The following is a 70,265-nucleotide window of genomic DNA, read 5'->3' as shown; positions in this document are numbered from 1 at the left end:
TCTGTCTCTGTCTCTGTCTCTGTCTCTGTCTCTCTCTCTCTCTCTCTCTCTCTCTCTCTCTCTCTCTCTCTCTCTCTCTGTCTCTCTCTCTGTCTCTCTGTCTCTCTCTCTCTCTCTCTCTCTCTCTCTCTCTCTCTCTCTCTCTCTCTCTCTCTCTCTCTCTCTCTCTCTCTCTCTCTCTCTCTCTCTCTCTCTCTCTGTCTCTGTCTCTAGGCATATGAAGATCCACGAGAAGGACCCGACCACCTCCCTGCTCCCGGTCAGCCCCTCCTCCCCCGCCAAGCGTCGCCGCCCCCCCAACAAGAGGAGGCTGGGCCTGGAGGACGAGCTGGGAGAGGAGCCGCCCAGCAAGAAGGTAGGAGACACACACACACACACACACACACACACACACACACACACACACACACACACACACACACACACACACACACACACACCTAGAGATAGTCACATTCTTGCACAGCAGCACTGACACACACTGGCTTGTGGAGGATCCTGGAGGTGAAGGATGCCTAGAACAGTGGTGAGCTACAGGGTCAAACTGTCGTCCTGTGCGTGTGTAGGTGCTGGAGGAGGGCCTTCCTGAGGAGGTGAGCTCCGTGAGAGAAGGAGGAGCAGGAGGAGCAGGAGGAGAAGCAGCAGCAGGAGCAGGTGGAGGAGGAGGTGGAGTAGAGGAGCTCCTTCCCTGTCCAATTTGCTTCAAGACCTGCACCTCCCGCCATGATCTGGATGCCCACATGGACGCACACCCCGACACCGCACTCAGGTACACAAACACGCATGCACACATATACACACACACACACACGTGCACGCACACAGACACACACGCAACGAAGCGGGAAATAGCTGTTCTGGGCCTGCCCGAGGTTGACTGTGTGTGTGTGTGTGTGTGTGTGTGTGTGTGTGTGTGTGTGTGTGTGTGTGTGTGTGTGTGTGTGTGTGTGTGTGTGTGTGTGTGTGTGTGTGTGTGTGTGTGTGTGTGTGTGTGTGTGTTGAAGGGGGGCAGCATTGGAATTAGGGTGGTGTTTGTTGGGAAAAGGGGTAGTTGGGTGGAGTGAACAAGGTGTGGTTAATGAGTTATCAGGGGAGGATGAGTGAGAGAGGGAGGGAGAGGGAGAGAGAGAGAGGACTAGTTGATGATGGGGGATCACAAGGATTCAGTGTGTGCTTGGCTGAGCATCGTCACCATGACGACGAGCTCCCCCCATCCACACACACTTGGTGTCCATGGTGATGCAACTCCTTCAACTTAAAAAACAGATAGACAGACAGACACACAGACAGAGACAGAGACAAACATTCACAGACACATACACACAGACAGAGACACAGAGAGACAGACACACACAGAGACAGACGCACGCATGCACGCTCATGCATTAAACTCAGAACTATTGTGTGTGTGTGTGTGTGTGTGTGTGTGTGTGTGTGTGTGTGTGTGTGTGTGTGTGTGTGTAACCTGTTGCACAGTGACTGGCATAGATATTCATTGATGCATGAATGAAAACAGTAGATGTTGAAAATAAAATAAAAATTAACCTCACTGAGAGCCAGAGAGAAGGTGATCTGGAGGACGGACGTGGTCTGGGCGGGGGTCCCTGTTAATCAGTGTGTGGGCGGGAGAATGCGGGACCAAGTGGAGGTGAACCCCAGGAGTAAATGGTATAGAGATGCTTGGGTCAACGACACACTTCCCTGAGAAGGAAGCTGAGTTGCCATGTCTTATGGGCCCCAGCCGCTGTCAACCCATGTACCACAGCCCAGGTAACTCCCAGCTGGCTGCTGATTGGTTATTCATGTTGATGGATGGATGGAGCGGCAAATGATATAGTGTAGACGGGAAGGGGTTCAGTGGGTCGAGCTATCCGACTGGCCGTCGAATGCCAGACTAACTGGCCCTTAAGAATCCAACACTTAGCAGGCCTAGCACACACACACACACACACACACACACACACACACACACACACACACACACACACACACACACACACACACACACACACACACACACACACACACACACACACACACACACACACACACACACACAGGCTAATTATCTGGCCTTTAGCTAACCTCTTATAGATTAGGCTATGCTTGCAGATTGGTTTGAGAATGGGCGCACACACACACACACACACACACACACACACACACACACACACACACACACACACACACACACACACACACACACACACACACACACACACACACACACACACACACACACACACTCTCTTAGATAATTATCTGGCCCCAAGCCCTCTGTGGGATTAGGCTGCCTTTACAGATTGGTGGGAGAGACACACTGCGCATCCATCCTCGCATCCAGTCATGAGCGACAAGCTCTCCTACTGACAGAGAAGAGAGGGATGGAGGGATGTGAGAGGGATGAGAGAGAGATGGAGGGATGGGAGAGAGATGGAGGGATGAGGAGAGAAGCTGATGAGAGAGAGAGAGAGAGACAGAGAAAGAGAGAGAGAGATTAACTAGTGGCCGGGCTACATATGGTACTGTGTGTGTAAGCTGTGGGTAATCCACTCAGACACCTTGTCAGAGGATTCTTGGGGGGCAGAAGAGGGGAACACACACACACACACACACACACACACACACACACACACACACACACACACACACACACACACACACACACACACACACACACACACACACACACACACACACACACACACACACACACACACAGAGAAGGACACGGACACAGGATGTGTATTGATAAGAGTCTGTGACTGTGGCAGACATTGAGCAGCTGTCTCTCGGCGTGCTGCACGCACACAGGCCAGCACACACAAACTGAACACACACACACACATGATTAACACATGCAAAAACACATACACACACAAACACACACACTCACAAACTTGAGAAACAATGCCATCTAGTGTTCCAGTTAAGTTTATTTATTTATATACATTTTATAATGTGTGTGTATGTATATATATATATATATATATATATATATATATATATATATATATATATATATATATATATTAAACATTTTGAATTATGTTTTTTTTACGTGTATGCATTCTGTAAAAAAAAGATATATCAACTTCTAAATGATGTAAAAAGATAAGGCCTACGACTCCTAAGAAGACCTTACTAGAGGTCACTAACCGCGTGCGGTAGAGCTGACCTCCGTCGTGCACCCCCCTCCAGGTGTGACCTGTGCTGCGTGTCGTTCCGCACACACCGTGGCCTGCTGCGCCACAACGCGGCCGTGCACAAGCTCCTCCCCCAGGACCCGGCCGGCCGGCCCTTCATCCAGAGCAACCCCTCCATCCCCAGCGGCTTCAACGACCTCGCCTTCATCGACTTCTCCTGCAAGAAGTTCACCCACATCGCACAGGTACCCACACCGGCCTGGACAAGACCAGACCGGACTAAACTGGACCCAGACCGCGCCAAACCTGACCCAGACATGGCCAGAACAGACCCGATCAAGACCAGCCAAGACCGGACTACACATAAACTAGACCAGACCAGACAAGTGTAGAGCAGTGTCTACACTTCTGTAGACTGTTTCCAGGGAGGTGCATGTTGAGTGTAGATGACATAAAGGAGGCAAATTGAATTAATTTATTCATTTCATCTCTGTGTTTAATTATTTAAATGACTTTTCATTAGCATTATTTAATTTATATTATTCTTTATTTGCCACTCAATACTCGAGGCCGCAATCGGAAGGAAGGGTTAGATTTAGTCTTCTTTATCAGATTTAGTACCATAGCGCGATGGAAGGGAACCTTTACGAGACGTTTCTCTCTCTCTCCCTCCCCTCCCCTCCCCCACCAGGTGTGGTGCGAGACCAACCTGCGTCGCTGCGTCAGCAAGTTCCACCGCTTCGTGTGCGAGGCGTGCGACAAGGCCTTCCCCCTGCGCTCGGCCCTGGACCTCCACAAGACCACCACCCACCCCGGCCAGCCAGCAGGGGGCGCCCCGCCCGCCAAGAGCCAGGAGAAGACGCAGACCGCCGTGGAGGAAGGCCCGCCCACGGCCAAGTCCCACTTCCTGGAGTCGCTGGGCCTCCAGCACGTATCCAAGGTAACGGCACGAGACTCTATGGGGGCGAATTAAATGGTACATTCTTTGAAATATAGGAGAGGGTATCGACTGAAAACCAAATGGCATTAAGTTCAGAAACCCTTGTGCTATAACCAGCGGTATGGTTGGTTGTTATTGTTTGTATTGCTGTTGCTTTGAGAGGTTATTCCTATCTGTGAAGTACTTTATATTTGTTATTTTGTAAAGTGTCCTTAATAATTATTGTGTGGATTAATAATCGGTATGAGGAAGTCCAAGGCATCCGTCTAACCAGCTCGTCCCCGTGGCTTCGCAGGTGAAGGCCGTCCCGTCAGACGACGAGATCCACCAGGCCCACCTGGACAGCATCAGGGTGATCCACGTGGAGCCCCCGTCCGCCAGCCTCCCCCAGGAGCCCAACCCCGCCTTCCTGACCGGGGGCCTCGGGCTGAGCCTGGGCCTGGGAGTAGGAGGGCTGGCCGCCTTAGGAGGCCTGGGCCTGGGCATCCCCGTGCTGGAGGCCTCCGGCTCCTCCCTGCAGGGCCTGTCCCAGCAGGACGCGCTGCGCCTGCTCTCCCTGCAGCCCTTCCCCCGCGGCTTCCTGCTGCAGCCGGAGGGCTGCGGCGCCGGGGCCAGCGCCCCGTCCTCGGGGGTGAAGCCCAGCGAGGCCGGCCTCATGGAGCTGGCCGACCTCCACCAGATCATGAAGGTGGCGGCGGCTGCGCCCAACCCGACGGGCCTGCCGCCGCTGGCCAAAGCCCCCGCCTACATGGGAGCGCACGGTACGTGTGGCTGGGGGGGGGGGGGATCATTATCAGTTATGGACCACTGGGCCCTTCAGACAGTCGTCTACCTTCCCCATCATCTGCTCTGACCGGGACCCTGATAAATGTTAAAGAGCCTGTTAACATGGCTTAGTCTCCACTTCATGTTATGTTAATCACGGTCATGTTAATCCATGTTAATCACATTCCTCTCCCCCCCCCCCCCTGTCTCGTGTTCCAGGCCAGAGCCAGAAGCAGATGCCCCCCCTGAAGCCCAAACCGCCCCACACGCCCCGCACCAGCCTGACGGCCTCCACGCCGCCCCCCCTGCAGAGCTCCCAGCAGGCCTCCCTGGGGTGCATGAGCCCCGGCCTGCCGCCGCCCGCGCCCAGCCCCTTCAAGACCCCCGCCTCCTCCTCCTCCTCCTCGTCCTCCTCCTCCTCCTCCTCGTCCTCGTCCTCGGCGGCGGCCGGCAGCGGCGGGCAGATGGAGGCGGACTGCATGGGCGACGCTCGCACCCCGTCGTCGGACTCCCCGCCCGTGGCGGCCACGGCCCAGCAGGAGGAGGCGGGGCTCAGCGCCCGGGGCAAGGCGGGCGGCAAGGCGCCCGGCAACGGCGGCAACGGCGGCGCCGCCAAGGGCTCGTTCCCGTGCCGCTTCTGCGACCAGGTGTTCGCCTTCTCGGGCGTGCTGCAGGCGCACATGCGCTACCACCTGGGCACGCTGCCGCACCAGTGCAACATCTGCGACTACGTGGCGCCGGACAAGGCCACGCTGATCCGCCACCTGCGCACGCACAGCGGCGAGCGGCCGTACGTGTGCAAGGTGTGCCACTACCCCTTCACCGTCAAGGCCAACTGCGAGCGCCACCTGCGCAAGAAGCACGCCAAGACGTCGCGCAAGGAGATCGAGAAGAACATCAAGTACATCACCTCCGCCGCCAGCGAGGGCGGCATCACCATGGCGACGACGGCCACGGCCACGGCCACCCAGGAGGCGCCGGAGGGCGTCGGCGGCGGCGGCGGGCGGGTCGGCGGCACGGAGACCACCTGCCAGTACTGCCAGGAGAACCTGGGCAGCTACCGCGCGCTGCAGATCCACCTGCGCACGCACGAGGCCAACGGCTGCCAGCGGAAGCCCTTCGAGTGCCGCTGCTGCGGCGCCGCCTTCCTGGCCAAGCGCAACTGCATCCACCACGTGCTGAAGCAGCACCCCGAGGTGCAGGAGCGGGAGATCGAGGAGCACATCGCCACCCTGCTGCCGGCCGCCATGCTGCCGCCGCCCCCCTCCCCCTCCTCCTCCGTGGCCGCCGCCGCCGCCCGGAGCGGCCCGCTGCCACTGCCGCTGCTCAACGGCCTGGCTCCGCCCCCCCGCCACCCCCTGAAGGCGGTGAAGGTGGAGGAGCTGACGGTGTACTCGGTGGCCCCCGGCCCCGTGGTGGACCTGGACCTGGACCAGCCGCTGGACTTCTCGGCCAAGGGGAGCCGCGTGAGGGCGGGCAGCGCGGGCCCCCCGCCCGCCATCAAGGTGGAGAGCCTGTCCCCCACGGGCCCCGACTGCTCGGCGCTGGACCAGCCCATCGACCTGTCGGTCCCCAGCAAGAGGCAGCGGCCGGCGGAGAGGAGGGAGATCAAGGCGGAGCCCAGCGCCTCCAGCATCGTGGAGCAGCAGCTGCAGCTGCAGGCCCTGCAGAGCCTGCAGGCCCAGCAGCTCCAGGCCCTGGCTCTGACCAAGGCCCCCCAGCACGCGGAGGACCCCCTGGGCAGCGCCCTGGCCCCGCTCCACCCTCACCCCCAGCCCGGCTGCTACCAGCTGCCCCCCGGCTCCACCCCGCCCCCCTCCTCCCTCCCCGGCGCCGGGCCCCGGGCCCCGCGCCTCAAGCCCCTGCTGCCCAAGCCCTCGGCGCTGCCCGTCGGCAGCCTGCCGCCCCTGGCCTCCATCGCCCAGATCATCCACTCCGTGTCCGGGGCCCCCGACCTGCTGAAGAGGGAGGCCCCGCCTCTGGAGGCCAAGGCCCTCGCGGGGCCCATCTCCTCCCAGGTGGAAGCGGCCACCGGCCCCGCCCCCGCGGAGGTCCAGAGCGAGGAGCCGGCGGCCGAGACGGCTCCCAGGTAAACAAGCTGCTCATTCTTCTGTCCGCTTCTCCGTTTGTCCTCTCGGTTGGTCAATGATTGGGTATCGGACATGTGTTGCGTGTATTTAAACTGTGGAAGGCCCCAGGTGTCGACACAGCTCAAAATGCACAACGCATGAACTGAATCATCAGCTCAGCCATCCCGTAATGACGGCTCTGCTGCCTGTAGAGCGGTCCTGTGTTACATTCTTTACCATCTGTTGAACCCCGGTGGTACAACCTGGGCCACCCGCCTCCCCTCCCCGGCTCCCCAGTAGCTCTCCGGCAGTGGGCCTGGCTGGCTGTGGTCTGACCTCCTCAACCCACCACCTCTTCCTCCCCCCCAGCAGCGGCGGCAGCAGCAGCAGCAGCAGGAAGCGCCCCAGAAAGAAGGCGTCTCTGGCCCGGGAGCGTGCCCGGGCCCAGGCCCTGGGCACCGGCATCGACCTGGAGTCCAGCGGAGAGTTCGCCAGCGTGGAGAAGATGCTCGCCACCACCGACACCAACAAGTTCAGCACCTACCTCCAGACGACCAGGGCCACCGGAGAGACCCCCGCCCGCAGAGGTGAGACCGACGGACGGACGGACGGGGCGGGAGGGAGACACGGGGTGGCACTGATGAGTGATCTGACCCCCCCCACATAGAGAACACAACTGTTGGCCCACCAAAGCCTTACATGGCCTCAATCCCACAGATCAATGTCAAAGAAACACACTCCAAATGACGTTACACAAGTGTGACTCCTTTCTTAAGAGAAGCAAACATACATACAAACCCTAGTGGGGCCAAATGCATTGGGTTGAACTGGCACCCCGTAACGTGAGAGCCAGACTCAGGTGTCCTGTCTGCTTGTCCCGTAGGAGAGGCTGAGGGTCAGGGAGGGGGGACAGGGGAGGACTGCGGGGCGGAGGACAGTAAGCCGGCGGTGATCGGCCCCCAGTCCAAAGGGAAGAAGAATGCCTACTCCAACTCAGTCCAGAAGATGACCTGTCCCTTCTGCCCACGCGTCTTCCCCTGGGCCAGCTCCCTGCAGCGACACATGCTCACACACACTGGTAGGAGCCCAGATACACACACACACACACACACACATACAAACATATATATGTGTTCACACACACACACAAACTCTCACACACACTGTTAGGAGCCCTGATACACGCATGCACGCACGCACGCACACACACAGAGGTAGGAGCCCTGACGCACACACACACACACACACACACACACACACACACACACACACACACACACACACACACACACACACACACACACACACACACACACACACACACACACACACACACACACCTCTTTCCTGTGTGTCTGTGTGTGTGTGCACACGTTCACACACACCCAATAGCCTCAAGTACCGACCCAATAGTCTTAGCGGGTGCTCCTCCTCACCTCTCCCCCTCCCCCCCCCCCAGGTCAGAAGCCCTTCCCCTGCCCGAAGTGCGACGCCTTCTTCTCCACCAAGTCCAACTGTGAGCGCCACCTGCTGCGCAAGCACGGTGTGGCCAACCGCTCGCTGCGGCGCAACGGCTCCCTGGGCCGCAAGGACGGAGACGACGGCTCCCACGACAGCGGAGGTGAGACCCCGGGGCCGCGCACGCACGCGCGCGCGCACGCACGCACACACTCACGCTCACAAACGCACACGCACACACCCTGGACCCTCACCTGGTGTCATCCCGAGGTGTTGGGAGGAGCTTAATTTGATTAATTAAGACATATCAAATGGGTAAAATAAAAACAAACACAATTATTGAATCCGTTCAAACTATTGAACAAATGACTGAAAGTGTGAGCAAATGAAATCAAAGGTTGGACAGACGTTCTTAAGTCTAAATTGGGTGCAAACACATTCTTCCTCCAGCAGTCTGCTAACTCTCCATCATCTTGTCTGCATTTTCGACGTAGATCCAACCGACATTCACACACACGTTTGCTGACTTCAAATATGTAGTCCACATCCAGTCCATAACAATCTACCCCTATGGTAGACATGGTTAGTCTGATGCTCAAGGTTCAAGGTTCAAATTACTTTATTGTCCCCCAATAGGGCAATTAGTTGTGCAGCAGATAGTATACAAATCACGCACAATATACAAAATGCTAGTCCTAGCAGAAGCGCAGCTCTCTGAATGAACTCTGAACTCTTATGTCCGGTCTCCACAGACAGCCAATCAGACACGGAGCAGACGACCCAAGAGGCCGTCGACCTCAGCAGCCCCCAGTCCGGCTCCGCCCCCTTCCCGGACCAGAGAGCTGGCTCTTTAGACCAGCCCAAACATCGGACATCCTCCAACACTAGCCCCGCCTCCAAGCCAGGCCAAGGTCAGTGGGACACTAACGCTGTCAATCAAAGGCTATTCATTTTATCTTGTCCTTCTGGATCGAATTGCTCGTATTCTTCGTATTTCAGTAAATGTTTGTTACGTGCGTCCTTATTTGGTTTTAATAGATATGTCGTCTGTTGATACGGTGATTAAACACTTGTTTTGTTCTGTTTCTAGGGTCTAGTTCAGCAGAGCAGCCTAGAAGCATGGATCACTCGGGCCAGCAGGAGGCGCCAAAGAACCGACAGCAGCCGCTACAGATCAACACTAACAACGTGGTTACCAAGGTCAGTCTTGTGTAAACAAAGCTGCATCGACAAGTCCAGAAGGGGTTCTTAAAATCAGTCCACTTTTTTTGGACGTTGTTTAATATCTCCTCTGCCGCCTCTCCATCCATCCCCTCTGCTCTCTTCGCTCTCCCAGATGGAAAACGAGGACGATGAGGATTGCCATAGCAACAAGAGCCTGGACCTGAACTTCGCCAGCAAGCTCATCGACTTCAAGTTCTCCCCGTCCTCGGCCTCCGGGTCCGGAGACGGGGAGGGGGCGCCGAGCTCCCGCCCTCCCAGCGCCCACACCAACACCCCCCCTTCCTCCACCTCCTCCTCCTCCACCCCCTCCTCCACCCCCTCCTCTGGCCCAGCGCCGGCCGGCCTCCGCGAGGAGCCGAGGGCGCCGGCCGCGGCCTCACCTGGCCCCGCCGCCGCCGCCAAACCGACAGAGTACAAGCACGTGTGCCGTGTGTGCAGCAAGAGCTTCCGCTACGCCACCACCCTGGCCCGCCACGAGAGGGCGCACCTGAGCGAGGAGAGTCCCGCCGCCAGCGCCGCCGGCGCCGGTGCCTCCGGGTCGGAGGTCACGCCGGGGAAAGAGCAGACCCCCGAGGCCGCCACCGAGACCCCCGAAGGGGAGGAGAAGAAAGCAGAGCAGGACGAGGAGGAGGAGGAGCAGGAGGACGAGGAGCAGGAAGAGAGGAGGAGGATGAGGAAGGAGGGGGGAGAGAGCGGGGAGTCGGACATGGAGGAGGAGGAGGACGAGGAGGAGGAGCGCAGTGACGAGGAGGGCGGCGCGGCGGAACCAAAGAGCAGCGAGGAGGGCGAGGAGCGCGCCGGGAGTCGCGTGGACAAGAGGAAGAAGATCTGCAGCGTGTGCGGCAAGCGCTTCTGGTCGCTGCAGGACCTGACCCGCCACATGCGCTCCCACACCGGTACGGGGTGCTCCCGCTTCCCTCTGGGAACGCTAGCCGCAGGGTCAACCGTTTTGTTGTTTTATACATCGGCTCGTTTTGACATTCACCCGTCGCACAAAATGTTTGATTCTTGTTGTTTGAATACGGTTGTAGGGTATTGTTTTCTTATTAATTTTATGAAAGATAGTAACCGAAAACAATTAATTTTTTTAATTATGGTTAATCAGGAAGCGCGTAAACATCATGACTGTGGGCGGCCCCCGTTCTGACGGTGTCTCTGTCTCCCCCTGCAGGCGAGCGGCCGTACCGCTGCCAGACGTGCGAGCGCACCTTCACCCTGAAGCACAGCCTGGTGCGCCACCAGCGCATCCACCTCAAGCCCCGGGGGGCCGACGGGCCCGAGGCCGCGGGGCCCCACGCCGGGGGCGCCGGCTCCGCGGGGGCCGACGACGCCAGCGAGTACGGGGACTCCGCCTTCACCCCCACCTCCACCTGCACGCCCTCGGAGAACGAGAGCGAGGGAGGCAGCGCCGCCGGGGTCGGAGGTCGAGGAGAAGTGGGCGGGGACGAGGAGGAGGAGGAGGAGGAGGAGGAAGTGGAGGAAGAGGAGCGGGAGGAGCAGAAGTTGTCTGAACCCGCTGGTGAGTTGAAACAAGAACCAGAAGTGGCCGTAGAGAAGAAGGACGTGATGGAGGAAGAGGAGGAGGAGGAGGGTGCACAATCTGAGCCGGAGGAGAATCCTTTGGAGGCCGCCGTCGCGTCCCCTGGAACAGAACCGGCCCCAGAGTCCAGCCAACCCAGCGGACCCCCCACCCCTCCAGCGGAGCCCCCCGCCACCCCAGACACCACAGGGGGCTCAGAACCTCCTCCTGCAGAACAGGCTCCGCCTCCCACGACCGCCGAGCCGGCACCTACCAGCCCAACCCCCGCCGCCGCCGCCGCCACCGAGGCGACCGCATGCGACACGCCGGGTCCCCCCGCCGTTGCCATGGCAGCCGCCGCCCCGCCCATGCCATTAGATACGCCCGCCCGGGAAGTAGCCTCGCCCTCAGCCCCCCCCACAGCCCCCCCCAACGCCACCACGACCTCGGAGCAGGAGATCCAGGCGCCGACAGAGCACGTGCTGCCCAGCGCAGACTCTCCCCTGGTGGGGGCGGAGTGAGGCTGCTCAGCCCCCCCGCACACACACACACACCCCCTGCTCCTCTACCTCTCAGCAACCGCCTGGTTCTCTGGAGGTCGGGACAAACCTAACTATCGTCACCAGAGTGCCATATCGACGCGACCACGAATTTAACGCGCCACCATCGATGACGACGATGATGATGATGATGATGCCTATGACAATGGTGATGTATCAGAGAGTTTGGACAGAGACTCAAACCTCTTATCCTTGAAGTGCCTTACTACTTGTTCCTCTTCTTTCACATGATTTACTTGTCAATCTTTATCTACAGTATATTGGGGAGTGGATCCAATTTTAAAGCTTTTTATGATTGCGCAAAACAATGTTTTTTTTTTCATTTTTATTATTGGTTTTGCCAATCGATAATTTCAGCAATAAAATAATACATTTATCCTTGATTTTTGTATGAGAATTCATGATCAAGTTTGCGAACGCAGGAAGATTGTGGCGATCAGCCCGTTCGGTGTGAGGCCGTGGGGCTCACCTGACTTCTACATCGACCAATCACAAACACTCTTAGTCCAGGGCTGGGCAACCCACATGCTGCAGACTAGGAGGTCTTTTCAAACTGGAATGTATGCAATATGGCGGACAGTCGGAGAGTCCAAACGGACGGACAGACATTTGGACTTCTCTCTTTCTGCGGACCTGCTTTTCTGAGTAATTCTTTTTTTTGTTGAAAAGACTGCCGTCGTGGTTCTCCGAAGCCGTTTTTGTTGAGTTTTTCCTGACGCAGGGTCAGTCAAGTGCATTGAGAAACAAACAAACCAAAACTTTATAATGTAACTGATGTCATCCCAGCGGGCCTCGCTCTGTGAAGGAACAGGGCTGCAGGTTGGATATTTAGTTTATTTTCTTCTTCCTCGATTCACTATTAATCTTAGTCGCCCGGAAGCGTATCACTCATTGACAGATTGATATGGGCAATATTTGCCCCTCCCCCTCCTTCCCCTATGCATTCTGGAGGTTGGTTTATGTTCATATTTTCTCATCTGTTTCAGTTGATTCCACATGTACATTAACTGTATTTTGTGTGCGTGTGTAAGGCATGTCTGAGTTTAATACTAAAGTATTTTTGTGTTTGGCTCTTAGTGGGCTTTGTTTTTTGATGAGGAAGTGTCTGTCAAGTTGGATGTTTTCTATTTTATAATGAACAAATCTTTTTTCTCTAATTTTCTATGATTGTTGTCTTGAGTGTGTGATCTGGTTAGGCCGTCTCATTACCATCAGCCCCCCCCCCCCCCCCCCCAGTAGTGTTTGTAGAGAGACATGACAACACTGTGGTTTTGCTTGCCCTCCAAGGTTACTCAGGGGGAAAGCACTAGAGTGGTTCTCCTAAAAACCTCTGTGTATGAATAGTTGACAATCTGCAAAAAAAACAAGTCTTCAAACAGGTCTTCCACATTTCTAACCTTCACCGGGCTGACAAAGCGGCAAACTGACGCTTGCTGAGTCCCACATCATTGTTTGATTCATTTTTCTATTCTAAACCTTCTGATCCACAAAATGATTTTCCATTGATCTGGCATCAACCTCAGGCTCATTATGCCCCTTAAGTTTGACAAGAAGGTCTACACTTCTGGTCTTTTCTTTGTCTCGTTGGCAACTGGACAATATGAATTGAAATGAGACCTGTGAACTGTGGTTTTTAAGCCTTAAACACGCCAGTGTCCTTAATCTCGGAGCGGTTCTGACCGTCTTGCTTCTGCGGTTGGTTTGAGAGCCGTTGATGTGCTAGAGGGACGTGGAGGCTTCCAGCGCACCACGTCCCGCTACGTCATCACTGAACGGACACACCGCTTCCACTGTGTCCGCTAACACGCGTTACAAGGGCTAAAGGACCTGCGCTGACTGCAGAGCTAGCTATGTGGACTTGATTCTCTTCATATAAACTCTTGTTTCATGTGAATGCAACTCCGTGGTGCATTCACAACCCCCAGACATTGACTGGGGATAACAGGATCGTAGCGCGACAGCTGTTTGGCAAACTGAGCAGCAATAACGACATGGGCCTGCTGGGCTTACTGCAAAAACTGGCAGTAATATTGCACAAAACGACTACTTCTATAACTAATATCAACGACCACAATACTCAACTTTTCTACTCGACTGGTAATAAGATGTATTGTTAACAATGAGTACGTTTGGGTTGGACTTCTGACGTACTTTGACTCTCTTAGAATGATTTCAATTAAATAAGCTGTCAAACGGACTGAGCCTGGTTCTCCTCCCCATGCCCGTTGGCGCCATCTAGTGGTGCGGCCAAGGTAGTACAGTATTCCATTACTCGGCATGTCCTCTGCAGCGGAGTCCAAAGCAGTTCTAAAGGCCTCAGAGTCTCTGCTCCTCTGAGTCTCTTCTTCGCTATCTCTGCCTGGCCCTTTCTGTCTCAATAACCTTTTAGTTCAGCTTTAAATCGTTTGTGTGTGTGTGTGTGTGTGTGTGTGTGTGTGTGTGTGTGTGTGTGTGTGTGTGGGGGGCTATGCACGGGCATGGAAATACTGGAGGTTCATTTCAATGCACATGGACAGTTTTTTTAATTGTATTTATTTAGAGCCCGGATGAATATGTCTGTGTGTGTGTGTGTGTGTGTTTTGAGAGAGAGAGAGAGAGCGAGAGAGAGAGGGAGAGAGTGAGGGGGGGAGGGGGGGCGGGCAGGGCAGGGGGGGAGGTTAAGGGCAGTCTCGACATTGACTTGAGAAGAAGCCATGTATTAAATATATAACAACAATGCTGTAGATTTGTTTTGCATACTGTTGGGTTTTTAGTTGTCTTTCTGTTTTTTTCCAATGTGTAGACTAACTGCCCTCTGAATTGTGTTTGAGGCGGCTGTTGGGAATAGAACTAGCAATAATGCATTATCTCTGAATCCAAAAAGCTTTATGTAGATCTCATGTATGTGAGTTGATAACAATCTGTCTGGTTCTGTTTTTTTTTTTTTTTTGTTTGGCTAAGAATTGATTTTCTGTTTTTGTTTTTCAATACAATAGGCTATATACATAAATATATATATATATATATATAAATATAAATATAAATGCATATTAAACTGTGAAGCTCCAATGTGTTCAGTTAAGGGTAGGGTAGGCTGTAGGTGATTCTTTATTCGTTTTTGCATGTCAAGCGAATTTGTTCATTCATGAATAATTGTTTCTTTGCTTTCTCCGTATATACAAATATATATGCATATATATGTATATACATGCATAAATGTGTATATATATATGCATATATGTGTATATATATGAATCTTGCTCTCAGGGTCTCTATGAAATCCATTATTCAGAAATGTTTTCCCCCCCTAGTTTCCCGAGTTGCCAGGTGCCCCCACCCCCTTTAAGTTGTGATTATTCTACTATTTTTGTTTCTTATTTTAATGATGATTCAGAACTGTCAATCACTACATCAAGCACTTGACTGTGAAGTGGGCGTGGTCAGAACAGGAAACGGAACAGCTAGAACGTTAACGGTTCGCCCAGTGAGCCGCCGATCGTATTTTTTATTTTACATCTGCCAGCACAAACGACTGATGGGTTAAAATATCGGGCTTGAGTTCCTGATGGTTGGTTTTGGACTTGGTTCGGTTGGCGTCATGGTCATCCCGGGACCGTCCTCGGGCCGACCTGCTGGGGTTGTGGTTTGGGGTCTGGTCCGACGGGCCGCCCAGGGGGTTTCAGGCTGTAGCTATACTGACATTGGCTGTGTCCTCCTGGCACTGATGTGCAAGGGATCGCAACTCTCCTCTTAAAGACACACACACACACACACACACACACACACACACACACACACACACACACACACACACACACACACACACACACACACACACACACACACACACACACACACACACACACACACACACACACACACAGAGGACCTCAGTCAGTTATGTATGAGCGTGCGCCACGTCTGGAACGCTGACCTTGTTCTGTATGCAACTCATTTAAGAAAAAGAGCAATAAAGATAACATTAAATGAAATGTGTGAATCAAACCAATGTGGTTGTTGCCCTTTATTAATGTGTTTAATATGACTAAGATTATTATTGTATGGTGGTAATCTTGCCCTTGGACTCTCTGCCCTTTCAAAGACAGCCAATCTGAAGCTGCTATAAGGAACCTGCATGAATGACAGGATAAGATCAGAGAGTCATGCCGAGAGATGGATATTATTGCAAAGATACTCGGCACTATAATAACATGCTCTTCAGTACTGCACTACCAATATCGGATCTTTATAGATAGTACCTATCAATTTCATAATTTTTGTGTATATTTGAGTATTGTGTTACATGAATGTCCAAATCTACTATACAAATCTACTGCCACCTCTCTTGAATCTGATTCTTGCTCTGTGGACTTTCCTGAAGTTTGCACCTCCTGTGCAGTCACTCGTGCAAGGAGTCGTACCCGAAGAGGGGAACAGGAACTAGAGTCTGAAAAACTCTGCTGATTTAATTTTGCCTCTGTTACCACCTACTTTTTCCCGTGAGGAGGTTGTGGCAGCGCAAAAGGAAGATGAGGACTTGGTTGGCCTTTTTGCTGTTTGGACAGGGGAAGAGCAGAGAAGTGCAGCAAATGGATATTTCGTGGTTGAAAACCTGTTGCGCAAATGGTCTCAGTTCAACGGTGAGGTTGGGGATCCAGTAATTCAAATTGTGATGCCGAAACCATTTTGTAATGTCATCCTTCAGACGGCACATGGTGACGTGGCAGGTCATTTTGGTGTTCGCAAGACACATTTGCGGTTGTTGCAGCATTTTTGTTGGCCTAAGATGAAGCGAGACATTGCTCAATTCATAAAAACTTTCATATTTGTCAACTGGCAGGGAAAAACCATCAGTCAATTAAGCCGGCACTTCTTTGTCCAATTCCATCGGTGGGGAAGCCTTTTGAGCACATTATTATTGACTGTGTGGGCCCCCTTCCTACTTCTAAGTCGGGTTGTGCTTACTTGTTGACTGTTATGTGCCAGTCGACTCGCTATCCGGCAGCCTATCCGCTGCGGAGCATTACAACAAGAGCTTTGGTACAGTCACTCACACAGTTCATTTCAATATTTGGCATACCTCGTGTGATTCAAAGTGACCGGGGAAGCAATTTCACATCAACGATGTTTCGAAACGTCCTTAAACAGCTAAAAGTTAAACAACAGTTAAGCAGTGCGTACCATCCCCTGAGTCAAGGTGCTTTGGCAAACTTCCACAGTACCTTGAAGTCCCTTTTGCGTGCCTACTGCATTCAGTTAACCAGAGACTGGGAAGAGGGTATTCCATGGCTGTTGCTAGCAGCACGTGAAGTGGTGCAAGACAGCATCGGTTTCAGCCCGAATGACTTGGTGTTTGGTCATCAAGTCCGTGGTCCCCTGTTTGACCGCCGTGCTGTTGAACGTACATTTAGTCCTGGTGATCAGGTCCTGGCTTTGTTGCCGGTACCTAAATCACCATTTTGTGCTAAGTTTGTCGGCCCCTACTCTGTTGCTCGTCGGGTGTCTGACTAGGACTACCTGTTAGATGCTCCTGACAGAAAGCGATCTAAACAATGTGCCACATTCATTTGTTAAAGCCTTACTATTCGCAAAACCCTAGCCCTGGTTCAGGAGGGGGGAGGTGTCTCCTGTTGTAATGGCTGTCATTGACACTGGGCCTTCTTATCAATAATTCTGCAATGTTGGGCAACTTAGACACCTTGATAGGCCATCTTCCATAAGTCAAGCTAATGAGCTAGAGGTTTTGATTTTGACTTTTTCTGTGCTTTTCTCAGACACGCTCACATGCACGGATCTCATCGAACACAATATAGATGTTGGTGATGCCTTGCCGATTCGCCAACGTTTTTATCTTGTAGGGCCTGATAAATGTAAGGTGGTAGATGATGAGGTGCAGTATCTGTTGGAAAATGGCTTGGCTGAACCCTCCCACTCTGGCTGGGCATCATCTTGTTTGCTTGTGGCTAAGCCAGACAAAACCTTCCGTTTCTTCACAGATTACCGCAGGTTAAACAAGGTAACTAAGCCAGAATAGTTCCCGCTGCCGAAAATGGACGATTGTATAGATCAGTATAGATAGTGGGTGCCGCGTGTTATGTTAGCAAATTCGATCTCTTAAAAGGCTACTACCAAGTTAGGCTCACTCCTCGGGCTCAGGAAGTGTCGGCGTTCATCACCCCCTCTGGCCTGTACTGTACTCGTACCAGGTCATGAGTTTTGGATTGCGGAATGCGCCCGCGACGTTCCAGAGATTGATGAATTCGGTGATTGCAGGTCTAGAGGGTGTGCGTTTTACCTGGATGATGCTGTGGTGGCAAGCAACACCTGGTCAGAACATCTCGGCCGTATACGAGCACTCTTCGATACGGCCGAGATGAAATTTCGGCCGTAATTTCATCTCGATACGGCCGAGGGTGAAATTTGTTTGGGCTGTAGAAGGCCAACAGGCCTTCTACAGTCAAGGACTAGAGTCAAGGACTTCAAGTCAAGGACTTCAAAAAACATATCATTGGCACTGAGGAACACTCCGGTACCTCTCTCTGAGCCTCACACCACTTTGCAAATATCTTCCACTTGTTAGCATAAAGTGCCCTGGTGGAGGGAGCTCTTGAGTCTATGATGGTTTGAACTACCTCCTGGTCACATTCCATTAAAGGTGGATCAGGCCCCTCAAGGGCCAAACCCATAGCTGCAGGCACTCTGGTCTGGGGTGCCAGATGTGTCCCCCCAGCTGTGAGGGCAGGTCCCGCCTCTTCGGCAGGCACCATGGATCTCCATCCAGCAGCCTGTACATTACTGGAAACCAAGGTCTCCCTGGCCAGTTTGGGGCAACCAGCAGGAGTCTGTGGTTCCCCTTCTGAGCTCTGTGTAGAGTTAACCCTATCAGTGGAAATGGCGGGAAGGCATAAAGGAGTTGGTGGCCATGGATGTGCCAAGGCATCCTGTCCCATCGGACTCGCGTCTGACAGAGAGAACCAGAGAGGGCAATGTGTTGTGGACTCTGAAGCATACAGGTCCACCTCTGCTGTGCCATATTTGCTCCATATTGCCTCTACTACCTCTGGGTGGAGTCGCCACTCCCCCAACGGAGGATTCTGGTGTGAAAGAAAGTCTGGCACCGTGTTCTGTGGCCCTGGAAGGTACATAGCCCTGAGGCTGGAAAAGTAAGGGAGAGCCCATAGAAGAAGTTGCTGTGCAACCTGTAATGACTGAGCCAACCTTGTGCCCCCTTGGTGGTTCACATTGTAGACAGCTGACCTTTTATCGCATCGTACCAGAACATGTCTGCCCCTCAAATATGGCAGGAATTTGCGGAGTGCTAAATGAATAGCACGGAGCTCGAGCACATTAAGTGCTGCATCCTGTGCTGCGCACTCCAGAGCCCTCTCACCGCCCTGTGCTGCCACACTTCCCCCCAGCCAGAGAGCGAAGCATCGGTCACCACCACCTCGCTGCGTGAGGGGATCAAACCCAGTGTTACACCTTTGGCAAGATGTGCCCTGCGTCTCCAGGGTTGTAATGCCAGGAGGCATTCACTGGACACCCTGACCTTCCTGGATCCGTGCAACCTCGGATCTAAGTGGCGGCCATTGGTCCAAACTTGGAACGGCCGCAAATGGAGGAGGCCCAGTGGCACTATTGACGTTACTGACATCAACATTCCCAACAGCCTGAGAAAAAGGCTGTACCTTACCATCCTGTCCTCCTGAAAATGCAGGAGGATCTGGAGTATGGTCTCTACCCGCCGCAGAGATGGGAAGGCAAGCATTTGGACGGAGTCCAGGTTTATGCCAAGGAACAGTACCTGATGGCTGGGTATTAGACAACTTTTGCCATAGTTGACTGTAGACCCAACCTTTCCACAGGGCCTAGGAGGGCTGTGGTGTCCTGCTCTGCCCGTTCCCGGGTTGGAGAGCAAATAAGCCAATCATCCATATAAGGGAGGATTTGCATTCCGGTGGCTTGCACTGGTGCGAGCGCTGCCCGCATGCACCTTGTGAAGATCCGTGGGGCTAGTGATAACCCAAATGGGAGGACCCTGTACTGGTAGGCCCGCCCTTCGAATGCGAAGCGCAGGTATGCCCTGTGACGTGGTGCTATCGGGACTTGAAAATATGCATCCTTTAAATCTATTGATATGAACCAGCTTTGCCATGCGACAGCCTGGAGCACTTCCGCTGTCTTTAGCATGTGAAAGGGCAATACGGGGGGACCCCGACCCCAACCCCCGACCCCTCTGTGCCTGGGGTGCAGGCCTTGTGGGAGCCCGACGGGGTTGATAGGGTCGCTCAGGAACTGGTGAGGGAGCGGGGCAGCCCTGGGTGGGGAGCGTACTCTTACCACTGGTTCTCTTCGAGGCGGGGGAAGCTCACCTTCAACCTGAGGTCCTTCCACCTCGGCTAGTCTTGCCACTTTCAGCCCAGGTGGCATGAAACTGCAATTCATACACTGATCATCGGACAGCCCCTTCCAGATGGACCACACCAAGGCATGCGGGGCATTCATCGTGTCCATCTAGGGCTAGCAGTGGCCGATCGGGGGGCCTATCATGAGCTGCAGTAAAAAAAAAAAATATATATATATATATATATTTTTATATTTTACACTGGCCCATGATAGGCCCCCAGATCGGCGAAGGCCCAAGACAATGTGATTTTTTGTTTGGGGCTTACAAAGATCAGGTGGCCTATCATCAGCCAAGAAAAAAGAGGGCCAGTGGCCCCTTTACACCACAGCCACACTAGCAAAATGTCGGAAACAAGTTACACATCTTCATTGTAAGATCAGCTCTCAGGGGGCCCAGCCCCAGGGCCCAATGGCAGGTTAAGGCAGGCCTGCCTGTATGTCTTCTCTTTCAAACTGGCCCTGAAAAACACTTCACTCCAGAACATGGCTTGTAGGGATTTTCACCTAAAAAAACCAGGAGGCATTCACTGGACACCCTGACCTTCCTGGATCCGTGCAACCTCGGATCTAAGTGGCGGCCATTGGTCCAAACTTGGAACGGCCGCAAATGGAGGAGGCCCAGTGGCACTATTGACGTTACTGACATCAACATTCCCAACAGCCTGAGAAAAAGGCTGTACCTTACCATCCTGTCCTCCTGAAAATGCAGGAGGATCTGGAGTATGGTCTCTACCCGCCGCAGAGATGGGAAGGCAAGCATTTGGACGGAGTCCAGGTTTATGCCAAGGAACAGTACCTGATGGCTGGGTATTAGACAACTTTTGCCATAGTTGACTGTAGACCCAACCTTTCCACATGGCCTAGGAGGGCTGTGGTGTCCTGCTCTGCCCGTTCCCGGGTTGGAGAGCAAATAAGCCAATCATCCATATAAGGGAGGATTTGCAATATATACATATATATATATTTTTATATTTTATACTGGCCCATGATAGGCCCCCAGATCGGCGAAGGCCCAAGACAATGTGATTTTTTGTTTGGGGCTTACAAAGATCAGGAGGCCTATCATCAGCAAAGAAAAAAGAGGGCCAGTGGCCCCTTTACACCACAGCCACACTCGCAAAATGTCGGAAATAAGTTACACATCTTCATTGTAAGATCCCCTCTCAGGGGGCCCAGCCCCAGGGCCCAATGGCAGGTTAAGGCAGGCCTGCCTGTATGTCTTCTCTTTCAAACTGGCCCTGAAAAACACTTCACTCCAGAACATGGCTTGTAGGGATTTTCACCTATTTGATATGGAAGCTTTTATTTGCTTTATTATGCGAAACCCACAGAAGATTCACGTTGCGTGTGTCGCAAACCACAATAATTGTTCACTTGTGTTTTGCAATCAAGATCTAAAAATCATAAAAAAATAAATAATTATATCCACATTCACTTTCAGTGAATGACATGCAAACTAATCTATACGCAAGTCCTTTATGTCATGGCGGGTCATTAGGATCTTCACTGTCTTGCCACTTTTGAATTCGACATTGAACATATCCCAGTATTCACCTGAAACACACTCCTTGTCGTCATTTTCAATCCTGTTGCTCGTGGGGCAGTAGTACTTGGTGATAAACCATCAATGTTTATTGGGATAGTGTCATCAATGACAAACATGTCATTATTGAGTAGTATGTATTTTATTTGGACTACCTCGTCAATGGGTAAGGCATTAACATAAAACTGTGATGGAGCCATCTCTGACCTGTGATCCTGTGAGTCCTGTGATTGATCTTCATTGTTGAAGGTTGAGATGCAACAAAGCATGGACTGTGATGGGATAGACTGTTGGTTTGTTATGGAGTTTGAGGCGCTACTTTCTGCTTCACCTATCTCATCGCTGACTGACAGCTTATAATCAACAAACGTTGGCATGACAAACAGCTCATCAAGGATAGGGAGCTTGTCTGGGTTGCAGATAGTCAGTTAAGTCTTTTTGTGTGCATCGTTAAGTAGAAAGATAGAGTCTGAGAGCTCAAACTTTGTTTAGCTCATTAATTGGCTTACCTCCTCCTTTATCCAACCTTACTTGTTTGAATCACTTCTCTACCATGTCAAAGTCTGTCCATTGGACTTTGATTTTGTTTTGTTTTTGGACTTTGTTCTCATTGGCCACCCCTGTTGCCAAGCATTGACCTTCCCTGAACAGAAATGGATGGCGTTGTTGACCTCAAGGAGGAAAACACCCTGCCTCTTAAGGTAAGGTGTTAATCATTTTTGCATATGGAACCATTGGTGTAGGCGCGTAGACGCGTTACACGCGTTAAAGCGGCGCGTTAGTGGCGTTAGACACGGCATACGCACGTAATGATGCACGCCAACACACCAACGCGCAAAGTTAAAAAAATTGAACTTTTGACGCGCCTACGTGTGACGCTTAGCCGCGATAGCCAACCAGCGTGGAGCTTGACCCGACGTCACTGGCAGAGAGTAGTGACGCTTGCACAGAAGCATATGGCGGACATCTTTCTTTATTCTGGGGGGAAATAGTAACATAGTTACGCCATTAAAAGCGTTTATTTAAACATTTTTAGGCGAGAAATGTGCATTTTACTTTCATAATGTTCGCTCTGTGAATGTGAAGGATGTTTGGTTTGATAGTTATGACGAAGAGGGAACGCTCCATTTACTTGCATGGACAGCGTCTCTGGTTGCTAAGCAACCTCAACGGCTTGACGGACTATATCTCTGCTGATCAACACTACGAATGCTGGAAACACACCAGACACACCATGTGAAGTTATTAAACCCGATTATTGTTATTTATATCCGAGATTATTTAATCTAACCCGATCTAAACTCTATCATGCACCAAAACACGGCGGCGTTTGGGTTTCCTACCTCGGACTCCTAAATCCAGCGCAGCCACAGGCGCGTTAGGCGCGTTGAACCATTTTTGTTACACACAATGATCAAGCGTCAAGTTAGGCGGGTTATGCGCGTTTTTTAATCCGAGTAACGCGTGCAGTGTGGCCTTATCTTAAGTCAGTCAATATTAAGGCAAGGCAACTTTATTTATGTAGCACTTTTCATACACAAGGCAGACTCAAAGTGCTTCACATATAAAGATTGTCATACAATAAAATAAAATAATAGCTAAGTAAAAGAAAACATATGCAAAGAAATGGGTAAAATAAAAAGTTAAAAAGGCATTTTATTATTAAAATAGAAAATAAAGGCAAATTTAAAAAAGCTTTTTAGAAAGTGCAATGTATTTAAGATTCAGCAGAAAAGCTAAAGCAAACATAAAAGTCTTCAGTCTTGTTTTAAAGGTGCTCAGAGTTGGGGTAAGTCTTAAATCCTCTGGGAGTTATTCCAGCTATTTGTTGCATGGTAACTAAATCCAGTTTTCCCATGTTTCGTGTTTACTCTGGGGATAATTAACAGATTGGTCTCAGAGTATCTTAGTGGTCTAAAAGGCTTATGCAGTGGAAGCATATCAGTTAAATATTTTGGGCCTAACCTTCTTTCTTGCCTCCGTTGGGGTTGGATTTCAGCAGAAGGCTACAACTGAAATTCTGTCCACAAGGAGGAGGCGTGAGGGGAATCAAAAAGGTGTCAATCTACAACAGAACATATGGGATTGTTAGAATAATATAAAACTAATCTCTTCCCACAAAATAAAGTACAACAATCACACCAGTCAAAGGAATATTCAAAAAAAAACATTTGAATTGGGTCATCCTTGACCTTTACATGTATAGATTGAGAGAAGCATCTCAGACTAAGTTTAAGTCTAAGTTCTCTGACAGTGTATGCCTGTCAAAGTCCAGTTTTTTTTTTTTTAAGTTTTGCTCCAGGTGAACTGTCCTTCTGAACTCCTCTGTGAGCTGAGATAAAAGCTGATAAAAAGCATTTGTCACATGTTGTGCTGCAACAATCATGATTTACCCATTTATTAGGTATACCTAGTGTGAGAAGGTGAAATCCTCCCCCTTCTCACTGTCTCGCATTAGAGTAATTATTAGTATTATTATTATTATTATAGTGTGTGTGTGTGTGTGTGTGTGTGTGTGTGTGTGTGTGTGTGTGTGTGTGTGTGTGTGTGTGTGTGTGTGTGTGTGTGTGTGTGTGTGTATATATATATTAGATTGGGCTGGTGTGAAGTTAGTCTTCCCGGTAGGGCGTCCCGGGTTGCTTATGTCATAACCCTCTTGACGGGCCGTGCATGAGTGGGGAACTGCGGTTTGGGACTCCAACTCCCCAGTCTGTCTCAGCTATCAGGCATTCGTAGGTGAGATGAAGAAGGTCATTGATCGCTCGGTGCATGGGAGAGAGGCCGCCCGAGGTCTGCTTCTGACTCTGCAATAGACTTCCGCACCCTCGCCACCACCAGTGGCTGGAATCCAGATGCCCAGTATGATGCCTTCCTCTATGGACTCTCTGAGGCCATCAAGGATGAGATCGCCACCCGTGAACTACCTTCCACCTTTGATGACCTCGTTGAGCTTGCCATCCAAGTGGACAAACGCCTGAAGCAGCGCGCCGGGGAGCGAGAGTTCCGCCCTCCTCCAAGGTCACCCTCCTCGGAAGTCCCTCTCCCGTCCCTGCCAGTGCCAGCTTACCCCAGCGTACATGCAAGTGGACCGTACCCATCTGTCCCCAGCCGAGAGACAGAGAAGAAGGGACACCAATTCTTGCATGTATTGTGGTAAACCGGGCCATTACTCCGCCCAATACAGGTCACTATGAGTATTTAGTCATGCCATTTGGTCTCACCAACTGCCCAGCTGTGTTCCAGGGTCTGATAAATGATGTCCTGAGGGATATGCTTAACAAGTTTGTTTTTGTTTACCTTTTTTTTGTTTACCTTTTTTGAACCCTGCCTGTTTCGGACTAAGTCTTCTGCCTATCTGTTTTGGATCTGCCTGCCTGCCTGTTTACGAACCCTGCCCGTACCTGGAATCTGATTTGCCCGCTGGACTGTTTGGGAATAAATCCTTTTTGATCTGCAATTGATTCCCGTTCTGAGTCGTGACAGATTGGGTTCCAATATAAATAATCATTTAACTAAGAGTAGACTAATGGACCTTTGAAACCTGACCCCTCACATTTGAAGACCTTATCTCAGAGAAAAATATCAACAAAGCATAAGAGTTCTGTTGGTTCACTCTTATAGAAAAAAGTACAAAGAATGACATTAAGTAAAAGGTGTGCTTTGGCACGAGTCTAGCCTGAGAGTTTATATTCAGCTGGCTCCACTGGGGCTTTGATAATGATAATAATGATACATTTCTATGGCACTTTTCTTGCACGCAAAGCGCTTTGGAGTTGTCTATCTAAGATAGAGATAGTGGCAATCAGGTTAAATAGCTTACTGTGGCGTTATTAGTGCTCATGCATGCTGCTGTAGAAAGGTACATTTACCTGACAGCAGACCTAATAAGCACCTCATCCAGGACAAACCCCTCAGGTCTGAGTGGAATGTGGGAATGTGGATGAGCTACAACGAACTTGCTGCTGGGCTTGCAATGCTTTGCAACTTTTTTTCTTCATAATCTGCTTCCAGCAGGCCATTTATCATTCCAACACAGGGTTTCTTCTGGTATCATTATGAACAGGTTTGAACTTATCCTTGAGGAAATTGGGGGATTTGGATTCTTCCAGAAACGATTGACGGTGTTACTGCTTATTTTGAACATTTCAATTGGTGTGGAGACCTTTCTTTCAGTTTTTACTGGACAGAACTTCCCTTACCACTGCAAAACCGACTGGATAATTGCCATTAGCCCTAACTTAACATATGAAAAGCAACTCAACCTTACCATCCCCACTAGAGAAGATGGGGAGTATGACAGCTGCAAGATGTTCACACCTGTGGATTTGGATTTGGAAACGATTGAAGCATACGGGATTAATAGTACCACAAACTGCATTGAAGGATGGGTTTACAAAAGGCCTGAAAGCACTTCCAGTTATATGACAGAGGTAAGCGACTGAAACTCAAAATTTGCCGTTTAGCCAGAAATGTCGTTTAAATAACAAAAATTGGTCATCAAATGATAATATATAACATTAAGGTAATTATTCATCGTTGTTTATTAAAAGCTACACTATCTAAGATTCAACCACAAGGAGCCTTACCTATAATTACTATGGAGTTTCGAAGAGTGATACAATCCAAGTCTAAATCATTGTCATTATTTTCGCAATGTTAACGGAAGTTTTTGGTACTTTATGAGTTGTTTCATAGTTTGTTGATGTTGCTATGTGCTATTTTTTAGATACAATCTTCTTTGATATACCATATAACTTTGTAAGGCAGCTTGATTCACAAGATTACAAGCCCACAAGAATCACTCTTGCCTGGGTTCAATTTATCCGTTTGTGTCCAAACCAACATTGGTTTGGAGCAATCAGCATCCTATAAAGAACTTAGTGATCAACCTAATGTATGATGGACAGTAATAGACAGATGGTTCATCAAATGCCTAGTTTGAATACAATAAAAGTTAAACGTTGAGACAGTAGTTTATAGTTGGAGGAGGGAAGTGAAGTGCTTCAATCTACCTTCAATTTGTCTCCCCTGTGCGCCAATGCTGTGAGGTATGGTATAACTAAGGGGTGGGTGTCCGTGTCCTACTCAATATGCTGGCCACCCCATGAAGAGTTCAAACTAAAATGATTCTGCAGGCACAGCCGGAGCGGATTCATGTTGTTGTTTGTTGTTTATGAATATAATTGCACTCTTCTATCTTCCCTTTGCTCAGTTTAATCTAGTTTGTGACGACAGCGGTTTAAATGAGGCAACCCAGTCCATTTACATTGTGGGACTTCTGCTTGGAGGGCTGGTATTTGGAGCAATGGCTGACAGGTATTATGACTGTTTGTGGGTCTTGCTTCTCACATCATGAAAAAAAAAAATGCATACGCTATGCATATATTTCCAAATGTTTGATTTGAATAAACATGTTCAATTAAATATGCAATGTAAAAGTATCAATTGGAATAGCATAATTTCACAATCATATTTTGAGTGAATGAATCCATTGTTCTTCTGATTTTTGCAGGTTTGGCCGCCGGTATGTTGCCCTGCTCAGTTTGTTTCTCCAGCTCTTGTTTGGTGTTGCCTCGGCTTTCTCACCACACATCTATGTTTACATTGCGCTTCGATTTGTCGTTGGTGCCGCAGTTTCTGGCGTTTGGATTAATTCATATGTCATAGGTAAGTAGACGACCTGTCCTTATTTTCTTTTAATCAGGTCAATTCAGTTAACTGTCATCGGAAAGATATTGTATTAATTATGTATTATTACTTACTTAATAATGATTAATAAATGAATCATTGATGATCTAATTATTTTAGAATGGATTGTTATCTAGCGGAAGATGCCAATCATTTTTAGCCTTTAGCATTTATATTCCAGGGAAAGATCTTTCAGTGAAATGACTTGTATTTTTGTTGTGTTATTACTTTAAAGGGGTGGAGTGGACCTGTACCTCAAAACGGGGTTTTGTCAGTATCTCTTCACTTACCTTTTTTTCTGTTGGACTGATGATGATGTCAGGCGTTGCCTATTTTGTCCGTGATTGGAGGAATCTACACCTGGTGTTCTCAAGCCCTCTGATCCTGTTACTTCTAGCCGGATACTGGTCTGTGAACCCTTCTTCTGACTATCTTAAGTATATCACAGTTAATCATGTTTATCATGTCACATTGACATTTCGCGCTACATCAAGTGATAGGCCAATTCCTTTTGACTTGAATCATTTAACTCAACGGAAGGCAGTCTCATTAAAGTAAAGGATCTTTATGAGACCTTTGAAGATTTAGCTTTTAGTTTAATTTAATTATTAAAAATGCACCATGAGATTTCTAAAGCTTATGAATCTGCAATTTTCTGCGACCCCAAGTGTGGGTCCAGTCCCAAAATGTTTGGAAGAAATTCTCTACTTCAGTGATTTTGTCAGTTTGTTATTAATTTGTTATGTTTGATCTGTATGACCTTCCAGGCTCATGCCTGAATCAGCCCGCTGGCTTTTGACCCAGGGCAGGGTGAAGGAGGCGCAAAAGGAGGTCCTGAGGGCAGCCAGGGTGAACGGAAGAACCATCTCTGAGGCCATGCTCAGCCAGGTGAGCGACCTATGCCCCACTTTTACCTCCTTCAATAGGAATCACATCCAAATCAAAAGGGTATTCTTGGCAGACTCAAAAAAATAACCTTGATATTTCCTTGTTTAGTTGGAGGATGACTTGGAGACTAAGAACGTGTCAAAAAGCACAGGCATGTTGGACATTTTCAGGGAGCCATATTTAAGAAAACGTGTTCTCGTCATGAGTTTTATGTGGTGAGTATGACTCAGATTCATATGTATAAGAATAGATTTTGAAACAATGAAAAGAGATTTTGAAAATCACTCATTATGACAAGAAAGATTTGTGCTATAGCAAAATGTACATGCATATGATAAATATTTCCGTCAACATAACTTTTACCTTGTGACTTTACTTCTGTTTCTATAGGTTTGGAGTGAATATGGTGTACTATGGATTCAGCCTAAATGTTGGCAGTTTTGGCGTGGATATCTACCTCACTCAGTTCATCTTTGGCCTTGTAGACATTCCTGCATGCATCGGCAGTGCTGTACTCATTGAGCATTTTGGGAGGAGAAAATGTCAAGCCGTGTCTATGTTTTTTACTGGCAGTGCTTGCATTTTGATGCTGGCGATTCCAAATGGTAGCTACTGGCCAAACCTTCTGCAGCCTATCATCAGCTGAATGCATATTTTTATAGCATATGTAATGATTCATTTTGACCCCCAGACTTTATTGCGGCTACGACAGTCGTCGCTTCACTTGGGAAGTTTGGATCCAATGCTGCCTATTCCGTCATCTATGTTTACACTGCAGAAATATACCCGACTACTGTAAGGTAAGTCACAACAAACATACATTCAAAAGTGTAAAGTGTATTGCAGATAGATATAGATATAGAGAGGAAATACAAATGTATGTGTGCTGGCTATTGTAGATCAACTTCTTGGTTGTAAAACAAGCTTATTGTGGATTACTGTGCATTGTCTAGTGGCCTTTTAAAAGTGTTTACTTGTAATTAAAACTAAATGTCTAACTCAGTATAGTTTATGAGTGTTACAAAATAAATATCCTTTATCATTTCCATCCATGTTTTTCCTTGTTCTCTATTGTTCCTGGCAGGCAGAGTGGGCTTGGTATAAATTCCATGTGTGGTCGTATCGGGGCCATCCTAGCTCCTCTCATCAGACTACTACAGGTCTACCACCCTGCCATCCCTATGGTGTTGTATGGCACCATTCCCTTAATAGGCGGGTTGCTCTGCTTTCTGCTGCCCGAGACCCTCAATGTGGAACTCCAGGACCACACAGAACAGAGGTTAGTACATACGGTGGTTTCACAACAGCATGCGGTTCTGAACCACAATGTCTGCAGCAGTCTACTTGTAGGTATAAGCCTTATGCAGAAAGACTAAAAACCAAAATAATAAGTAGAGTGTGAGTTGAAAAATACCACCTTTGTTAAACAAAAAAACTACAATAGATACTACATTATTCAAGTTTTCATTTCTGTTATATTTAGAAAACAACCGGATGGGAGTTCTGATACTGAATTCCCTGCAAGCAAGTTAAATCAACGGAAATAAATGATTCATAACAAAAATCGTAATCCTTTTCATTGTTCAGCCACAGAAAATCTAAAATAATAAATTATCTTGCCACTTTGCCATTCATTCCTTGAAGTCACAGAATAGTCAATGATTTTATTGAATATGCACGCATACACACACCAATGTACACACTGAAGTAAAATCATTGATATGTTTCTGCAATCCATTTTGTTGTCGGGGTAACGATCATGTAAGCCTTTTTTTAATTGAAAAATAAATGTCTTGTATACCACTGCCTTAAAATAACATACAATTTGTTTTCTTGAATTGACGCGCCACAGATTAGATCATTATTACCTTGTCACTACTTTTAAATCATCTGTTACTCCTCAGATTCATCGACAATAGTCTTCAGAAGCCAGAGTGGCGAAGTCACGCCCCTTCCGGTAGAGCCCATGGGACCTATGAGACCGAAAAATATGTATGGGGTTTCAATGGAGAGGAAGAAAATTATCTTCTGGTCCCAGTCTTTATATGCCCCGGATTACATATGTTGTTTGTGGATTTAAATGATAATTTTTCGATGTCAAGAGTTTGACCGTTTATTGTGCAATTGTTCAGTTCAGCTGTAGAGAAAACACAACGTGAAAGACTAAATCTCGTAGGCCTATGTGCCGTCACGCTCCCTGCGACTGGCATGGACAAGACCGACAATCTCCCCATCGGCATAAATGAAACTATCCACATGCCCCAATTTATAATGCTTTTCACCTCTTTTGATGATTTTATCCTCCCCTTGGAAAATACCTAACTTTATCAAACTTCTTCACGAAAATGTTTAGTTTTCTTTGCATGAAATATTATCATTTAAATCCACAAACAACATTATGTATAATCCGGGGCATATAAAGACTGGTGCCAGATAATAATTACTTTCTCTCCATTGAAACCCATTCATATTTTTCGATAGGTCCCATGGGCTCTACCGGAAGGGCCGTGACTTCGCCACTCTATTGGGTCTTGGGTTGCGTGACCGAAGCCCTCGTCGTAATTTCCTTTTCTTTTAAACAGCTGCTGTTAGTGACATATGCAGTAGTAGCTGCCATGCAGAGGCGTGTAACTTTGGGTGCTACAATAGGACACAGGTTGTCAGTAACCTGTAGTTTAATATCTTCATTATCCGGTTGAACTGAACTGTCCACACTGAGATAAACTGACTTCTTATTCAAGAATCATTAGCCATGATACATTTGAGTAATTCTTTCTCCCTGGTTGGGACGCCCGTCTCCTGCAGCAGGCTGCATAGGCCCTTCTCGGCCAAACCCCAGAGTCAGCCCTAACCCTGGGCGAGTGGTCGGGGAACACCTCCACCAGCTACTGCTGGAGAGGGGCGTTGGCCCTTTGTGGTCCCCAGCAGTTCATCGGACCACGGCCTCCGCCGCCTGAAGTCTGGCCCGTCGACGGCACACGTTGGTATCACGTTGCCGCGATACCAGCACGTTGCCGGCTGGTATCGCGGCAACGTGCTGTATATATTTGTGAATGGGATTCTGTATGTGTGTTTATATTTGCAGTAGATAATAAGTCTTAAAAAGATCCAATAATAACCAAAAACCAAAGATCTTCATTTTCTTTGAGTCATTTCTTACAGAAATATAGAGTGGCGTTATTTGGCACACTCAAAATTGGCCACCTTCTCACACAATTCACATTGCACCTAACAAAAAAAAAAACACCAAAACACCAGTGCACCAACAATCTACAATGAGATAAATTGTATGGTAATATGCAAACACATTTTTGTGTAAATTAATAAAAACATATTTAATTTTAGACTTTACTATTTCAATCATGCTATCATTTTGCAGCAAAGGAGCACATCACATAGAACCTACTCTGCATTCCCTAGAAACAATGGTTTGCATTTTTTTTTAAACTGTGGCAACGTTAAACATTCTGTGAGATTAAATAAATCATTGTACAGTACAAATGTATAATTTGTGAATAAAAAAGAAAATACATTTCACAAAAGTATTCACACACAAAGGCCCCGTCCACACAGAGCCGATTTATTGGTGAAACCGCATAAGTCTTGTGCGTTTTGGCCGACCGTCCAGACGGAGCCGGTGGATCCGGTGCCCGAATCCATGTCCCAGGGTGGTTTCAAATATATCCGGACCTATGCGGTTTCATGTTAGGATTTGTGTGGACGCCTGAAACGCAAACGATGACGTCATTGCCCCCCCATCAGCTGGGCGACGTCAGTTGCGTTGAATTTTTTTTATTTATATTTTCATTTGTATTCTTTTTGTAGCTTTAAATACAGCCCCTCGATAAATGTAATTAGTAACTGTACATTAAAAAGTATTTCTGCTCAATTTAAAAGGTTGAATCTCCTCGTGACTGAATGTTTGTATACACCGCGCAGGCTGTATGCGCGCAGGCTTGATGCGCTCCACTTTTTTTCTGTTGCGAACCAGCGCCTTGAATATTTACTGCAGCGTTTCTATAGCTTGATGCGGTTTCGCAATGAATCCGTCTTTACGGAGATATTCCTGAACCGCATAAAATGAAACCGGATCGTTGTCGCCCGTTTCGGCTCCGTGTGGACGGGGCCAAAGTATGCTTAAAGGGACACTGTGTAATATTTTAAGTCATTTATTACCTCAAATCAATGTATTCATTCATATATAAGTCCTCATTGGTGTAAAATGATCTCTGCCAAAAATCACACTGAGCGTAGAATAATTAATATGTAGTTACATAGGACGGGTAAGCTTCATGGAGGCTTCCATGTTCTTCCGGTTTATGAACTGCCGAGAGGGACAAAAAGCACTACGTGGTTCAGGAAATGCAAACGCGTTTTCACTCTGAGCCAGTGTGAATGATGACTGAAATAATTCACTATCTTGCTCGAGGAGTAATTACTCATACATCATTAGCTTACACTAAGGATTCAATGCAGTTTGAAATTTGTTTGAAATAACGAACCTCATCATCACTAGAATGACTCGATGAGGTAGTATTGGATGTCATGACACAGCTTCTTGGTACATACTGCCCACCATAGTTTTTGAAGAAGCGAGCACTATTAGTTTGAATGCAATATACAATTGTACCACTAGATGGGAGTAATTTTTGCACAGTGTCCCTTTAAATATATTCATCCGTCTAAAAATACCTCCCAATTGTTTATGCTAAATAGACACTGGAAGCATTATATATTTTCTATAAAGCTGACCAAGTGACTTGACTAAAATAAAAGTTTAATAAATGATTATGTTTAACAATGTAAAAAGTATCCTTGCTTTATAGTATATGACCCCCACAGACCGATCACCTTATGTGACTGAGGTGATGGAATCTGCATGGATTTTCATTCAGAAACTATTTAATGCAGGGATGTCCCGATCCGATCCACGGCATCGGTATCGGTCCGATATTAGCCCGGTACGCTGGATCGGATATCGGAGGGGAGTAAATAATACGAACCGATCCGCCCAGCATGTCACAGTGATAACAACAGTGGTCACCAATTTGGCGCATGAGCATGAGAGCTAGCTGTTGAACAGTCATGTCAGCAGTATTTCATCCTTAAAGAAGAAAACAGTGCAACAGCCTGCCTGTTGCACGTCTCTCCTCGGCTGCTGCCGGGTGCAAACACGCGGTCACGTCACATGACACACTCCATCTTGGGTTAGGGCGGATCACAGCGTTTGTGATCGCCGCGCTTGTGGCGATCACAACAGCTAAACATTTCTGCTCAAAAGATATGCCATTTGAAAGAGACTCCAAGGAGTCTAACTGTACATGCCTTATAATTTTGTGATCTTATCTCGATTAACTGGATGTGAAAGAATAACATCAATAACACTTCCTGGGGCCGTATTCACAAAGGATCTTAGGGCTAAAAGTAGGTCCTAACTGGCGAATTTAGGAGTAACTCCTAAAAATAATGGGCGTGTCACTCTTAAATTTAGGACTCCTAACTTTTTTCACTAAGAGCAATTCACAAAGTATTTTAGGACTAAAAGTAGCACCTAAGTCTAGGAGAGCTTAAAAGTCCTCAAGAGGACTCCTAACTCAGTAAGACCTATTCACAAAGAATCTTAAAATGCCTGCGAGACGAAATGTTAGGGTATTCAACTTATTGTGGAGTTAATGCGCCATGCAATAACATCCCCGACTAACAGGGATAATCAGATTAGTCCCGAAATAAAATGTTATAAAAATTATAAGTTATAAAAAAAGATATATAATTTATAAAAAATTAAAATAATTGCGCCATCAAAAGACGAGGACGTGTTCGTCAATAGGAAGAAAGTGCATTCCATCAACACGCAGGTTGTTTTTGATGCAACTTTTACTTTTAACATAGCCTACTGGATGTTGTTGCAAAGTGGCCTGGATCTTCAGCTACCCATGATTCGCGCATTTTAATGGTGAGCGGTCTGAGGCAGCTTTTTGAGATGTACCAGTTGGGTGTCACTTGCTGGGTGACAGTGACTATCCATGCAAGACGTGGCTCTAGACACCCTACCTTAATCCACAACCGGGAGCACAGTTAAAGTGTAACATGTAAGTGATTACGCAGATTACGCTTAGTCCTATGCGTAAAACACATCGTATTGGCTCTTTGCGAGCACACAAACATACACGAAATGTTGTGGAGAGAGGAATTGGGCAGATGAAACGTCGGTTTCATGTCCTCCACGGCGAAATACGCCTCACGGGCAAGCACAGTAATCACTGTATGTGCCATTCTACACAACCTTTGCAAGCGGAGGAACATTCCACAGCCAGACGATGATGATGATGATGATGATGATGATGGCGATCAACATTACAAGGAATTTGGCCGTGTGGAACCGAGTGGACAGGCATTTAGGGATCACTTTGAAAACACATTTTAGGTAAACACCTTGGCACAAATCAGTCAACACTTGGGTAGTTCGTAACATTTATTTTCTTTTAGATTTTACGTATTTTTATTGTTTGCTTTCTCTCTCTCTTGAATGTGCAGGCTACAACGTCATTATCGTAGTCTGCACAAAATTGTCATCATGCGTGTATTCTGCTAACTGCACTATAACTACTTAATAGGAATTCATTTCTAGCCTAGGCTATTTCCTTGTTTTTCGGTGATTCAGTGGGCTCGTCTGAACAACCAATCACCGAACTGACCGCTTCTAAACTCGTGCACGAGAATTGACGTAATCCATAGCAACGGCGCGTCACTCTTAGTTCACTCTTTGTGATTTATCCTTAGTAAGAGTAGGTCTCAGCGGCTTTGTGAATAACTTTTAAGAAAAAACTCCTACGTAAAATGTTTTAGCGCGAGTTAGGAGCAGGGCCGGCGATCGGCATAGGCGAGCTAGGCGACCGCCTAGGGCGACAAATGCGTTGGGGGCGCCCTCTGGTGGCGCCCTTAATTAAAAAATATATCAATTAAAATATACGACGCGAACGGAGGAGGGAGGGGGCGCGTGAGCAATTGTCAGGGCGGCCCGAAACCGTCAGCGAGACGCAAGACCTGTCCAGGGCGCAAGTTGATTTCGAGTCGCCTAGGGCTCCGAAACGTCCAGCGCCGGCCCTGGTTAGGAGCACTCCTAGCGGTAAGATAAAATGCTTTGTGAATACGGCCCCTGGTTTCTACAAGTTATGACACACAGCTCCTGAAAGAAATCTCACCAGGGGGGTCCGAGCAACGAAGTGTTTCAGTTATCCCCTAATAACTGAAACGCATAGACTACCCAGTAAAGAACTTTCATAATTAAAGAGCTGTCTTACCAAGACACTATGAACATTTTAATGTATTTCAGATACTCACCCTTTAACGTGAATTTGGTTACCAAGACACTATCCACATTTTATGCATTTCAAATACTCAACCTTTAATGTGTATTTGGTTACCAAGACACTGTCAACATTTAAAAAAAAAAATCACTGCCACCTATCCCGTAAAGATAACACATATATCATCATCATTATTCAGCAGCAAAGGCAGTCTGGTCATTCACATATTTACATGCTTACAGGTCAAAAGGCGCAATGTTAAACATATTTGTAAGATAATTGCGCGGTTAGAAACATGTTTTGAAGAAAATACTCACCTTCAGCATAAAAAGTGGCACAAATTGATTGATGCACGAATTTGGCAACGACCGGGGCCTCTACGAATTCTCTTTTTTTGCATGGGAAATTTCCTTTCCTAACGAGATGACCCGGAAGTACTGAGAGGAAAGGTGGTTTGAATTCTAAAAACACTTAGGAAAGGAGCCTCCATGCCTTCTTTAACCCTCTTTTAGTATAGGTTACTCCTGAGCCACCTTTACGAGAGGAAAGGAGATAGTGGTATCCCATAATCCTTTACGGCGGCAATATTTAAAACAACATGCCAACGACGAAGTTTACCGACTCTACGCAAAGACGCATGAGAGACACGGTAAAGCAGAAGTAAATAAAATTGATCTAATGCATATGAAATGAATTCATTTATTGCTGGTTATTAAGCACACAATAGACACCGTAAGGAAATAAAATGCCAACTTCCCATTTAAGAAAATCTACTGGGGGCAGTTAATTTCAACATCAACCTAAGTTGACGCTCTTTTTTTCACATGTGAATTGGGATTCAAGTAGCCAGAAATATTCACGTTGGCCAAGTCCAACAGAAGTGATTCTCACTGTTGGCGACAACCTGATTGAAATCAATAGGACATGAACGCATGGATCGAAAGAGTGCTTGTTGTAGACCAACTTCGGAAAACTGTAGTTCCACGCTAGAGATGCTACAGGTCGGCAATACTTACCGTCGAGCAATTACTTTGGTTAGGAAAAGTGTAGTGTAATTCAGTTTAAACAGTGCTGTTTTTTCCTATGTTCGAAAGGAAGCACCTTTTCATCTCTCCTTAACCCGATGACATTTTCCACAAAGGTTATGGAAAGGAGGCATAAAGGTTAGGAGATTTGACTATTCTTAGAGGCCCCCAGCCTTGGCCTTCCCAGGCGGTGGCCTGGGTTTCCGGACCCGGTCCTTGCCCGGACAGGAACGCCACTGACTTTGTGCCAAGGGTGAGTGCTGCCTCAGCCGCGTCCACCCGAGTACAGCGACGGAGGCAGCGTTCAGCCGGTCCAGACCGACCCTGGCATCCTCTGTAGATGGCTGCTGGCTGGGTCGGGGGTAGAGGTCCACCTAAGCCCGTTCCACGCGTCCAGAGCCACGCCGCGGTTCTGCGGCCTGGTCAGGCAGCCGTGCTGCGGCAGACGCTCCGGCGTTAGGCCCCAGCAAGAAAGCATGGAGAGCCAGGTCATCCCGTGCAGCCGCGGGGAAGTCCGGGTAGCCTGCTTCTCCTGGCTCTGGTCGCTGAAGATACGTCGCTTACTGCAGCTCATGATAGGCCCCCCGATCGGCGTAGGCCCTGGGGCTTCAGCCCAGGCAAGCCCGTGCATTAAGGCGGCCTTGCATACAGGGTATGTAACAAACATGAATTACCGCGCTCACACCCTGTTTAAGAAATAACCACAACACGTTTCAAACATACTATTGCAGAGAGTTCTTCAAGGAAAGGGTTCAAATCCGGGATAGCTCTTAACAGTTACTTTATTTGGTATGCATGTTTCGGTATGGTAACTATGAATATGGAACAGAAGGAGAGGAAGCGTGTTGAACACGTGTGAGAGATATAACTTTAGCTACTTCGAGCCATTCACTGATAGTGAATGTGGATATGATTATTTATTTTTTTATGATTTTTAGATCTTGATTGCAAAACACAAGTGAACAATTATTGTGGTTTGCGACACACGCAACGTGAATCTTCTGTGGGTTTCGCATAATAAAGCAAATAAAAGCTTCCATATCAAATAGGTGAAAATCCCTACAAGCCATGTTCTGGAGTGAAGTGTTTTTCAGGGCCAGTTTGAAAGAGAAGACAGACAGGCAGGCCTGCCTTAACCTGCCATTGGGCCCTGGGGCTGGGCCCCCTGAGAGGGGATCTTACAATGAAGATGTGTACCTTATTTCCGACATTTTGCGAGTGTGGCTGTGGTGTAAAGGGGCCACTGGCCCACTTTTTTCTTGGCTGATGATAGGCCTCTGATCTTTGTAAGCCCCAAACAAAAAATCACATTGTCTTGGGCCTTCGCCGATCTGGGGGCCTATCATGGGCCAGTATAAAATATATATAAAAAAAATATATATATATATATATATATATTTTTTTTTTTTACTGCAGCTCATGATAGGCCCTCCGATCGGCGTAGGCCCTGGGGCTTCAGCCCAGGCAAGCCCGTGCATTAAGGCGGCCTTGGTTAGTCCACATACACAATCATCAACACGCTTAGCCACGGTCAACTTCAAGGTTTCCTATTAATGTCACAGGGGCAGGTCAAGTTCTACTAATAAATGTCACTACTGTGTATCACAGCATACCTTTTGGAAATATAAACAGTTCACATAGAGACGCGCTCTCTTTAGCGTAGTGTACATTCATTTGCTATACTTAATTTACTGTCCTACTTTGGCGCTGCTTGTGTCAGCCACCGATGCCCAGGCCCCAGCCAACTGTAAGACCTAGAGCGCCCTCTGCTGGTGAAGACGAGTTTACCCAGCAAATAATGTTACCCATTCAAAATACCTTGTGATATATTATAAGACAGAACCTGTGTTTAGCTTGTTGACTTTGGCGTAAATATTGAATGGGGGGTAAATCTATGGAGGACCACAAGTGTCACGGAAATAGTAATAAACAAATACAAAGTAATTCATTATTTTATATTTTAATTGGCAATAAAAAGAGGAATTATAAAAATATGAATCCATAATATTTACAAATGAAGTATTAATCCATCAATAAGTAGCTCAAATTAAAATGGGATTCACAAAAACAACTTATAACAGTCAATAAGTACAATATTTATAAATTCATTAATGAATTCATAAATAAATAATGCAATGTAAAAATATATTTGAAAATGCAGTTTAAAAAGAGAAATAAATAACTGGATTCACAAATTGGATTAAGAATACAGATTTTAATCAGACATATAAAAGTGTGATTTCCTTAATGCCATAATTAATTTGGCTGACTATGTCGACAGTAATGTTCCAGTTGACTATGACTATGCTCTGACGAGGTTGCTTCACCTAAGGGAAAACTTGGATCACCAGCTGCCATTTAGGGTGCACTCACACTAGGCCATCTGGCCGTGGCCGTGTCCGTTTTCACACCTAACCGTGCTCAAATCTGCCAATGTGAGTGTGGCCAGTCTGGCCAGGCCAGGCCAACTTAGCCACTTGGGAGAGATGTGCTGCTACGGTACGGGCCGCCACGGTACAGATGATAATGAGCCGACACACGCACACGCACGGCTACGCAACCTGAGCTGGATGACGTATAGTCCATGCGACGACCATGGACATAATAAAGGCGACGAGCCTTCTTTCCGATTAAACGGTAAACATGGCGTCAAGCGGTTCAACTGTTGGTTCACGTTGGTCCCATAGAGAAGTCGAGTGTCTGTTAGCCATTTGGGCAGACGATGCTATTCAGGCACAGTTGGAGAAGACCCTCAAGAATTCCGATGTATTTGGGAGAATCCGCCAAATTGGTAATATTTCAGAGATTCAGCCCTGTCTTGACATACAAAGAGACCAGTTACAGTTGCAGATCTCCTTCGGAATCCCGCGCAGGGATATTGCAAGACCTTTCGGGTTGTCTTTGGAAACTCTCCATTGCAGGATTGCCCTGTGGGGACTAAGGTAAGAAACCTCTAGTTGACTAGCTAGCTAAGGCTAACGACATCTAGCGATAACTGTCACCCAATGTGTTTTTTTTTTTGTTTTTTTTATCGAGATGACTTGAACAACAGTATCAGTGATGAGGAGTTGGAAGTGATTGTGTCTGACATTCTTCGCAATTACCCCAGCGCTGGCTACATGATGATATTGGGTCACTTGAGATCAAGGCAACTTTTTGTCGAAAGTATGAGCACTGAGATTTGTACTGTTATTGATCACAGACAGAAGGGTGTTCAACATATTTTGTCAGCAAAAAATATTGCCCTTTTAATCTTGTTATAGATAATAGCTAATAATCTTGAAGTCAGAATGCCTTTAAAGTATTAGTAGCCCATCTTCATAGTTTATATGAACTGTGAAAGTAATGTATACAACTATATATTTGATAATGAATTACTTTGCATTTCTTTATTACTATTTCCGTGACACTTGTGGTCCTCCATACAAATCATCCTCTGTCTTTTAATACACAGTGCCACAAATGCATTACATCAATTAATATAACTTGGTGCTATGGTTAAAATTGACAAAATGATGATTCAAAGTTACATAATAAAAACAAGTAAAATTAAAGGTGGTAATTTGAGTAAAAGAACCAGAATCTTAATTTATTCTCAAACTGGAGTTTAGGGTCCAGTTTTGAAATAATCCTTTAACTAAGGGTATATTGATGGACCTTTGAATCCTGACCCCTCACATCTCAGTGAAAAATATCAACAAAGCATGAGAGAGGTTGGATCATACTGTGAGAAAAAGTACAAAAGTAAAAAGAATGACGCCATTATTTAATCTTTCATCTTTAAGTAAGTTGTTCATCATTAAGTAAAAGGTGTGCGTTGACACTTGTCTAGTCCAAGAATTTATATTCAGCTGGCTCAAGTGGAGCTTTGTCCCTGGAGTTGTTGTTCTAAGATACAGATAGTGGCAATCAGGTTAAATAGCTTACTATCGAAATAATATTTAATTTTATTATTATTACTATTATGGCTCATGCACGCTGCTGTAAGGTCAATTCACCTCACAGCAGACCTATAACAACCACATCCAGGACAAACCCTTCAGGTCTCAGTGGAAAGTGGGAATGTGGATTAGCTATAACAAACTTTTTTTCTTCATAATCTGCTTCCAGATTCAGTTTTAGTGGAGAGAACTTCCCACACCACTGCAAAACTGACATCAGCCCAAACTTGACATATAAAAAGCAGCTCAACCTTACCATTCCCACTAGAGAAGATCAGGAGTATGACAGCTGCACGATGGTCTCACCTGTGGATTTGGATTTAGAAATGATTGAAGCATACGGGATTAATAGTACCACAAATTGCATTGAAGGGTGGGTTTACCAGTTATATGAAAGTGCTGTGAGGTATGGTATAACCAAGGGTTGGGTACCAAAGTCAGAATACTGGCCACCTCATGAAGAGTTCAAACGAAAATGATTCTGCCGGCACTACTGAAGCGGATTTGTGTTTGTTTTTTATGAATGTAATTGCATTCTTCCATCTTCCCCTTGCTCAGTTTAATCTAGTGTGTGACGACAGCGGTTTAAATGAGGCAACCCTCACATGGGAGGACTTCTGCTTGGAGGGCTGGTATTTGGAGCAACGGCTGTAAGGTTATTAAGACTCTTGCTTCTCACATCATGAAATGAAATTATACGCTGTAAAAATATTTCCAAATGTATGATTTGGATAAACATGGTCAATTAAATATTTCATGTAAAAGTATCCATTGGATTAGCGTAATTTCACAATCATATTTTGAGTGAATGAATCCATTGTTCTTCTGATTTTTGCAGGTTTGGCCGCCGGTATGTTGCCCTGCTCAGTTTGTTTCTCCAGCTCTTGTTTGGTGTTGCCTCTGCTTTCTCACCAAACATCTATGTTTACATTGCACTTCGATTTGTCCTTGGTGCCGCAGTTTCTGGTGTTTGGATTAATTCTTATGTCATAGGTAAGTAGATGTACTGTCCTTATTTTCTTCTAATCAGGTCAATTCAAGAAGATATTGTATTAATCATGTATTATTACTTATTTAATAATGATAAATAAATGAATCATTGATGATTAAATTATTTTTGAATTGATTGGCATCTAGTGGTAGAGGCCAATCATTTTTAGTATTTTGTTCTCATTCTTCTCTCATTTACTTGTATATCATATGCCAGGGACAGATATTTCAGTGAAATGACTTGTATTTTGGTTGTTTTATTGCTTTAAAGGGGTTGAGTGGACCTGTACCTCAAAACAGGGTTTTGTCACTATCTCTTCACTTTCCTTTTTTTCTGTTGGACTGATGTTGATGTCAGGCGTTGCCTATTTTGTCGTCGATTGGAAGATTCTACACCTGGTGTTTTCAAGCCCTTTGATCCTGTTACTTCTAGCCGGATACTGGTCTGTGAACCCTTCTTCTGACTATCTTAAGTATATCACAGTTAATCATGTTTATCAGGTCAAATTGACGTTTTGCGCAACATCAAGTGATAAGTCAATTCCTTTTGACTTGAATCATTTACCACAACAAAATGCAGTGTCATAAAAGTAAAGGATCTTTATGAGACCTTTCAACCTTTAGCTTTTTAGATTAATTTATTTATAAAAAATGCACCATGACATTTCTAAAGCTTATAAATCTGCAATTTTCTGCGACCCCAGGTGGGTTTGCAGAAAATGTATGTGTGCAGAAAATGTATGTGTGCTGGCTATTGTTGAGCAATTTCTTTGGTTGTAAAAAAAAAAGCTCATTGTGGATTACTGTTGATTGTGTAGTGGCCTTGTAAAAGTGTTTACTTGTAATTAAAAATAAATGTCTAACTCAGTATAGTTTATGAGTGTTACAAAATAAATATCCTTTGAAAATGTCCATCTATGTTTTCTCTTGCTGCCTTTTGTTCCTGTCAGGCAGAGTGGGCTTGGTATAAATCTCATGTGTGGTCGTATTGGGGCCATCCTAGCTCCTCTCATCAGACTACTACAGGTATACCACCCTGCCATCCCTATGGTGTTGTATGGCACCTTTCCCTTAATAGGCGGGTTGCTCTGCTTTCTGCTGCCCGAGACCCTCAATATGGAACTCCAGGACCACACAGAACAGAGGTCAGTACATACGGTGGTTTTACAACAACGTACATGGAGTGAGCATGCGGTTCTGGGTTTCAACCCCAATGTCTGCAGCAGTCTACCTTTAGGCATAAGCCTTAAGCAAGAATGACTAAATACTAAAATAATAAGTGTGATTTGAAAATACCACCTTTTGTTAAACAAAAAAACTAAAACAAATATTACCTTATTCAAGATTTCATTTTTGGTATTTTTTTAGAAAACAACCAGATGGGAGTTCTGAAGTCATTCATTGAAGTCACAAAATATTTAAGGATTTGATTGAATGTGAAAACTTAAATCTGCAAGACTATTTTGACTTACTTTATAAATATATAGTTGTTAGATTGACAAAATTGGTTCTTCTCTGGATGGTTTCAAATAGGCATAGTTTGAGAAGAAACATTGCACATTATCAAATGTAATCATTCTTACAACAATTCTTACAACTAACCCTACAAAACGAATTTTTCGAAAATAAAATCATTGGTATGTTTCTGCAATCCATGTTGTTGTCGGAGTAACGATCATGTGAGGCTTTTTTTAATGAAAAATAGATGTCCTGTATAACATTGCCTTAAAATAAAGTACAATTTGTTTGATGCATTGACACACCACAGATTAGATCATTATTACCTTGACACTACTTTTAAATCACGTGTTACGCCTCAGATTCATGGACAGTAGTCTTCAGAAGCCATTGGGTCTTGAGTTGTGTGTGACCGAAGCCCTTGTCGTAATTTCCTTTTCTTTTAAACAGCTGCGGTTAGTGACATATGCAGTAGTGGCTGCCATGCAGAGGGGTGTAACTTTGGGTGCTACAATAGGACACAGGATGTCATTAACCTGTAGTTTAATACCTTCATTATGGCATAGTCCCTTCGGCCAAACCCCAGAGTCAGCCCTGGGGGAGGAGTCGGGGAACACCTCCACCAGGTTCCGCTGGAGAGGGGCGTTGGCCCTTTGTGGGGGCCAACGCCTCCGCCGCCTGACGTCTGGCCCGTCGACGGCACGCCGCCGGCTGGGCCGAGGGTGGATGGCGCTCTGCCCCGCCCCCCCCGCAGTCATCGCGCAGCCTCTACTGCCGAGCCTGTGGTGGCTCAAGGTCCGCCCTGCTGCCCAGCAACAACGCGGGGACGGTGTTCTGCCAATTTATGCTCCCTCGTCAGATTGTGCTACCATACCTTGACTTGATAGCAGATCTATTGAATCAGGCTAGCCTATCAATTCTACATTATGTACTCCTCATAGGAGTCATTATACCATATACAGTATGTTAAAACTTACAAAGCAAACACTTGTTTATTTTGAAAAAAACATACTTGCAACTTTATCATGTGCTTCTCTCCATCACAGCCAAACATAAATTATGGGTGCTTCCTGGGGGGTATACCACGAACCTCGCTGAACATACCCAGGCTTTCTTGGGAAAACCTGGCTCGACAGAGCCGCAACTCGAAATTAGAGTTAAACGGTACCACGACACTCACTTTAGATTCAATTAGTCGAACCAGGTTTTCCGCTTTAGGTGCGCGTCACTTGAAAGGGGCGTTTTTTGCGTAATTTTTCTCACCTTTACGATGGATCAAGCAGTCTATATGCGTATAAGTGAAAAGATTCTGCATATTGTCTATAAAATAACTATGCCAAATGCATAATTGTTCGCCATTAATCCAAAAAGAATGATGATGATTTAAAAATGCATAAGCAACGTCCATCCTGCCTTATTCTATCATTTAGGGAATTCACTTTAAATACACCCTATGTAAGAAATGTATCTAATGTTTTTAACCGCTGAGAGGTGTAGCGTAGTGGATTAGTATTAGACCCGAACGCCAGCGACCGGGGTTCAAATTCGACGGTCTATCATCATGCATTTTACCCCCATAGAGGTGGTGCCAGCACGGCCTTGAAAATATGGGTTCAAGTTCGAAATAAGCACAAAAATATAATTCCATAAGCTTTAGTGAATAAGTAGGCCTATTCCATGTGCATGAGAATTGGGACTTTTTAAGCTTCACATAAATTCGCGTCACTTGGGAGTTGAACCCCCCGCGCAGAAATTCAAGACTGACGCGCTACCTCCACTCTAGCACTCTGTCACGGAGACACAATGCACAACAGTAAGGATTGTCTACATAAGGTCCAACAAGGACGATCAAATAACGAACACCCTCTGATGAGAATCTGTATCTCTCGTGAAGAACCCCAAATTCGTTGTTTGCACAATGACAATAAAGTCTGAAATCTGAATATCGTCAGACAATGCCAAGGGATCGGTTCTGTCCCGTAAAACCCTCTGTCTCCGGAGAGACGCCTGTACGAGAAGTGCGCCGAGGTCCACGGGAACACCCACAAATGGTGACGCCATTGTCAGAGGAGTTGCTAGGAAGCTGCGCACGCCGATTTAAGTAGCCAATCTCCCGGCTAGACTAAGCCGAAAAACTTCTCCCGACCAGGTTTGGTTGCGAGCATAATGGCGCGTTTCCACTGCAGGGTGCGGAACGGATCGGATCGCAAAGGTGAGGATCGGGTCGCGTTTCCACCGCCAAAAGTGGGCATGACCAGGACTTATGCCGCGTTTCCACTGCAGGGTGCGGAGCGGATCGGATCGCAAAGGTGCGGTAGGGAGGGGGCGGTATAGCCCAGCTCAGTTCCGAGGTCGCGTTTCCACTGCCGACAGTACCCTTGGTGGTAGGCCGGATGTCGATCGCCGCGGCAGCTACGTAAACATCGTAAACAACGTCTTCCTCCCCAAGAATGCAGACGAACGTCTCCACCTCCTTGTTCGCCCAAGCAAGCTTTTTACGCGACATGTTAATTGTAAAGAATAATACCTCGAGGCTACTGTTTGTTTGTTTTTATCCCCGCGTCACCCGGAAGTAACGATTCTGTCGACCAATCAACGGAGGGGGGGTGTAGCTACAATTTCACGGGAGCCTTTCAGGCGTCTGGTCTCGTTTTGGGTACCGCAACGGAGGAGTCCCGAGAATGGGGCCGGAACGGGTACGGCTAAGTCCGGGTCACGCCCACTTTTGGCGGTGGAAACGCGACCCGACCCGCACCTTTGCGATCCGATCCGTTCCGCACCCTGCAGTGGAAAACGCGCCATTAGCCGTACCCGTTTTGGCCAGTTTTGGCCTCGTTTTCAGGACCCTCCGTTGATTGGTCGACAGAATCGTCACTTCCGGGTGACGCTGGGATAAAAACAAACAAACAGTAGCCTCGAGGTATTATTCTTTACAATTAACATGTCGCGTAAAAAGCTTGCTTGGGCGAACAAGGAGGTGGAGACGTTCGTCTGCATGGAGGAAGACGTTGTTTACGATGTTTACGTAGCTGCCGCGGCGATCGACATCCGGCCTACCACAAAGGGTACTGTCGGCAGTGGAAACGCGACCTCGGAACTGAGCTGGGCTATACCGCCCCCTCCCTACCGCACCTTTGCGATCCGATCCGTTCCGCACCCTGCAGTGGAAACGCGGCATTAGTCACCATGGTGATACAGCGACGCTAAAAGAGATCAACTTTCGTGGTACAACTAACCCAGGCTTTGAGCTCAACATACCTCGCTAACCCTCTAAGCGAGCTTCGTGGCACAGGCCCCTGAATTGATGGTCTAATGACAACAAATGTGTACAGTTGTCTAAATACAGGGAGTGGGTCAATTTACCCACTGGCTCATTACTCCACTCTCCTCTATGTGCAATGTAAGTCATTTTAATAAAAGCATTTTAATAAAAGCATCAATAATAAATTCAACTAAATAAATTGAAAGAACAATATAATTGTTGCAAATTATTGTTTTAACTCGTTGTATATATTTGTGAATGGGATTCTGTATGTGTCATTATATATGCAAGCGATAATTATTCTAAAGATCCAATGATAACAACAACCAAAGATCTTAAATCTTTATTTTCCTCCAGAAATATAGAGTGGCCATATTTGGCACCCTCAAAATTGGCCACCTTCTCACACAATTCACATTGCACCTACCAAAAAAAACAAAAACACCAGTACCACAACAATCTATAATGAGATCAATTGTAGTGTAATATGCACACACATTTTTGATTAAATTAATAAAAACATATTTAATTTTAGACTTTACCATTTCAATCAAGCTAACATCTGCATTTTTTTTGCAGCAAAGGAGCACAACACATAGAAGTACTCTTCATTCCCTAGGAACAATGTTTTTCATATGTTTTTAAACTGTGGCAACTAATCATTTTGTGTGAGTAAATAAATCATCGTACACTACAAATGTATAATTCGTGACTAAAAAAGAAAATACATTTCAAAAAAGTATTCACACACAAAGTACACTTAAATGTGTAAAATCCCCAATCCTCCCAATTGTTTATGCTAAATAGACACTGGAAGCATTATATATTTTCTACAAGGCTGACCAAATGATTATGTTTAACAATATAAAAAGTAACCTTGCTTTATAGTATATGACCGCCACAGACCGATCACCTTATGTGACTGAGGTGATGGAATCTATATGGATGCTGAATAAGAAACTATTTAATGTAGAGATGTCCCGATCCGATCCACGGCATCGGTCAGATATAGGCCGAATACGCTTGATCGGATATCGGAGGGGAGTATCACACGATCCGCGCAGTGTGTCACATGATACCAACAGTAGTCGCCAGTTTGGCGCATGAGAGCTACCTGTTGATGTCATGTCAGCGGTGTGGCAGTATTTCATCCTTAAAGAAGAAAAAAGTGCAACAGCCTGCCTGTTGCACGTCTTTCCTCGGCTGCTGCCGAGCACAAACACGCGGTCACGTCACATTACACACTGGCGATAACAAAAGCTAACCATTTCTACAACAACGATATGCCATTTTAAAGAGACTCTAAGGAGTCCAACCATACAAGCCTTATCATTCTGTGTGCTTATCTCTATTAACTGGATGTGAAAGAATAACATCAATAACTCTTCATGGCTGCTACAAGTGATAACACACACAGTGACGGCTCCTGAAAAAAATCTCTGATAAATTGACTGATAATGATTAAGGTGACCCATTCAATAGGTGCATTAAGCAAGACAGTATCAATTTGTTGTCAGATGATTAACTCATGCAGAGATCTGTCTTGTTTCCACTAGATAGCAACTCCATAAACAATAATGGTGTAGCTCCACAATTAATTATTTACACATCTAATGTAGATCATTGTATGATGTCAAATACCTATAAGGACAAAGTATATGCCTGGCAACAACATAAAGACGGGAGCAGCCTATGTAGTCAAGTATTTATTGACTGACCTTGAAAGAATTGGCTTACAAAGCACAATAAGTTATCAGTGGTACATAGAAGTACAATAACTTTACATTCCTCAACATTGCACTAACAATGTCTTTTCATACACAAATGAAATACAAAATCAGCTGAAAATCCAGCATCTTGGTATTTGTTCAGATTGTAGGATCAAGAGTTTTCACGACCTTAACAACATTTCAAAGGTAGTGGAGTCAAACTATCTTGGAGTTGATGTGAGTTGAGTGGCAATGTTCACCCTCCCGAAAGCCGCAAATCTCATCTCAATGTGTCCCACCAGTCGATACTGCGCAGTGCTGTCTGCCGTGCTGCCGTCAGGGTGGAAGAGGAGGCAGTGGAAGCAGAAGACTGCGTTAGCTTCTTCACAGCCTTCTAGACCGATTTTTCTCTCGTAGGCCTACCAATTTTTTTTAAACCTTGGATATATGACGTTTTTGTAGATACCTGTTTAATTATTACATTTGGTCTTAAATTATTACATTTGGTCTTAAAAGGTGCTGATTGTTCTAATGCACATTTGTCTGAATTTGGGTTAGGACCCATCAGAGATTGCATTGCACGACTTCAATCTGAAGAATCTGATTGGACAAGGACAGAACACTAACTGTTGCTGTGATAGAATTGGTGAGCAAAAAAATCCCACTTTCTCCCCGTTGTTAGTGCTTTGCCCAAATCGACCCTGCACACACACAAGCACACACACATAGACTTTCAACATTCAAAATTTAAAACCATCTGCTGTAACCGCTCAGCTGTTCTATATATTGTAAGACAGCTGTCTCCCATAAAGATAATACATATATCATCTTATTTCTACATTCAGCAGCAAAGCCATTCTGTTGATGCACATATTTACATGCTTACAGGTCAAAAGGTGCAATGTAAAACATATTTGTAAGACAATTGCGGTGTTAAAAATACGTTTTCACCTTCAGCATTTAAAGTAGCACAAATCGATGGATGCGCACGCAGGGATCATTATTTTCGGGATGTGCATGCGCAGAACCACTAGGTAGCACAATTTGATGGGTGGAAATTGGCAGCAACCGGGGCCTCTACGAATTCTCTTTTTTTGCATAGGAAGTTTCCTTTCCTAATGAGATGACCCGGGAGTACTTCGAGGGAAGATGGTATGAGTTCTAAAAATGCTTATGAAAGGAGCCTCGATCTCTCTTTAAACCCTCTTTCAGCATTGGTTACTCCTGAGCAACCTATACGAAAGGAAAGGAGATAGTGGTATCCCATAATCCTTCACGGCGGCAATATTTAAAGCAACATGCCACCGACAAGGTTTACCGACTCTACGCGAAGACGCATGAGAGACACGGTAAAGCAGAAGAAGAGAAGAGAAGAAAATAAAATTGATAATAATGGATACTAATTCCAGAAACAAATTATTTGAATCGAAATTAAATAATTCATTGCCGGTTATGAAGCACAGAATAGTCACAGTGAAGAAATTAAATGCTACACTTTTCACATGAGAATTGGGATTCAAGTGGCCAAAAATATTCCCGTTGGCCACGTCCTACCTAAGTGATTCTCACTGTTGGCGATAACCTGAATGAAATCACAACAACAAGAGCGCATGGATCGAAAGAGCCCTTGTTGTAGTTCGTTGTAGCTACTCATGGCTCTGGTTGCTGAAGATTCGGGTCCCGAACTGCCTCTCCAGCGCCATGATCAGGGCCTGGAGGTCTCGGTTTTCCACCTGGTCCAAATTGAGCAGCACCCATACTGCCGTCCCCTCCAGCGCCAGAGCAAGGTGGTCGACCGCCTCCCCATCACCCCAGCCGTTGTGCAGTTGAGCCAGGCAGAACTGGACCAGGTATGGCTCCAACTGGGTTGGCCCCGAGAATTGTGTCAGCTTTACCGCTCTCCTTCCCACCAGGGGGCGGTTCTCAGCTACCAGTTATCCGGCTATTCCGGTCGTGGCCACAAGGGTCACCACGCCCCCGTAACGCAGGGTGCGTCGCTCTCCGTGGGCTCGACCGTCTTTCTCAAGTCCCTCTCCACGTGCACAGGCCACATCCCACTTCTGACACCATCTTGGCGAGTAGCACTGGAAGGACAAGACGGGAGCCCAGGATAAGAAGTATACGACTCTCGCGCCCCTTGTACCGCACGACTGCGAGAGTGGCCTTTAATAGACACACACCCAATAACACACTAAACATAACTCCTCAGTGGCGGTGTCGGATATGCCAACAACAAAATGACATCTCCTCCTATAGCCCAATTCAGATATGCCTAGTGTCATGATCCGTTCCTGAGTTTCCCATTCACCCTGCGATTCCCTAATCAACCCAACCATCCTCACCTGTGTTCCCTCTATATTAACCCTCTGCCCCAAACCAGTCTCTGCCAGATCGTCTCTAGTCTTGACTGAGCTTTCCCGCATTCTCTATCTCCGTGTATCTCATATCTGCCTGCCTGCCTGCCTGTTGCCGTTCTCTCGCTTGTCTGACCTCCCGCCTGATGCCTAGTCCCTGTCGATCCTGTCTGCTTACCGGTTACCGAATCCTCGCCCGCCCGACCATCCGGCTGTCGCCGAGATCCTGCCTGCCTACCTGTTACCAACCCATCGCCTGTCCGACCTCCCACCTTTCGTCGAACCTCTGCCTGCCTGCCCGTTGCCGAACCATCGCCTGTCTGATCTCCTGTCGACCTTCTGTCCCCAACCGGACGGTCGACTCGTCCGCCCCCGGCTCCCCGCCTATCTGTCTGCCTTCCCGTTACCGACCCCTTGCCTACTTAATTGAAGTAAACTTGAACTTTCGCATCCCCTGTCTTGAGTCGTGCTTCTGGGTTCACTTCCTGTCTGTCTCCTTATCGGAGCGTGACAGCCTAGGTTCAGTTCAGTTTTATTCTTTGTCCCAAGCGGGCAATTTGTTTGCAGCAGGACCAACACAACACAACAACAATACAGATAGACAGAGACAGCGTCTGCACTAGAAGCATAAAGTTAGTTATTTAAAATCAAGATACAGATTCAATAAATATAAGAGCTGTAAAAAGAGGTAGTGAATGGGTAGGGGGGCGGTCGCTAAAATGGAAAAAGCTATCTACCTCTGTTGTATGCTTCAGTGCATAAATAGGAAGAGGGATAAAATAATTCATGTACCTCTGTTTTAAGGCAGTAGGTGTCCCAAACCGTAAGCCAGATGGCAACAGCATGTATCCTGTGTACAGAGGATGCCTTGTATCTTGATAGAGTTTTATGGCTTTGCTAAAAACCTGCTTGTTAAAATACTCAGCAAGGCTACCAAACTACCCACTATCTTACTGGCCACATTCACAATCTTACACCGGGAATTCTTGTCCTTGATAGTAATGTTTCATACCAGCAGATAATAGATTATGCAAGGACAGACTTTTATATTCTCTGTAAACAGTGTCATTAGTGTTTTACTTTGCAAGGTTCCTGAGAGCAGAGAGCCTCTGCTGTCCTCTCTTGCACACAGAAGTGGTGTTCAAGTCAAACTTGAGCTGGTTATCAATCAAGGTGCCTAGATACTTGTAACATAATACCATCAACATCCTGCCCCTTGATTACACTAAGTTCTGGAACTTGTGATGATGGCTGAGGCAGTCGTTGGTGTATACGACGTACAACAGGGGGGAGAGAACACATCCCTGAGTTGAGCTTGCGGACGATGTTAGGGCATTGGATATCCCATTAATTATTCACCGTCATCCTTTGAACCCTCTGAGTTAGGAAATCAAGTAACCAACCAGCCAGGCTACGATCAAGGCTGAAGTTGCTCAGTAATTTCTCAGTCAGCAAGGGAGGTTTGATGGTATTAAATGCTGAGAAGAAATCAACAAAGAGCAACCTCGCATGATTCCCACTCTTCTCCAGATGTTAGTACAGAAGGTGGCGGTGTAACCGGTGTGAAATTCAACGTTTCTACATTGCCAAACATGCTCGTCTCATGCCCGCCTTTTTCCGTAATATGCCGACTTTAAGTCGCACCCCAATATTCTCCCTCAAACCCTACACATATTGGGGTTTTCATTTTCTTGTAAATGCGATTAGACCTCATCGCGGTTCCAGGGGCGCAACTTGGGTAGAGGTGTTGCTGCGGTGTCTACAACTGAGACAACGCACTGACATCATCATGAGTAGTGCTACTCTAACTGGAGAGACAGGAGCTGCTGAACATAATAGGAGAGAAGGTGATGCAGTCGCATTTAACAAAGACGGTGAAAGATCTATGAAAGTAGCAGAGAAACTTTTATTATGAGGCTTTCGTCGGGATAACAAACATTTCAAAATACGTTGCCGTTTTTGCACTTAATAGTATATCGCGTTAGTAGCCTACACTCAGATGTAGTCTCATTCTTCCATGTGAGTGGCTTGAATAAAAATAGGCTGCAAATTATTATAGAGGTCTACTCGCTGTGCGTAGTCCCGCCTACTCAACGAACCAAAGAAGCCGGTTCCTCGACGAAGGCGGAATATACCCCCTTGGTTTTACAAAGGCAAGACAGTGAAAAAAATATACACTTGCATATATCATTCGTGTCGAGAGCAGCGAAGAGCTGTAGTTCACAAAGCGGCCTCACAGAAAACCTAACATTATCAAACTTCTTCGTAATTTTGTTTTTTTTGTTTTCTTTGCATGAAAATTTATTTAAAGCAGCAAACACCATATGTGTAATCCAGGGCATCTAAAGACTGGGACCACAAGTGCTTATAAAAGTCGTATGATTTCACAATAAACATATTTATTATGTTATTATTAACACTTATAGATAGTCTTGACACCAATCAATTTTAATAAGCATATAACAAGTGTCTTTTTAGCCTTTAACAAAGGCTTATTACAAGGACCTGAATATAAAGCATTACCGTCAGTTATGTGTTTTATTTACTGATAGGAGCAGGCAGGAGGCAGGCAGGATCTGTTGTCGGGGGCGGAAGGCAGAGTCCATCACCGGGACAGAGACAGAGCAGGCAGGTCGGGGACAGGCAGGGTCAATAACGGGGATTCATTTTGGAAAAAGCTGGAGAGACTAGTACTAAAGACATAGGACAATCTGGCACTGAGTGAACTGAGAGAGGATTCTACATACCGGGTTGGTTAGTGATCAGAGGCAGCTGAGCGCAAACAGGTGAGGAGAGTTGGGCTGATGAGTGGAGAGTGGCAGGCAGGCAGGTGAGGAGAAGGAGGGGCCGGTGGAAAAACAATGGGAGCTAACGTGAAATGAGATGACTGAGTGGAGTGAATGAGATGACTGAGATACAAGATCATGACAGATGTGGTGTGTGCCACGTGCATTTGCTAGCACAATATACAATATTAATACATTACTTAAATTAATATTATTTGGTGCTATGGTTAAAATTGACAAAATTATGATTCAAAGTTACATACAAAAAAATAACAAATAAAAGGTGGTATCTTAAGGAAAAGCACCAGAATCTTAATTTATTCTCCAAAACTGGAGTTTCGGGTCCAGTTTTGAAATAATTCTTTAACTAAGGGTAGATTGATGGACCTTTGAATCCTGACCCCTCACATCTCAGCGAAAAATATCAACAAAGCATCAGAGAGGTGGGATCATACTGTCAGAAAAAGTACAAAAGTAAAAGGAATGACATCATTATTTAATCTTTCATCTTTAAGTAAGTTGTTCATCATTAAGTAAAAGGTGTGCGTTGACACTTGTCTAGTCCGAGAATTTATATTCAGCTGGCTCAAGTGGAGCTTTGGAGTTGTTATTCTAAGATACAGATAGTGGCAATCAGGTCACATAGCTTACTATTGAAAAATTATCTTTTTATTATTATTACTATAATGGCTCATGCACGCTGCTGTAGGAAGGTCAATTTACCTCACAGCAGACCTATAAGCACCACATCCAGGACAATCCCTTCAGCACTCAGTGGAAAGTGGGTATGTGGATGAGCTTTTACAAACTTGCTGCTGGACTTGCAAAGCTTTGCAACTTTTTTTCTTCATAATCTGCTTCCAGCAGGCCATTAATCATTCACACACAGAAAGGGCTTCGTCTGGTATCATTATGAACAGGTTTGAACTAATCCTCGAGGAAATTGGGGGATTTGGATTCTTCCAGAAACGAATGACGGTGTTACTGCTTATTTTGAACATTTCTATTGGTGTGGAGACCTTTCTTTCAGTTTTTACTGGACAGAACTTCCCACACCACTGCAACACCAATTGGATATTTGCCATTAGCCCTAACTTGACATACGAAAAGCAACTCAACCTTACCATCCCCACTAGAGAAGATGGGGAGTATGACAGCTGCACGATGTTCACACCTGTGGATTTGGATTTAGAAACGATTGAAGCATACGGGATTAATAGTACCACAAATTGCCTCGAAGGATGGGTTTACAAAATGCCTGAAAGCACTTCCAGTTATATGAAAGAGGTAAGCGACTGAATTCTAAATTTGCTTTTTAGTCCACAAATGTTGTTTGAATCTCAAAAATTACTCATCAAATGCCATTGATAATATATAACATTACCGTAATTTTTAATCATTGTTTATTAAAAGGTACACTATCTAAGATTCAACCACAAGATGCCTTACCTATAATAACTATGGAGATTCAGAAAGTGATAGTATCCAAGTTGAAATCATTGTCATTATTTTCACAATTTAAACCTTATTGTATTTGGTACTTCATTTGTTCTTTCTTAGTTTGTTGATGTTACTAATGTGTAATTTTTTTGTACAAACAATCTTCTTTGATACAACATATAACTTTGCAAGGCAGCTTGAACAGCGAGATTGCAAGCCTACAAGAATCTCTCTTGCCAGGCTTCAATTTATGTGTTTGTGTCCAAACCACCAGTGGTTTGGAGCAATTAGTGCCCTTAAAAGAACTTAGTGATCCACCTAATATGTGATGGACAATGAAAGACGGATGGTTCATCAAATGCCTAGTTTGAATACATTAAAAGTTAAACGTTGAAAGAGAGCTTGATAGTTGGAGGAGGGCAGTTAAGTGCATCAATGTACATTCAATTTGTCTCCCCTGCGCGCCGATACAATGTAATTGTATTCTTCTATGTTCCCCTTGGTCAGTTTAATCTAGTGTGTGACGACAGCGGTTTAAACGAGGCAACCCAGTCCATTTACATGGGAGGACTTCTGCTTGGAGGGCTGGTATTTGGAGCAATGGCTGACAGGTATTAAGACTGCTTGTGGGTCTTGCTTCTCACATCATGAATAATAAAAATAAGTATATACTATGCAAATATTTCCAAATGTATGTTTTGAAAATACGTGGTAAATTAAGAATGTTATGTAAAAAGTATCCATTGGAATAGCATAATTTCATCATCATGTTTTGAGTGAATGAATCCATTGTTCTTCTGATTTTTGCAGGTTTGGCCGCCGGTATGTTGCCCTGCTCAGTTTGTTTCTCCAGCTCTTGTTTGGTGTTGCCTCGGCTTTCTCACCAAACATCTATGTTTACATTGCACTTCGATTTGTCCTTGGTGCCGCAGTTTCTGGTGTTTGGATTAATTCTTATGTCATAGGTAAGTAGACGACCTGTCCTTATTTTGTTCTAATCAGGTCAATTCAGTTAACTGTCACCGGGAAGATATTGCGTTAATTATGTATTATTACTTCCTTAATACTGATTAATACATCAATCATTTGGTGAATTATTTTAGAATTCATTGGCATATAGACAAAAGATTGCTATTTTGTTCTCATTGTTCCCTTATTTACTTTTATATCATATGCCAGGGATAGATCCTTCATTGAAATGACACTGTTGTGTTTTTGCTTTAAAGGGGTGGAGTGGACCTGTACCTCAAAACGGGGTTTTGTCACTATCTCTTCACTTTCCTTTTTTTCTGTTGGACTGATGATGATGTCAGGCGTTGCCTATTTTATCCGTGATTGGAGGATTCTACACCTGGTGTTTTCAACCCCTCTGATCCTGTTACTTCTAGCCGGATACTGGTCTGTGAACCCTTCTATTCTACAGTGTAACCCTGAGCCTCTTACTTCCTACTATCTTCATTATCACAGTAGCATATGTTATCAGGTATTTTTGATAAGTAATTTCCATTTGACTTGGATAATTTACCACAACAGAAGGCAGTCTCATAAAAGTACAGGAACCTTATGAGTATTTTCAACCTTTAGCTTTTTAGTTTAATTTAATTATGAAAAATGCACCATGAGATTTCTAAAGCTTATAAATCTGCAATTTTCTGAGACCCCAAGTGGGGTCCAGTCCTAAAATGTTTGGAAGAAATTCTGTACTTCAGTGATTTTGTCAGTTTAGTTATGTTTGATCTGTATGACCTTCCAGGCTCATGCCTGAATCAGCCCGCTGGCTTTTGACCCAGGGCAGGGTGAAGGAGGCGCAAAAGGAGGTCCTGAGGGCAGCCAGGGTGAACGGAAGAACAATCTCTGAGGCCATGCTCAGCCAGGTGAGCGACCTATGCCCCACTTTTACCTCCTTCAATAGGAATCACATCCACAATCAATAAGTATTCTTGGCAGACACAAAAAGACAACCTTGATATTTCCTTGTTTAGTTGGAAGCTGACTTGGAGACTAAGAACGTGTCAAAAAGCACAGGCATGTTTGACATTTTTAGGGTGTCATATATAAGTAAACGTGTTCTCGTCATGAGTTTTATCTGGTGAGTATGACTCAGATACATATGTTGAAACACTATTAATCAATAATCATGACAATAAATATTTGCACTCCAGCAAAATGTATATGTAATCAATATTTCCGTCAATATAACTTTTACCATGTGTCTTCACTTTTGTTTCTAGGTTTGGAGCAAGTCTGGTGTACTATGGAATCAGCCTCAATGTTGGCAGTTTTGGCGTGGATATCTACCTCACTCAGTTCATCTTTGGCCTTGTAGACATTCCTGCATGCATCGGCAGTGCTGTACTCATTGAGTACTTTGGGAGGAGAAAATGTCAAGTCGCGACTCTGTTTTTTACGGGCAGTGCTTGCCTTGTGATGGTTGCGATTCCAAATGGTAGCTACTGGCCAAACCTTCTGCAGCCTATCATCAGCTGAATGCATATTTATATAGCATATGTAATGATTCATTTTGACCACCAGACTTTTCTGCGGCTACGACAGTCGTCGCTGCACTTGGGAAGTTTGGAGCCACCGCTGCCTATTCCGTCATCTATGTTTACACTGCAGAAATATACCCGACTACTGTAAGGTAAGACATAACAAAAATACATTCAATAATTTAAAGAGTAATGCAGATAGATATAGCTATAGAGAGGAAATGAGAATGTATGTGTGCTGGCTATTGTAGAGCAACTTCTTGGTTGTAAAAAAAAGGTATTGTCGATTTCTGTTGATTGTGTAGTGGGCTTGTGAAAGTGTTTACTTCCCTTAAAATCAATGTCCCACTCAGAATAGTTAAGTGTTAATAAAAAAAAGTGTCCTTTATAATTTGTATTCATGTTTTTCCTTGTTCTCTATTGTTCCTGGCAGGCAGAGTGGGGTTGGTATAAATCTCATGTGTGGTCGTATTGGGGCCATCCTAGCTCCTCTCATCAGACTACTACAGGTCTACCACCCTGCCATCCCTATGGTGTTGTATGGCACCCTTCCCTTAATAGGCGGGTTGCTCTGCTTTCTGCTGCCCGAGACCCTCAATGTGGAACTCCAGGACCACACAGAACAGAGGTCAGTACATACGGTGGTTTCACAACAACGTACATGGAGTGAGCATGCGGTTCTGGGTTTCAACCCCAATGTCTGCAGCAGTCTACCTTTAGGCATAAGCCTTAAGCAAGATAGACTAAATACTAAAATAATAAGTAAAGTGTTGGTTGGTGAAAAATACCTACTTTTATTGAAAAACCAAAAACTAATATGACCTTATAATTTTTCATTTCTGTTATTTTTTAGAAAACAACCGGATGGGAGTTCTGATACTGAATTCCCTTGCAAGCAAGTTAAATCAACGGAAATAAATGATTCATAACAAAAAACATGATCATTTTCATTGCTCAGCAACAGAAAATCGAAATTAATAAATTATCTTGCCACTTTGCCATTCATTGAAGTCACAAAAGAGTTAATGATTTTATTGAATATGAAAACTTAAATCTGCAAGATTATTTAGACATACTTTACAAATATATAGTTGCTAGGATTAAATAAACTGGTTCTTCTCTGGATGGTTTCAAATAGGCACAGTTTGAGAAGAAACATTGCACATTATCACATTTAAACATTCATACAACAAACGCAGCCATCAAAACGAATGTACACACTGAAGTAAAATCATTGATACGTTTCTGCAAGGGAGTTGACCAGTCGACCAAAACCTTATCAACTGTAGTGATCTTTACAGTAGGCTCCAACAGTTGAATCAATCCATGTTATCATGGTAACGATCATGTTAGCCTTTTTAAAATGAAAAATAAATGTCTTGTATACCACAGCCCTACAATAAAGTACAATTTGTTTGATGCGTTGACTCACACAGTTTAGATCATTATTACTGTGACACAACTTTTAAATCACGTGTTACGCCTCAGATTCATCGACAGTAGTCTTCAGAAGCCATTGGGTCTTGTGTTGAGTGTGACCGAAGCCCTCATCGTAATTTCCTTTTCTTTTAAACAACTGCTGGTAGTGAAATATGCAGTAGTAGCTGCCATGCAGTGGGGTGTAACTTTGGATGCTACAATAGGACACAGGTTGTCAGTAACCTGTAGTTTAATATCTTCATTATCCGGTTGACCTGAACAGTCTAATCTGAGATAAACTGATTTAGCTGTGTTCACTGATTTCTCAGTTTGTTCCAAAACCGTAAGCCATGGTACATTTGAATAATTTGAATTAATTATATGTAGAAAATAATTTATAATTATTAATTAATTTCAAATAAAGATAAATCTGTCGATTTTATGGATTAAGAGTTGACTCAATATGATTTAATTAATTAATGAAACAGAGTAAAAATGTTGAATTGGTCTAGATAACAGTTTGATTTTTGAGTATTGTACCCATTACCTCACCTTAGTGTCTTCTTGCAATGCTTACAACAGAAACACATTTTGTGAAAAATGTGTATGTCTGCCACAATTTTCTCCATTGGATAAACTGGTTTCAAGCAAACTGAACACATTTCTTGACTAGATGGTTGAAACTGTTGAGGGATAAAAAAAGCATGCGTGATATGAAAAAGATTACCTATGACCCATCTAACAACAATAAAGAGTAAAACCACTTTCATTTAGAATCTGGTCCAAAAACATAAATTCCAAAAACAAGTTAATCTATCTTTGAAATTAAACAAATGAACATGTCAATCAATAAAGAAACAAACTTATGAATTCCTAAAGGAAATCAACACAACCTACTGTATGACTGAGGGAAAGAAAATATGTTGATAGTCTTTTATTGATTTGGGAATAGATACATACTATGTTTTTCTAGTCTTTAAGATCAATTTAACCTCTAATGGGAATAAAGCATTTTGGATATCTGGTGACCTGACACATTATTTGTTAATTTTATACGTTTATCATCTTTAAAAAACAAGGTCTACTGTTGATGCAAATCCGGATTTCGGGATATGTGGTCAATCACGCTGATCTTATGTTGTGGTGCAAAGGGGCTATTTGATGGATTGTTATACGAAAAATAAGATGCCCGATTGCTTACTCTAAGGTTAACCCTGTTTTGTATTGAGTTGGTCCGTCACATTTTAGGCTTGTGTTTTTCCGGATTTCTCCTCGGCTTTCGGGCTGGGTTGACCGGTGGGGTACTTCATGATCACCATTGATTGCATTCGTGGCTCATCGTTTTTTCTCATGGCAGCCTCAATAGAGACGAAAGCAGGTGAAAATGGAGGATTAGCTCTCTGTTCTCCTCAGACTATGTCTGCTGCTAATTTCCTTATGTTGCCAGTTTTGTAGAACCATGCACTTTCCTCAAAGACTCTTTGAACAGGCCTGATAAACCTGCAATGTCAGAGTCTGATTTCAAAGTTGAAACAGAATACAGAGCTTTCTTTATGGCATCCTCAATGTCTAGAAGACGGGCCAAGGTCTGTTCCTTCAGATTCTTGACCTCCTCACTTGTTCTTTCCAGATCTCCAAAAACATGGGCCCTTTGTGACATGCTTTCAGCATCAGGCTTAATTGATAATGACCTCTCCACTGGCTGTTCTACCTTTGCTGGCTTTTCCTTCTTGTGTTGAGCTCCTTCTCCCCAGGCTGGCACCTTCTCAAATATCCCCCTGAGGGCCCTAACGTCCACATTGCTAGTGTCCTGCTCCATTTCTTCTACCGTATTTAGCATTTCCTGCAGTTCTTCTTGTTTTCGCATATGATCAAATATCTCCGTGGCTGCAGTGATGTTTCCTCTGACAATCTCATCCATGTGAACGGACAGCCTCAGGCGCCTTGCCTCTTCTGTCTCCATTTTCACTTTCTTTTCCCGCATCATAACTTGGTTATTTGACTTACTGCATGACGGATGTGTAAATTGTTGCTTGGGCGTCACATTATCACTAGATGTCTGTTGCAATGTTGTGCCTTTGTTTTGGTTTGCTTTCAATCTCTTTGGCTTGGTAGGGGCAGTTTTCAAGGAAACCTTAATTGCGTGGTCGAATTTCTTAAGAGACTTTTGGAAATCAATTTTCGCCTCATCTACTTCCCCATCAGTAATTTCAACTGGTTTTTTGGTTTGCAATTTCTGACCTATACTAACTTCAACAACTTTCTCAGATACTTCAGGTTTTTCAGAATCAGAAGCACTTGAAATTAAATCTTTGGCTTTCCCAGACAAACCCCTCCCGGGCACATCTCTACTTGGTATAGATACCCCGAGACATTGCTCTTCCCTACAATGTATTTTCATCTCAGCTACCACAGTACTGTTTTCTATATCATCCCTATCATCCCCTTTCAACCATAAATGCTCAGGTTTAGGTGGAATGGCTGGTTTAGGACAAACCTTATTGTTTTTTGAGGTGCTATGTTCTGGGTCGTTGGCAGTTTTATCTGGGCAGGCTAATTTAGTATATAGTCCACCCACGTCTTCAGTGGCCAGTTTGACCACTGCTACAGGACTTAATGTGTCACATGGTTCTGGTTTTGATTCTGTTGAGCTGAATTGTATTTCTGTGGCCATCTTAGAAGATGCATCTTCCACATTTTTCATGCGTTTCTTTTTTGATTTGCTTGATGTTTTGTATATCATGGCTGCTCTGAAATCACCTCTGCTAACATTAACACTTGACCTTGCTAAGGAATCTAAGGCTGCTTGAAGACCACCAACCATTTCACTTTCTTCTTCCTGACTTTTTGTTGCGGAACTCGGTGCTGACATAGTCACAGCTTCTAAGTCATCTATCTGGAGAGCTCCAGTATCAGTAGAATGCATTTCTTTGGACTGAAAGTCTGCAGGCCTCATATGTTTGGTTTCCCCTTCTGAGTCAAGTTTTGTGGCAATGCTGGATTTGGATGTAGATGGTTCTCTTTCACAGGACATCTTATCATCTTGCATATTCTTTTGAGAGATTCCTGGTTGTATTTCTACAGTCTTAAGATCAGATTGTACTCTATAAGTTATCTGTGGCTTTGGGTTTTCTTGTTTTAACGCTTCTTTCTCTAGTGTTGCACGATGAAGGGCCTTAGCGTCAAGTGTAACTTGTCGAAGACTTTGGATTGCAGCTTGAAGGATGGATATTTCATCTTCGTAATCTACATCCTCAATTAACTCAGCTTGAAGGATCACGTCCTCCCTCTGTGCATTGGCACACAGAGTTAACCCTCTTGGTGCTGTCCTGAACTCACATATCTTCGGTTGCTCTTGAGGGCTAGACTCACTCAAGGTGTTTGGCATCTGACCTGAGGTGGTCCCGTTGTCACATATGTCAAAAGATGTCCTTCCTTCATCAATGATGTCTTTACACATGTTTGAGTAGTCAGCATCATCAAGGGGCAGTTGTTGCAATTGGACACAGCTTTCATTTGCAAACAACCTGTTTGGCTGTGCTTTTTTTTCTACTGCAGCCTGCTCTATACCCCCTACATCCCATTGATGCTCTCCTATTTTACCATCAGTCTCCATGTAGACTCCAGATAGTTCTTGCTCTCGGGGCTCTGCCTTAAGTGTTTTCAAATACTCGTAATCACCCTTCTCAATGCAGTTCCTAAATAGCATCACGTTTCCTTTCATCGGCACATCAGGTCTGAATGATTCTGTGACAACTCGATCCTCATTTGATGCCAAGAGACAGCTTATGGTTGATTTCACGTCTCCTTTTATAATATAATGGATGTTTTTTAAATCCTCAACCATTGTAGGTTCTACTCTGTTTGTCATTGTAGAATGGCCTTGTGGAGGGCAATAACTTTTCACATCTCCATCTGCATAATTATTGAGGGAATAGACAGTGACGTCAGAATATCCATCCTCATCCTCTTGAATAATCACTCCCTTACTGAAAGAGTTGTCCTGGATAAGCATATCCTCTATAAGCTGTACCACATTGACTGTTCTCAACTCAACATCTTGGTAGGGGTTGAACTGATGCTGGTAGACAGGGGAATCCACAACGGTCGACCCAACATTTCCTTGTTTATCTTCCTTCAGATACATAACTTGAGTCTTCAGCTTTGCCCTCGGCAGCAGCTGCACAATGAAGTTCTGAGCACCACCTTCGGCCAAATCATCTGAGGTCACCTTTGGCCCGGTTGGGGAGAGAAGATATTTAGCCTTTTTAGCTAGCATAGTCTCGTTCACTTCAATGATGTACCCATGTGAATGTATTGCTCTAAAATGATTGAGGGAATTTAGTGTTTCATTAATTCTCTCCACTGTTGTTTCAATTTCTTCCTTGTTTTGGTGCTGGATCTTATCAAATGGCATTGAATTAAAGAGATGGGCTCTGTTTTTAACATTGGCTCTAGGTGAGTTCTCAGTTGCTCTGCTGGCTTCAGTTAGGTCACCGTTGAGTGAGGTGTTGTTTTGAGGGTTGGCCTTCTGGTATGGTTCTCGCTCCATGTTTGTTGTTATAAAAGGGTTGTTTTGAAAAAGACTTTCACTTGTATGGACTTCTATAAAAGTTGGCAGACATTGTGAAGTATTGAGGCTTGTGCACTGTTTCTCATAAGGGGCTTGCATTCCTTTGTCATGATTCCGTTTTTCTGAGAACTCACTGCTTTGGATTTTGCCTTTATTCTCTTGTGTGCTATTCTTTAACTTCTGGTCTTGCACCATTCCAGTTGTGTCCTTCAATTTACCTTTTAACTTTTTTGGACTTGACCATGAGGTCTCCACTGACTGCCTCTCAAACATCCTCCTGGTGGACTGAACATCTACTTTAACCATCTGTTCCTCGCCCTCTGATTGGAGATCAGGATCTCTGGGTCCTTCAGGGCCCGCCATTGTGACCTTGGTGCCATCTTCTTGAAGCTGCAACCTTGGCCGATCAAACAGGGCAGATGTTCTCATGACCTCTCCTCTTTCAGCTGGTTCCTCTTCTGCAGGCTGATTGGGGGCGTTGTTGCCCTGGGGGTTGCTCACTGCACAGTTTTCAAACATCTGCCTTCTAGAGATGACCTCTCCCTCATATCCCTTTTCACCAGCTGTCTCTAAATCGAGAAACTCAGCCAGTTCCTCGTCCATCACCCCGTCCAGAGTCTTCAGCTCTGGGTGAGTGTGTTTGAGAAGTCTCCTCAGCTCACATTTCTGCCGCTTCTGTTGCAACATTACTTTGGCGGGATGCGATGGCATGTTAGGTGTTTGGACGTGCCCCCGAGAGATATCTCCTCCACCCCCTCTTGGGCCAAGGCCATCCAAACGTGGTGGCACCAGAGTGTCTTTTGCTCTTTGACAGTCCTCGGCCATCTTGACTGAACAGTAAAGCAGAAGAGTCAGTTTCCCATGTGTGTCATCCTTGAGATCAACCTGTCCACCATGCGAGGGATCTGGAGTCAAGTTTATACGTTACCATGCCAAGTGCCGGGATTAGAAAACCAACACATGCCCAGTATGCTCAGTATGACAATTGAGTATATATAATACCAGTGTTGAAACTTACCAATATCTTCTCACATGCATTGCCATGTTATTGTAATGTTATCGCGTAGTCCTGAAAACTACTTCTATGAAGTGCTCACCATATTTTACCATGCAGTATTTTTTTGTGTCTAATTTTGCTTACCTTAATTGGTTTAGTTCGCTTTGCACTTTCCGACTTATCTTTTGCCTGTAAGAAATTCATAAATGTTCTCGTATCACATATGGTCATCATACTCATCTATCTGAAGAATTATTTTTTAACAGAAAACCATCAGAAATCTCATAATGCTGAAGTTAATTTATGATTATCCTCGTATGATGATTAACTGCAATGCAGGAATGTGGCACTTATGCAGCATAAATGTGTGTGTAGTATGAGAATTATTTGGAAATATTCATTAACTGGACTACACAACCTGTAATACATGAGGCATTGAGCCAAAAATAACTTGATTGCAAGATGATTTTAAGATGCATGTCGTTAATAAGCATTTTGCTCAGGGTTATCTGCAATGCAAACCCAGATCCTATTAACCGGGAATCAACCAGCACCACCACTAGAATATTCCGTCCTATCCCTCCATCTGACATCTTACAATTGATCCGACTACAAATCCCAACTTACAAGTTGTGTATTGTTGTTTCGTTGTTCGGTAGCTCTCGTCTGGGACAGGTAAAGAGCAGATATGGCCTTCACAGAAATGGGTAGCGTCTCCCTGGTCGGGCTAAAGGACCTCTTCTTATCATCTGTGGAACATCCGAAAATGTATGTTAAGGACATGAATCATCTTAGACTTTACACCAATTTTGCATGTTTCAAAGTGTAGGCCTACTATTTGAACAGTGGCATTACCTTTGAGGAAAGCATTAACTCTAACTACGGCAATTAGACAAAAATTGCATCATGAATTCTGCCTGGACAGTAAAGATCACTCCATCATTTGTTTCCATCTTTGAAGGGTCTAGATTAATCTGTCTGTAAAAAGATCCAGGGCACCTCACATCAAACCCCTACAGGCAGCTGCTTCATGTTGACATCAGAGAGGGGGTGTTTTCTGTGATGGTCATGGTCATGTGACTGAGTGAGGATTGTCTTGCGAAAAAATTGTTGGTGAAATAACTCACATCCAGCTGAGCAAAACCATCATCATCAGGGACAGACTAATGGGCTTAAGTGAATCAATTCGGTTCCCCAATTCACTTTGAATTCCCATAAGCCGACAGGCAGTAGCAAACAGGAGTTGGTACAGATTCTATGTCAATAGTCATTCTTGTTTACCTCGGCCATTGATTCTTAACAGCTGTCACATGGGTCAGAAGTTATAAATGTTCGCCACTTGTGGAGTAGGCAGGGAGACACCCGACTCTTTTGACACTCAGGCTGCACATAAACACACACATACCCCTACACACACACGCACACAAACATACACACGGACACACAAACACCCTTGCTATGTTGTAGTCGAAAGATAACTGCCTTTCATCCTTTTCTAATAAACATAATGTACAAAATGAAACCCATGACTTATGAAATCAAAAAACAAACTAGTTGCAGTCAGATGGAATATATAGGTACAAGTTATATAAATATATATATCTATATATATACTGTATATATCTATATATATATATATATATGTATATCACACTTATTTATAAAGGGCAAAATACTGATATTTACAGACTTTTTGGATTAACAATATTGATTTCCTCTCAAGCTAACTTTTAGCACAATACATGACAAATTTAAAGCATAGCAGTCCTATATATTTTCATCTAATTAGCACTGTAAATCTTCAAGGAAATACAAAGCTGTACAGAAATACATGTTAATGTCAAAACCACACATCCCCATTGTGTGCGTTCTGGGAACCAACCGGAATCCTGAGTACTCACAGAGTTTAGCGCCTTTCCAATCCCTGTCTTCTCCCCTTGCTTCAACCCCTCGCGCAAAAGTATCCGCTTATGAGTATATGTTGTCCATTTAATTCAGTTTCGAAAGGGTCTCTGATGAACCTTTAGGTATGCTGCTACCCTGTCACGCTATAGAGTGCTCTGGTGTAGCCCATCTCTCTCTTGTGAAGCCTCTGCCTGCTAGTCATGTCTGATAAAGAGACAGCTGACCCTGATATAGTCCCCTGCACCGCACTCTCTGCAGCAAGAAGTGAGTGACCTGGCTATTTGTGTCATGGACCCGGGAACGGCCCAGCGGGCCACCAGCAGGCGGTGTCAATCACGGTGCACCACCCACACGGTGACATGGCAGTTCTTAAGCTCTTCCTTTTTACTGCTTACCAATCGGAGTCATTTGTTGTTGATGAAAAGAAAACAATAATGGTAGGTTATGAAAATTGTGAATGAGTTGGCCCTGTGCTGCAAGAATTATATAATTATTACTTTTTACCTTACTCATTTTCACATTTTTGATAAACATAGTGTAAGAGGGGGTAAAAATCGGGGGGGGGGAATTGAAACTTCACATATGAAATGTAATTCACTTAATTCCTGATTTCAATGATCCAGGTTTGATACCTTGGGGACTTTAATGTATGGCGGAGTAGGAACAATAGTTAGGTTTTACCGTAATGGGATGAACCAACTCTTTCGAGGTCAATGCCACCAATCGATTTTCCTCGTTCTTTGTTGTTACTTTGTTGCTTCTTAATCAACTGAAAATAGATTATTAAGAAACATGTTGTGAATGCTGATGATTATTTTTCATTTCATTATTATATTGTGCATTGGATTTTAGCCTTTGACCTCAGATAATGCTAAGGATCAACATTTATGTTACCTCCTGTTCTTTTGTGTGAGCATTAGCCTTGACATCATTAGCCTTAGCATCAACATTAGCATGTCCATCAGAATCAGCTGATGGAGCAGCCTTCTTCTTCTGTGCGGGCTGTCTCTCTCCCGCGTGTCCGTTCACCGCTGGTGTGGCGTCGGTCGTCTTGGCTCTGATAGGCAGAGTCGGGCCTTCCGCTCTCATGCTCTGCTCATGCAGGATCTTTGGCTGCATGTCGTTCTTTGACTCAAACAGACTCTTCAGGTCGCTGACGCTGCCGAAACAATTTTTGAGGCTGCCCATGGACCTACTGCGAGCCAGGTTGGTCTTGGTGTGAGGGAGGGACCATTCTCTGGCACCAGCTTTCTTTGGCAGCGACTCCGCCTTGCTTTCATGCCGTGAACTCACCTCAGCAGAAGCTGTTGTTTTTGGTGTTTTTGGTGTTTTTGTCTGAAAAAAACAAAGCGAGACTAAGCAACTCAGACTTCCTTGCCATTCTTGTGACTGGAAGGAAGAGAGTTTGGGTGTGTTGCATGCCGGTGGTTTAAATGAAAAGTCTATAAGCACTGTGAGAAGTTACCTCTTGGGGGACTTGCTTTAGTATGGTTTGGGGATTATTCACTTGAGTGACTTCAATGGTCGTGCTAACCTCCACTGAGTTCTGGTACCTGTCAAATATACAGACATCAAAAAAGCACAATCAGCCTTTGGAAGACTCACAAAGTGGGGCGAGCAAATATTGCTGACTGCAGCTTTAAGCTCAATAGAAATTACAAAAGTGACCAAAGTATAGAAAGAGGATTTGAATGCAAGATGCAGCTCAAGCAACATTCAACATAGGCCTCTGTATTAATTTAGCACAAACCAGTGTTAAATGTGCTCATTCCAAATGTCTGGGTGCTTGGACAAAATGGTTATCCCGATGGTTTATCCATTAAACCGATTGCGTCACACACCTCGCCACAGGTCTTCCTGGCACAGCTTCTCATTTCCCAGATGCACATTAACAGAACGACATTAACGTTCACGGGCCCCTCACCTAGCAACCAGCTGGGACACGGACGCCATCCGGTCTCTGCGCGCCCCCTCCGCCCAGATGGGTCTGTTGTCAGACCGAGCCGTGACGCTCTTCAGGGATTGCGTGCGTCGCAGGCAGCTCTTCAACTCCATGGCTGTCTGTTTGGAGCTCAAGGGCTAAAAGAGAAACAGCCTTATGACGGAGCAGATTACTAGCATGCAGTGGTTTTTCTAAGGCCAACGCAAGTGCCTGCAAGTGTGGATGATTCACAAAAGCACGGTCCCACAAGGACATTACAATACTGAACAGTCACACAAGGACGTTGTCGACACAATGATGTACGTTCACACAATGACGTTGTAAACACAATCCTTTACAGACAAACAAAGGCTTTGCATTGACAATGCTGTACATTCACACAAGGGATTTGTATTTACAATACTGCACATTCCCACAAGGATGTTGTATTTACCATACCGCTTCACCAATGTAGAGGTGCTTAAAGAGATTTAATCGATTGCACAATGTTTTAATATATCCTCTTGCCTTCTACAACCTCTAATTTTTTGAATTTGATGTTAGTAGATAGCAAACCAAAAACCTTATCAAAAACAAAGCGAACACAGACCAAGATACCATGCAATATCACAGCAGATCTATTACTACTAAAGAAGTTACCTTCTAGTTGAGAGGGAGCTCCGGTGATCAGGGCGATGGCTGTCTGGTTCTGACATAAAACATCACAAGACCTTGGACCATGGTTTCGGAGCAAAGTCCTTCCGTCCTTCCTTATTACGCCTCTGACCGTATTAAGATGATCTATGGCACTATGGCGGAACAGCATAGTGAAAAGCATGGCAAAACAAAAGTATCCTTTTGGAGGCCTTGAACTGCCGATCAGAGTGCAGTCTGCAGCGTTTTAATTGGAGGGATTTCAAAGGTTCAGTTGCCCTGCTTTGTGGAAAATGATGGGGTGGGAAGTATACAAATATTCAATGTGAAAATGCAGGCCGAGAAGGGGACAGAGAAATGATTAACCTCGAACAGTTGACCATTGACACCCGTCACATGAAGGCAACTACATCATGTTGATTAAAGGGAATTTAATCAACACTGTGCACAATGCAGCGACACACACCACAAAAACACAAATTAGTATTAATGTAAGGATAACCTATAATACACACACCTCAGCAGGGAAAATGTGCATATCATTAATAAAATAACCTATTACTATTAATTAAAGTTGAAAATGGCGCACTGCATGGTTCTTATTAAAACTATAACATTCAGTTTACGTTTACTCACAAAGACTCAGCCTTTACTTTAGTAAAACAATAGTACTTAGACTTTCTACTTGGGTAAATCAATATTTACTTGGGTAAAATGATATCACTTTTAAAAAAGTGGTGGAAAGCTGATACTTTGACGAGTTGATACTCTGTGTGGCCAAGGGAAAGCTTTAATTAGAAGCCAGCCAGCTGAGCCACCAGGGGCCTGAACAAGTGTTATGGGCCCGTCTCCCCCACGCTCTGGTATTCCCTCCTGCTCCTGTGCTTGTGTGTGTGTGTGTGTGTGTGTGTGTGTGTGTGTGTGAGTATGGAGGCTTTAACCTCCATACTAGAACCCCCCCCCCCCCCCCCCCCCACACACACACACACACACACTGATACACAGGCACAAATACACACACACACACACACACCCACACACTGATGCATATTATGTCAGAACTGGGTCGAGTGATGCACACGTGTTCCAATAATCAAACAATTTAATAATGTTAAGGCTTCATCATCCAACACTTCCTAAATGATTGCTCACAGAACAGTGAGTGTATGAGGGAGAGAGAGAGAGAGAGAGAGAGAGAGAGAGAGAGAGAGAGAGAGAGAGAGAGAGAGAGAGAGAGAGAGAGAGATGTCTGTTGAGGCGAGCTACAATGTATGTATTAAGGTCAGTGAGTGAATGATCTATATAAACCGTGAACATTATTACTATTATATATTGGCGGACCAGCATGCCTTGCCCAGAGTTAGGCCGTGAAAATGAAAACGAGGGTATAAAACCCCAGATGGCTGCTTGTGTTCACGGTACCCTGTATGTTATTCATTAGGGACTACCTCCATACTACAGTTCTAAAAGAAAAGAGAGAGGAAAGGAAAGAATAAGCAGGAGCGCGCTGGTCGGGAGAGGTTACCAGATAAGCTAACACACACAGACAGACATGTTTCCTTTTGACTGGGTTGCCAGTGCCCGTTCCTCAGACAAAGAAGTATCAACAGCTGCAGTAGACACACAAAATCCCTGCGGGCTAACGGGAAAAAAACACAGAGGTGATTGTCTGAATATTTCCCGCTGGCACTGCGGCACCTTCTAGTCTGCTCGTACAACTCCTGTGCCCATCCCCCTCTCCATATTTCACCCCCACCCCCCGGCGCTGTGTCTCAGAGGCATCGGAGGGAGGGAGAGATGAAAGAGAATACACAATGTTCGGCTCTTTGACTGCGAGCTCCGCAGTGTTA

At 45.2% G+C, this 70,265-nt stretch overlaps 5 protein-coding genes and 1 long non-coding RNA gene across 10 annotated transcripts in view; 4 read left to right on the top strand and 2 right to left on the bottom strand.

Moving 5' to 3' along the window:
* Positions 1-14,293, top strand: part of rreb1a (ras responsive element binding protein 1a) — a 48,886-nt gene extending 34,593 nt beyond the window's left edge. For 2 of the 4 annotated variants that reach the window (XM_056583900.1, XM_056583902.1), the window contains 13 exons: positions 214-355; positions 567-769; positions 3,202-3,391; positions 3,838-4,086; positions 4,382-4,847; positions 5,071-6,940; positions 7,290-7,507; positions 7,804-7,998; positions 8,380-8,541; positions 9,131-9,289; positions 9,469-9,578; positions 9,715-10,498; positions 10,774-14,293. In XM_056583900.1, the coding sequence (XP_056439875.1) occupies positions 214-355; positions 567-769; positions 3,202-3,391; positions 3,838-4,086; positions 4,382-4,847; positions 5,071-6,940; positions 7,290-7,507; positions 7,804-7,998; positions 8,380-8,541; positions 9,131-9,289; positions 9,469-9,578; positions 9,715-10,498; positions 10,774-11,642 (5,617 nt within the window). In that variant the 3' untranslated portion in view covers positions 11,643-14,293. The remainder of the gene's footprint in view (positions 1-213; positions 356-566; positions 770-3,201; positions 3,392-3,837; positions 4,087-4,381; positions 4,848-5,070; positions 6,941-7,289; positions 7,508-7,803; positions 7,999-8,379; positions 8,542-9,130; positions 9,290-9,468; positions 9,579-9,714; positions 10,499-10,773) is intronic. The other 2 variants (XM_056583901.1, XM_056583903.1) reach the window with 2 other exon arrangements.
* Positions 14,294-20,769: 6,476 nt separating this feature from the next.
* LOC130377609 (solute carrier family 22 member 13-like) lies at positions 20,770-31,036 on the top strand. The gene is made up of 13 exons (XM_056584760.1): positions 20,770-20,873; positions 24,448-24,692; positions 25,783-26,039; positions 26,822-26,925; positions 27,122-27,276; positions 27,533-27,704; positions 28,065-28,185; positions 28,224-28,245; positions 28,337-28,400; positions 28,576-28,790; positions 28,877-28,985; positions 29,270-29,464; positions 30,991-31,036. Exons 1-13 carry the CDS (start codon positions 20,770-20,772, stop codon positions 31,034-31,036), a joined length of 1,809 nt encoding a protein of 602 aa, XP_056440735.1.
* An 8,061-nt stretch (positions 31,037-39,097) lies between these two features.
* Positions 39,098-43,516, top strand: LOC130377541 (uncharacterized). Of its 2 annotated transcripts, none has more exons than XR_008894233.1 (3): positions 39,098-39,459; positions 41,017-41,108; positions 41,297-43,516. It is a non-coding gene; the product is annotated as an uncharacterized LOC130377541 (long non-coding RNA). The 2 variants fall into 2 exon arrangements; XR_008894232.1 differs by having other exon boundaries at positions 41,017-41,113.
* Positions 43,517-52,688: 9,172 nt separating this feature from the next.
* LOC130377188 (xin actin-binding repeat-containing protein 1-like) lies at positions 52,689-66,113 on the bottom strand. Its single transcript, XM_056584209.1, has 4 exons — positions 65,837-66,113; positions 64,563-64,684; positions 64,080-64,124; positions 52,689-63,768 (listed from the first exon to the last, which is right to left on the bottom strand). The coding sequence occupies exon 4, from the start codon at positions 63,761-63,763 to the stop codon at positions 59,801-59,803; it is 3,963 nt and encodes a 1,320-aa protein (XP_056440184.1). The 5' UTR covers positions 63,764-63,768; positions 64,080-64,124; positions 64,563-64,684; positions 65,837-66,113; the 3' UTR covers positions 52,689-59,800.
* On the top strand, positions 53,930-58,712 carry LOC130377608 (solute carrier family 22 member 13-like). Its single transcript, XM_056584759.1, has 11 exons — positions 53,930-54,304; positions 54,965-55,068; positions 55,268-55,422; positions 55,684-55,855; positions 56,211-56,331; positions 56,440-56,546; positions 56,689-56,903; positions 56,990-57,098; positions 57,380-57,574; positions 58,435-58,498; positions 58,695-58,712. The coding sequence occupies exons 1-11, from the start codon at positions 53,930-53,932 to the stop codon at positions 58,710-58,712; spliced, it is 1,635 nt and encodes a 544-aa protein (XP_056440734.1).
* Positions 66,114-66,479: 366 nt separating the features above from the next.
* On the bottom strand, positions 66,480-68,536 carry LOC130377189 (uncharacterized). Its single transcript, XM_056584210.1, has 5 exons — positions 68,422-68,536; positions 67,765-67,919; positions 67,306-67,393; positions 66,735-67,175; positions 66,480-66,609 (listed from the first exon to the last, which is right to left on the bottom strand). The coding sequence occupies exons 2-5, from the start codon at positions 67,893-67,895 to the stop codon at positions 66,511-66,513; spliced, it is 759 nt and encodes a 252-aa protein (XP_056440185.1). The 5' UTR covers positions 67,896-67,919; positions 68,422-68,536; the 3' UTR covers positions 66,480-66,510.
* Between the last annotated feature and the right edge of the window lie 1,729 nt (positions 68,537-70,265).

Source organism: Gadus chalcogrammus, chromosome 23 (assembly GCF_026213295.1).
Source record: "Gadus chalcogrammus isolate NIFS_2021 chromosome 23, NIFS_Gcha_1.0, whole genome shotgun sequence".
Taxonomy (NCBI): domain Eukaryota; kingdom Metazoa; phylum Chordata; class Actinopteri; order Gadiformes; family Gadidae; genus Gadus; species Gadus chalcogrammus.
Note: the sequence above shows the minus strand (reverse complement) of the source record. Positions and strands in the feature narration are given on the sequence as shown.

What these genes read in the sequence shown, in the direction of transcription:
- LOC130377188 (XM_056584209.1), bottom strand. Translation starts at nt 63,763, where the DNA reads ATGGCCGAGGACTGTCAAAGAGCAAAAGACACTCTGGTGCCACCACGT.
- LOC130377608 (XM_056584759.1), top strand. Translation starts at nt 53,930, where the DNA reads ATGAACAGGTTTGAACTAATCCTCGAGGAAATTGGGGGATTTGGATTC. An exon ending in TTACTTCTAGCCGGATACTG is followed by an intron (nt 55,856 to 56,210) that starts GTCTGTGAACCC and finishes ATGACCTTCCAG; the next exon opens with GCTCATGCCTGAATCAGCCC. An exon ending in ATATACCCGACTACTGTAAG is followed by an intron (nt 57,099 to 57,379) that starts GTAAGACATAAC and finishes TGTTCCTGGCAG; the next exon opens with GCAGAGTGGGGTTGGTATAA.
- LOC130377189 (XM_056584210.1), bottom strand. Translation starts at nt 67,895, where the DNA reads ATGGAGTTGAAGAGCTGCCTGCGACGCACGCAATCCCTGAAGAGCGTC. An exon ending in TAAAGCAAGTCCCCCAAGAG is followed by an intron (nt 67,176 to 67,305) that starts GTAACTTCTCAC and finishes TGTTTTTTTCAG; the next exon opens with ACAAAAACACCAAAAACACC. An exon ending in CTCACACAAAAGAACAGGAG is followed by an intron (nt 66,610 to 66,734) that starts GTAACATAAATG and finishes ATCTATTTTCAG; the next exon opens with TTGATTAAGAAGCAACAAAG.
- LOC130377609 (XM_056584760.1), top strand. Translation starts at nt 20,770, where the DNA reads ATGCAGGAGGATCTGGAGTATGGTCTCTACCCGCCGCAGAGATGGGAA. An exon ending in TTACCCCAGCGTACATGCAA is followed by an intron (nt 24,693 to 25,782) that starts GTGGACCGTACC and finishes CCTTTCTTTCAG; the next exon opens with TTTTTACTGGACAGAACTTC. An exon ending in CTGAGGCCATGCTCAGCCAG is followed by an intron (nt 28,186 to 28,223) that starts GTGAGCGACCTA and finishes CTCCTTCAATAG; the next exon opens with GAATCACATCCAAATCAAAA.